The 72089-nt window shown below is 38.6% G+C and overlaps 2 protein-coding genes and 1 pseudogene across 3 annotated transcripts; all 3 read right to left on the minus strand.

The window, feature by feature from the left end:
• Positions 1-2830: 2830 nt before the first annotated feature.
• On the minus strand, positions 2831-4238 carry LOC125247651 (gastrula zinc finger protein XlCGF8.2DB-like). Of its 2 annotated transcripts, none has more exons than XM_048159064.1 (2): positions 3335-4238; positions 2831-2922 (listed from the first exon to the last, which is right to left on the minus strand). In XM_048159064.1, exons 1-2 carry the CDS (start codon positions 4141-4143, stop codon positions 2856-2858), a joined length of 876 nt encoding a protein of 291 aa, XP_048015021.1. In that variant the 5' UTR covers positions 4144-4238; the 3' UTR covers positions 2831-2855. The 2 variants fall into 2 exon arrangements, with proteins under 2 accessions (XP_048015021.1, XP_048015020.1); XM_048159063.1 differs by having other exon boundaries at positions 3299-4238.
• A 29941-nt stretch (positions 4239-34179) lies between these two features.
• On the minus strand, positions 34180-40242 carry LOC125247914 (annotated as a pseudogene).
• Positions 40243-46900: 6658 nt separating this feature from the next.
• On the minus strand, positions 46901-48083 carry LOC125247633 (endonuclease domain-containing 1 protein-like). Its single transcript, XM_048159036.1, has 2 exons — positions 47754-48083; positions 46901-47666 (listed from the first exon to the last, which is right to left on the minus strand). The coding sequence occupies exons 1-2, from the start codon at positions 48039-48041 to the stop codon at positions 47151-47153; spliced, it is 804 nt and encodes a 267-aa protein (XP_048014993.1). The 5' UTR covers positions 48042-48083; the 3' UTR covers positions 46901-47150.
• Between the last annotated feature and the right edge of the window lie 24006 nt (positions 48084-72089).

A 72089-nucleotide genomic window follows, 5' to 3' on the forward strand; every position in this document is an offset into this window, starting at 1 on the left:
TCTCTAGTGTTTGAAGATGAAAAGGAAAATAAATGCTTTAACATAAGTTGAAGTCATTCAAATAATGTAATATTTAGAAAGAAATATGTTGATTAAAGGGATAGTTCCCCCAAAAATGAAAATTCTGCCATCATTTACTCACCCTCAAGTAGAATGTCAGTAACCAAACAGATCTCGCCCCCCATTTACTACCGTAGTAGGAAAAATAAATACTATGGCAGTCAATGGGGGATGAGATCTATTTGGTTACTGACATTCTTTCAAATATCTTCCTTCTTGTTCACCAGAACAAAGATATTTATACAGGTTTGCAACTACTTGAGGGTGAGTAAATGATGACAGAATTTACATTTTTGGGTGAACGATCCCTTTGATAACTTGATTATACATCACTCAAAAGATATATCGTCCCCTTGGAATTATAAGGTTCTATCTGACATTTTTGTCAGAATTGAGTTATTCACATATTCATATTCTGTGACAATTATATTATATAATGTTTCTTTTTTTTAAGTTATGTACATTTTGGTAATTTTTTTTTAGAAAACAAAAAGGTTCTATCTACAAACCCGATTCCAAAAAAGTTGGGACACTGTACAAATTGTGAATAAAAAAGAAATGCAATAATTTACAAATCTCATAAACTTATATTTTATTGACAATAGAATATAGATAACATATCAAATGTTGAAAGTGAGACATTTAGAAATGTCATGCCAAATATTGGCTCATTTTGCAAGTTATTAGGTCAGTTGGCAACATGATTGGGTATAAAAAGAGCCTCTCAGAGTGGCAGTGTCTCTCAGAAGTCAAGATGGGCAGAGGATCACCAATTCCCCCAATGCTGCGGCAAAAATAGTACAGCAATGATGTTTCCTTTTCGTGTCTCATTGCAGCTGATCAGGACAGATTTCTATGGAAGAGATGCTTTATCGTGTCACGTTTGGTGTCACAGCTGGATCTGAAGATGATCTAGATACTGTGATTGTGACCGTACACTAGATCATTGATCAAACTCTAGCATGTTTCTCTCCAGTGTGAATCCTTTCTTGTGTTTCAAAGGCTTCAACATACAGCGCTGTGTCTTTTGTGCTGTAATATTAAGAATGAATCTTCAGGTGTTTCTTCAGGACTCATGCTCAATGAATCGGTTTCCTGCACTGATCACAGTTAAATGCCCTACTGAAAAATCCAGCTTAACCCAGCTACTTCCAGCTTAAACCAGCTAAGACCAGCCATCCAGCTTAGGCTGGTTTTAGCTGAATTTTTCAGCAGGGCGGTCTTTCTTCAGAATGAGAAGACATGATTTCAGAGCGAAAGCCTGAGCTGCTTCTTCCCAGCGTGAACTCTCATGTGAATCTTCAGCCTTAATTTACAAACCCGATTCCAAAAACGTTGGGACACTGTACAAATTGTGAATAAAAAAGGAATGCAATAATTTTCAAATCTCATAAACTTATATTTTATTGACAATAGAATATAGATAACATATCAAATGTTGAAAGTGAGACATTTAGAAATGTCATGCCAAATATTGGCTCATTTTGGATTTAATGAGAGCTACACATTCCAAAAAAGTTGGGAAAGGTAGCAATAAGAGGCCGGAAAAGTTAAATGTACATATAAGGAACAGCTGGAGGACCAATTTGCAACTTATTAGGACAATTGGCAACATTATAAAAAGAGCCTCTCAGAGTGGCAGTGTCTCTTAGAAGTGCGTAAGGGTCAAGGCCGGGAAACCTTACTGGATGCCCGTGATCTTCGGGCCCTTAGACGGCACTGCGTCACATAAGGAATGCTACTGTAATGGAAATCACAACATGGGCTCAGGAATACTTGCAGAAAACGGTGTCGGTGTCAGCTAAAACTCTATGAACACAATCCACCTTCTCTGGGCCAAGGCTCGTTTAAAATGGACTGTGGCAAAGTAGAAAACTGTTCTGTGGTCAGACGAATCAAAATTTGAAGTTCTTTTTGGATAACTGGGATGCCATGTCATGCGGACTAAAGAGGACAAGGACAACCCAAGTTGTTATCAGCGCTCATTTCAGAAGCCTGCATCTCTGATGGTATGGGGTTGCATGAATGCGTGTGGCATGGGCAGCTTACACATCTGGAAAGGCACCATCAATGCTGAAAGGTATATCCAAGTTCTAGAACAACATATGCTCCCATCCAGATGTCGTCTCTTTCAGGGAAGACCTTGCACTTTCCAACATGACAATGCCAGACCACATACTGCATCAGTTACAACATCATGGCTGCGTAGAAGGAGGATCCGGGTACAAAGATGACCTAAACAGTTGGCCTAGAAGCCTGTATTAGACAAGAATGGGACAACATTCCTATTCCTAAACTTGAGCAACTTGTCTCCTCAGTCCCCAGACGTTTGCCGACTGTTATAAAAAGAAGAGGGGATGCCACACAGTGGTAAACATGGCCTTGTCCCAACTTTTTTGAGATGTGTTAATGCCATGAAATTTCAAATCAACTTATTTTCCCTTAAAATGCTACATTTTCTCAGTTTAAACATTTGATATGTCATCTATGTTGTATTCTGAATAAAATATTGAAATTTGAAACTTCCACATCATTGCATTCTGTTTTTATTCACGATTTGTACAGCGTCCCAACATTTTTGGAATCGGGTTTGTAGATCTGAAACATTTTTTACACAATTTTCAAAATTCAAAAAGGTTTTAGGAAAAAAAAAATCACTTGGGTTTTTGTGTGCTTTAGTCTCTCCTTTTATTTATTTTTGAACTGAGACAATGTAACTGTAGTGATCATCAGCATGTTCCTCAGCTTTATAATGAATGAAGAAAAACCTCTTTTTTCTTCAGTATTGTGATGGTTCATTCTGCAGGTTCTGGATCACTGGTGTTCTCTCTGTCCTCCTCTTGCAGATGCTTTCTGGTAGTTCTGACAAAAACAAACATGTTTTATTTCCAACAGACACAATGTGAGATGAATAATCAATATGTCAGACTCTGCTCAGGCTAATCATGTGTTTAAATCACGTAATCCAGCCTTGGGTTTGATGTGGACCAAACCTTCAGTTTGTGTTGTTCAAAACTTTTACTAGGATTGGGACAACTTTCAGGAACAATGTAATAAAACTTTAAAATTGGTTAAATCCTACAATATTTATATGTAGTATACACATATTTTGCAGTTTATTTGTTTACAGTGATAAAGCACACACACAAGACATTTATTAAGGCAGTTATCCTGGCAGTTAAGAAATGAACTTACACAGAAGCAACAGTTTCTCAACACATAAAGAGGCACTACTCACTGTAATTGTTTTTCGTATGATGATAACTGAACGAACCTCTTCCCACACGGATCACGGTAATATGGTTTCTCCACTGCATGGATCTTCATGTGTATCTTCAGGTGACTTTTAAAAGAGAAACTCAATCCGCAATGATTACACGTGTGCGGCTTCTCTCTGCTGTGAATCCTCTCATGTACTTTCAGATATGATGACTGATTGAATCTCTTTTCACAGTATGAACACTTGTGCGGTTTCTCTCCAGTGTGAATTCTCTGGTGAAGTTTTAAACTGCTTGCTGCAGTAAAACTCTTCCCACACTCAAAGCACATGTAGTCTCTCACATCATTATGAATTTTCTGATGCACATGTAAAATGTAGAGCAGTGAAAAACTCTTTCCACACACAGAACATGAATGTGGCTTCTCCTTCGTATGAACTACCAGGTGTGTCTTCAGGTTTGATGCCCTAAGAAACGACTTGCCGCAGTGATCACATGTGAACTTCTTCTCTCCGTTGTGGATCCTCATGTGAATCTTAAGGTGTGGTGATTGTGCGAAACTCTTCCCGCACTGATCACATGAGTGTGGTTTCTCTCCTGTATGGATCTTCATGTGTCGTATAAGATTAGGTTTTTGTGTGAAGCTCTTTCCGCACTGATCACATGTGTGTGGTTTCTCTCCAGTATGAACTGTCATGTGAACATCAAGATTAGGTTTGTTTCTGAAGCTCTTCCCGCATTGACCACATGTGAACGGCTTCTCTCCAGGATGAACTGTCATGTGACGCTCAAGACTATCTTTCCTTGAGAAGCTCTTCCCACACTGATCACATGTGAACGGCTTCTCTCCAGCATGAGCTCTCATGTGACGCTCAAAATTACATTTGTTTGGGAAACTCTTTCCACACTGAGTGCAGGTGAAAGATTTCTTGGCTCTTCTTTTCTTTAAAAATGTCTTTTTAGTCTGTTGAGCGACTCAAAGGTTTTTCTCCAGGTTTGACATGATGTTTCTCCTCCACTTCACTCAGTTCTTCACTCTCCTCCTTCACTTCCATCAGCTCTGAAATGAAAGAAATATGGAGTGAAAGGACATAAAAGATCCCTGATATAATAGCAGAAAGTAGACAACTGCTATAAAATACGACCATTTTGCTGTTTTTCTTCATTAATTAAATGAACAGAAATTTTCACATTTTATTGACTTCCATTCATACACATGTGAAAGTGGGACACCAGAAACGAAAGCTCGAGCGAAGACGTCATATCACAACCGTTGCGGTGTCTGTAGAAATTTCACATGCTCAAAGTCGAGCGACCGTGGCTTTAACTAGTTTTAAATGTCTATCATGCTAGTCAAACTACTGGTTTATTTACATTACCGCACTGGTGCACGATTATTTAATAAATAATTCACTACATTTGTGTCTGTATATTGTTTCACAAAGTAATGTTTAAGTGAAGCCTGATGCCTTTCACAAAAGAAAGAGCCCAGTCTCTTCCAAACAGTGAGGTGTTGGAGATCTCAGAAGTGAAGACCAGGAGACTCAGTTGTGTCTTCAACAGGATTCTTTATTGAGAAAATGTACTGTTGGTCGCTGCAGTCATCAAGTCCAGCTAAGGTAGTGTACATTGTAGTTTAACCCTCAGGGGTCTGAGGATTTTTGGGGCCCTGGAGAAGTTTTGACATGCCCTGACATTTGTGCTTTTTTCAGTTGTTCATAAACATATTAATGGAAAAAGTGTCATTACACTGTATTCAGCACAAACTAGGCTACAATAATATGTGAGGAACATGTATGTACATGTTTGTATTTTTGAAGGAATAACGTTTATGCGTGGTTATTGAAAAAACAAAAAACTTAAGTCACTGAAATAAAGCCAAAAAATATATATTAAATCTGTGTTCACAAGACTTCTGGGTATTGGAGGTTGTAGACTAGAGTTTTTGCTTCAAAATGAGGTAAAAATTATGCTGCCTGCTTGTTCATATAAAACAATAGAGATATTTAAATTTTCTAAAACATCTTTGGTCAAGAAACACAGTATGCGTGGAGGTGTGAATCATCATGAATAATGGGTGATTCTCACCTGAGAAGACAAAAGAATTGCATAAAGAGCTCTAATGTCCTGCATAAATAATGAGCTCTTTCAGTTAGGTAGGCTGTGAAAAAACCCTCTGTGGATCATGTGGTGTATATCAAACATACAGAAAAAACAGCAATACTGTGAAATATTATTACAATTTAAAATAATGGGATTCTATTATATTCTTTAAAATATAATGCATTTCTGTGATGCAAAGTGTCTGAACAGTTATGTTACCTCTATGGCATTTCATATAGGCTTTTAGCTTAAAAGCATGCACATTTGGAGAAATATTGATGGATTCTCATATGTTTATGTCAATTTTCTATACAGAGGAGTAATATTTATTCAATATTTATTATCATCACTATGAATGCTGGATACTGTTTTCAATTCATACTTGCAGCCGGAGGGCGCTCCTTTAGTCTACAAATTCATATAATGAAGAACAGGAACCAGGAACTAACGGCATGTCTTCTAGAGATCGCTAACCATGGCTTTAACATCCAGATAAACACTTATCAAGACAATAAATACACGATTGAGACAATGCATACAAGTATTGCCTCTGAATTTGCCTCTGAATAGCGCTGGCTCCGTGGGCGTGGCCGCATTAGCGGATAATGAGCTGAATCATGGACTTTGACATGGCTCTCTTTTCATACAGATTACATAAACACAGAATGTTTGTTTTCGATTTGACTTACACGATTTAAAACCTGACATTTCAACGTTTTTTAGACAGAAGTCTCATTTTTTTGTGATTAGTATTCACTAAGTTACAGTTCATTTTCTGAGAACTATCAGATTGGACTTCATTCAGAGGGAGACGAGCGATCACGCATCATGTTTGTTTTCTTTATTTTGCAAAAAGAACAACATTTTGTTTTTACTCTGAGTGTACACAAATAAAAGAAGATATTCCACAGATTAAAATGGTGTATAGCTCTTAATTGTATGTGCAACATTGACGGAGTATTTTGAGTCTCTTTCACACTGGTTAGAAAAAAAACGCGGTGGTCACGCCTGGCGTGACCGCCGACCCGAGGGAGTTAAATACATTTTAGGGATAGAGACTGTTAAATAATTTCTTATTTCTTGGGCTTCATTTTTTGACTTTATCTTTTTCTTGGGATTTTGGGGTTTGGGGGCTCGTCCGGGATATTCCGAAGAAACCTTTAACTTTATTTATTGACTGATTGATTGCATTATTATTATAATATGTCCTTACCAGATACTATATTAACTTGATGTATTATTTTATGGAGCTGTAGCTGCTGGGGAAAAATGAGAACAGTTATATTTTCTGTAGTTCACCACTACATTACCACTATACTTCCACTAAACAGAATCTATGTTTACCCAGCCAAAATTATATCAGTTCTGAGAACTACAGGAATGTGAAAAGTGTCCAATAAATAGTTGTAACTATGACTCTAAATCCAAAATTGCTTCATGTGGCTTTGAATGAAAGATGAATCACTTGTTCATATCAGTAAGCAAGAGTTGTTGTGTAAGCTTTTTGTTATCATTCTTTGTCAGTTTAATATATTGTCAGGTAATATATTTTCCATTAAATACAGTATAAAAGGGTTAGAGCACTTTACCCCGTTGAAAAGGTGCAGTTAAAGTTAAGATACAGTACTCAGTATGAATGATCATACCCCTCCGAAACCCAATTTAGAAAATAATCTTGATATCTATTTTAAATCTGATGATTTGCTGGGAAGAGATATAATGCATAAATTGGGAGTGGAAATTGTGTTTACTAAAAATGTTTCTCTTTTCTTCTCTTTTGTGCTGATGGTATCCACTGAGCCACACCCTCATCCTGCTGATTACATGCTGAGTGAAGCTAAGAGTGAAGGACAAAGCAGGTTTCATCAACGATAAACCGTACACTGCAGATGGACAAAGTTGGCGACTGATACAAGATTTGAGGAAGATCAATGACCTGATCATTCCGTTTTCACCAGTGGTACTGGATGTGGTAACTATAATAAATGTAATATCACCTACACACAAATTCTATAATGTCCTTGATATATGCTCTGCTTTTTGCAGCATACCGATATCTGAAGAGGCGCAGCCATTATTTTAGTTTACGTACAAAAAACAACAATTTACATGGACACGTCTTCCTAAGGGCTACGTTGACTCGCCTGCTGTGTCTGTGTGACAAGGCTTTGCGTCAAGGCATTGACACCAAAGCCTCACCACAACAAACAATCAAGTGGACTGATGAAATGGATGCTGCCTTCAACGATTTGAAACACTCCATCATGTCAGCCCCCGCGTTGCCTGGCCTTCCTGACTACAAAAAGGACTTCCACCTTTACGGCAATGCAGCGGGGAAACTGGCCCAGGAACACAGTATGAGTTATCGCCCTGTGGCGTATCTTTCCAAAACATTAGACAACATTGCACAAGGTCTGCCTTCGAGCAGTGGCTGCTGCTGCACTGATGGTACAAGATGCTGAAAAAACAGTCCTCTCACATCCATTGACATTACACACCTCACACCAGGTAAATGCAATTTTACATAATCTTAACACACAGTACATGACAGCACAGCGTCTTTTTTATGAGGCAACATTGTTAGTGAATACAAATTTAACAATTAAGCCAACATTCATTCACTGTCATTGCTTTGAGAGAGTTGCTCGGCACTGCCGACCAAACCACTGACAGCACTGATGAGGGACATGATTGTTTGAAAACATTGAAACTGAAACTGCTTGTAGGACCGATCTGTTAGATACAGCCCTAGAAGAGGGGGATAGTCTATATGTTGACGGTTCATGTTCTAATCCATCAGATGGTGTATATTTATGTGGCTATGCAGTTGTTAGACTCCCTGATGAAGTGGTAGAAGCAGAATCATTAACATTCACATCAGCACAGGCAGTGGAACTAGTGGCGCTAACAAGAGCTTGTGAGCTTTTAAAAGATAGAATCAGTATAAATTGTGACAATTTTAAGTATGCGTACAGTGCAGTCCATGACTTTACCAAAACATGGAAACAAAGAAATTAAAGTCAAAGTCAAAGTCAATTTTATTGTCACATCACCACAGCACATGTGCCTTGGAGAGTGAAATTCTTGGGAGCGTGCTCCAAAGATTGCAGAAACAATTAACATATACCATACAGACATATGACCATACAGACTTCAACAGGTAAAAATGTGCAATATGCACATACATATATTCAGTACACACAGTGTACTATTAGACATACTTACAGTTAGCATTACACTACACATTATACTCAATATGTACATACATACAGTTAGCACTACACATTATACACTATACACAGAAAGGACACCTTCTACATTATGTAGACATATATACACATAAAAATATGCTAAGAAGCAACAGATGTATGTGAACTGAATACAAAAATGTCATGGGTGTGCATCGGACGGTATCCAGTAACAGGTAACAGGTAGCTTATTGTATTAAGTGCAGTGTGCATGTATAGTCCAGTGTTGGGCTGTTAAGTTAAAGTGCGGTGTGAGCATACCATTGTGGAGTATGCTGTAAGGTGTATTAGTTTATATTGTTCATTAGTCTGATAGCCTGAGGGAAGAATCTATCCCTAAGTCGGCTAGTGCGGGCATGGATGCTGCGGAGACGTCTTCCTGAGGGCAGCAGAGAGAGCAGTCTGTGGGATGGGTGGCTGGAGTCATTGATGATCCTCTGGGCTTTCCTTATACACCGCCTGGTGTAGATGTCCTGGAGGGAGGGAAGCTCACCTCCAACAATGTGGCTGGCAGTTCGCACAACCCTTTTCAGAGCTTTACGGTTGCCAGCAGTGCTGTTTCCGAACCAGGCAGTGATGCAGCCCGTCAGGGTGCTCTCTATAGTGCAGATGTAGAATGATCTGAGGATGCTGGGGCTCATTCCAAACTTCCTCAGTCGTCTCAGGAAGAAGAGGCGTTGATGTGCCTTCTTCAGCACTGCGTCAGTGTGTGTAGACCAGGTGAGATCCTCACTGATGTTAACGCAGAGGAACTTAAAGCTGCTTACCCGCTCCACAGGTGTCTTGTCGATGGTGATGGATTTGTGTTCTCTGCTCTGTCTTCTGAAATCCACCACCAGCTCCTTGGTCTTGTCGATGTTGAGTGAGAGGTGGTTCTCCTGACACCATTTAGTTAGAGTGCTCACCTCCTCTCTGTAGGCCGTCTCATCATTGTCGGTGATCAGGCCTATCACCGTTGTGTCATCAGCGAATTTGACGATGACGTTGGAGCTGTGTGTGGCTGTAGAGTCATATGTGTACAGGGAGTACAGGAGTGGGCTGAGGACACAGCCCTGAGGAGCACCAGTGTTGAGGGTCACCAGTGTTGAGGGTCAGCGGGGATGATGTATTATTGCCCATTCTGACCACCTGACTTCTGCCTGTCAGGAAGTCCAGGATCCAGCTGCACAGAGGTCTGTTTAGTCCCAGAGTCTGGAGATTCGCAACAAGTGTGGCAGGCACTATGGTGTTAAATGCTGAGCTGTAGTCTACAAACAGCATTCTCACATAGGTGTTCTTATTATCCAGGTGGGAGAGAGCAGTGTGTAGGGTGAAAGCAATGGCATCCTCTGTAGAACGGTTGCTACAGTATGCAAATTGAAGCGGATCCAATGAGGAAGGCAGCACAGAGCAGAATCTCTGATGAGTCCCCCAAAACACTTGCTGAAGATGGGTGTGAGAGCAACAGGCCTCCAGTCATTTAAGCATGTGATTTTGTTTTTCTTTGGTATGGGCACAATGGTGGATTTTTTGAAGCACGAGGGAACCACAGATAGACAGAGGGAGAGGTTGAAAATGTCTGTGAAAACACCAGCTAGTTGGGATGTGCATGCTCGGAGCACACGGCCTGGGATGCCATCAGGACCCGCAGCCTTGCGGATATTTACCCATCGGAAGGATCGGGTTACATCCGCGACAGAGACAGTGAGTGCACTCATATCTTCTGCAGCAGCTGCGGGAGCGCTCTCTGTGTGGGCGGTGTTGAGAGCCTCGAAACGAGCATAAAAGTTATTAAGCTCATCCGGTAGAGAGGCGGCAATGTTCACAGTAGTTGGTTTATTCCCTTTAAAATCTGTGATGTTATGGATTCCCTGCCACATACTTCTTGCATCGTTGATGTTGAATTGTTCTTCAACTTTGTTTTTATATTGTCTTTTTGCGGCTTTGATGGATTTTCTGAGATTGTAGTTGGTTTGTTTGCGATCATCAGCATTCCCAGAATTAAAAGCGGATGTCTGCGCTGACAAGGCTGCTCGAACCTCGTTGTTAATCCACAGTTTTTGGTTGGGGTAGATGCGGATTGTTTTTGTCGGCACTACATCTTCTACACACTTCCTGAGTACGCCTCTATGTCGCCATCAGACGCTGCCCGGAACATGTCCCAGTCTACGTGATCAAAACAGTCCTGTAGTATAGCGTCTGATTGGTCCGACCAGCATTGAATTGTCCTGAGGGCGGGTGCTTCCAGTTTCAGTTTCTGCCTATAGGCAGGCAGGAGCAGAATGGAGGAGTGATCCGATTTGCCGAAAGGTGGGCGGGGGAGAGCTTTGTAGGCGTCCCGGAAAGGAGAGTAACAGTGGTCCAGTGCGCGATCACCACGCGTATTTATGGTGATGTGTTGAAAATATTTTGGAGCTATTGTTCTGAAGTTGGCTTTGTTAAAGTCCCCCGCAACAATAAACGCTGCATCTGGGTACGCAGTTTCCTGCTCACTTATATTCCCATACAGTTCCTTGAGTGCCTGGTCTGTGTTGGCTTGAGGAGGAAGACAGCAAATGGAAAACCAATAGCACATTCTGATTTGATAGGCAATTTAATTAATGCAGTGCAGCTGCCGAACAAAGTGGCCATAGTCAAGGTGAGGGGACATGCAGCAGGAGATTCAGAGGAAATAAGAGGTAATCAATTGGCTGATACAGACAAACAGGGAATTATCAGAGACTCTGAAGGGAAAGTGGCCTTGCCAAAGTCGATACTTGTGCTGCTTATACGTCACTATCATGGTCTCTCACACACAAGTGCTGCAAAGACAGCTCAAGCAATTAATGCTTTGTATTGCATTGCAGAGAAACCAACACACCAAGCACCTGAGAGACGACCTTAAACAAAGCATGCAAATGAAGTATTCAGGTATAGGAACCCGTCCCAGACTGTAGAGGTTCGATAGTCCTAATCCAATCAGCATAACTAGTCAACAAATGGGACAAAGCTATTAAAGACAATCTGACTCATTAGACAGAACAGGAACTGGCAGAAAACTCATGCTGGAAACTTTGCTTAACAGAATCATTCATCTGGTATTATCATCTTAAAATGCTAAATATAATGTTAGTATTTCATGGGATGTTATGTCAGGACGTAGAATCAGCAGATCTTAAACAGATTCTTAAATTTGTAATCCCACAGAGGCATTCGGGTTATTATGTATATTCAGCATGTTTTTTTCTTTTTGAATCAGATCCATATGGTATCGGCCAATACTGAATCCCAGGTATCGGAATCAGTATCTGAGGCAAAAAAGGCAGATAGGAGCATCCCTAATTCAGGTGGTTTATAAAGTTTTATATATATGTTTTATGTGTTTGAATTATTTTTATATGTTTTATTTGTTACTTGATATTTTTAAAAAATGCATGATCTTCTACAGCATGATGGGAGCACAGGAAAATAATCTCAATCCATTGTCTCAGTGTTTCCACAAACTGTACAGTGTTGATCACATTCATCATCCCTGTTACTAATGTTATTATAAGAAAAAGAATCTCTGTAACTATGAATAACTGATACAATTTATGAGAAATATAACTTTATCAGCAACTATAAATCAGATTTTGCTTTAGTTGTGATTACAACACTGTTAACCATTCTGGAAAGTTCATTTACTTGATACAGTTTACTGATTATTCTTTAAAAAAATGTTGTAAAATATATTGAGAAATGTCCAAAATTTGGATAACTTGGCTACAAAAAAAAGTGAACTAAATATAAATGTAAAATAAGAGCTAAAATAATATTTAGTTCGACCTGATGTTGACAACCAGTATAAAAGCTCCAAACCTCCTTTTACTGAACATTTTTAAAAAACAAAAATGAAACTTTTGTATCCGTTTAAAGGTGCTAAAGAGGATCCTTTCGTCGACTGAGAAACCAAAGACTGTTACTGAGTTTTTGAAATGAGTGTATGCGTAAGAACAATAGAGCTTAGATTGGGCCCAACAAATCAAGCCCGACTCTACCCGAGCCCGAGCACGTTGTGTCCGAGCCCGGCCCGGCCTGACATGTTCACTGTAATTATGAGCCCGAGCCCGATTTAAACCCGACCATTTTTAATATGTGGGCCGTTATAACCAGGGGTGGCGCCAGATTTTTTTTAACGCAGGTGCTGCTGTGCTAGATCATTTAGGCTACAGGGGGGAGCTGCGCAGTTATATATATATTTTATATAAATACTATTAATAAATGAGCAAAAATTGGCCACTCAATATTAAATATTCAATTATTTTAATTATCATAATTAAAGTTTTAATTTTATTAAATTGAACAAGCACAACATTCAGCATTCAATCAAATATTCTTAAAGATTAATTATTATTAATAATGTTACTTCAACATATTGTTATCTCAACATAATAGCCTATGTGTGTGAGCAACAAGCAAGATGTGCATTTGTAAATTCGGTGACAGCGTGTGTTACGAGTTTCAAATGGTGTAAGTGTGACTGCGGCGCGCCGGCGCCTCCATCTCATTATTATATTGTCTGCTATATTGCTTTTTATGTATTAAATGCAGGCAATTGGTTGATGAAAAATGTATTAAAATTAAGATACAATTTATACTAAACGAAATTCACTTTAAAGAAAATCTTTCTTCAAAACAAAACTTAACAAACTTGAAACTAAATGTGCTTATTTAATGGCTAAAACACGTAGGCTACTACAGACTCTCTTTTTGTACAAATTGCAGCACATTAATTTAATTCTGAATTTTGCACATGTAAGTTGAAAGGCATTTGTTTGTGCATAGTAAAACATATCTGTAACATTTATCAAGTTCATAATTGTGCGTGCATTTAATTATTATCTTAATCAATAATACGACAAGGAAGAACCATGTAAACTGTGTTGTTTGTTTATTCAGAAATAATTGAATGGATCGTAAATGGATCTGAAATTCCGAATGAAGAAACGTTTCGTGGAAAATGTTTCCATACCTCCGATTTTCCTCAAAGTTAATTATCCTGTTTTTTTCCTTGCTGCTTCAAGCTCCATGTTGCACTTAAGCTACTGAATAGTAGCCTACAGCATGCACAGCAGGTGCGATGCGTCACGCGTGCGAGACTGCGAGTACGAGTGGACAAGACTGCGCATGACACGTGACGTGCTTTATCAAGGGCCCGACCCGGCCCGAGGACGCTGGCAGGAAACAGGGTCGGGTCGAGTCCGGGCTCGGGCAGAGAATCTAAGCTCTAAAGAACAGCCCCCCTCCTTCACAGCTCATTTCAAGGGAATGCCTCCCAAAACTCGTGCACGAGTATTGGAACACGAGTGTTTACCACCGGCGTTCGCTGTGTCGTGTTAGTGGATTCATTATGTCGGACTCACCGCAGGTAACTCATAATCTGCAGTTGTTACTCCTGTCTCCTGACAAAAACATTGCATGCGGCGCCTGTGGAGTGTGGAAAGTTACTGGAGCGTGCAGCCGCTCGTCTCTCACAAGGAACGTCACGGCAGTGATTGACAAGCCAGAGGGTCAATCGTTTACGCGACGATCGCATAAACGATTGGCTGATGTTTTTAAGGCCCACCTCGTGCACAGATGATGTATATTAATGTTATTCCTTTCAGTGCACCTAATAAATAGTCTTTTATCAGTTTCAAGTAATATTGCAAAAATGTATAAAACAAAACATCCTCTTTAGCACCTTTAATGGTTTATCTAAATGAGCAAAAGTGTTTGAATCTTTCTAACATGAATGTTGTTCAGCATCATGAATGAATGAAGAATAAACACCAACCTCTTTGTTGTTCAGTATCTTCAGTGTGTTTCATTCTGCAGGGTTCTGGATCACTCATGTTCTCACTCTCCTCTTTAATGAACTCAGTCTTTACAGATTCCATCTCTTCCTGATGCTCGTCTTCACTTCTGGACTGATGGGAATATTCCAGCATTTATTGGAGAATTGTAAACAGGAGGAGCTTAGCTGATGATGAATTCCAGTGTGGGAGGAGCTGATCTACCACAATCATAAATATATCAGTTACAGAGTTTGTTATAATATAATGTAACAAAATTATTCCAAGTATAATTAATGAGAAAACTGTTGAAAGCATAACCTCAGAAATAATGTACACATTTGTACCCAACAAATACCCTCAGTCTGTTTAAACCAATGAAACGAGCTTTAAGTGTCAATTTACCGCAGATCTGAATAAATGAGGTGAAAACAGTGTTTTCAGCAGCTCTGTTAATACTGATGATCCTGATAATACTGATGAGACTATCAACACTCATTCAACAAGACATTCAGATCATCATCAGATCTGATTATTTGAGTCAGGATATATGAGAAAAGACTATAAACTGCTCTACTGAGAGACAATACTGTTATTTCTCAAAATATGACATGGATAAAACACCAATAACACAAAAACACGAATTATTCTACACATATTAATATAGTTTGATTTTCTGACAAGTACATTCATTGCAGTAATGAAATTAGATCAAAACAGACAATGATTATAACAACACCTGAGATCGATTCCCCTCACTGATCTCAAACTTTGACTTCACTAAACATTAAACAAACACACAAAGCACTCAGGTCTGAATGAATTCAACACATTTTCCTCACACACTCGCTGCTGCACTAATGTTATTTCAGCAGGAAGACGCCAGAAAAGACACAAAAGTAGCGCAGTGTCCAATATGGATGTCCAGATCCGATCACGTGGTTTCAGACTCGTTATGAATCGGACGTTACCTCCCGATCAGGACTCGGATATATATGTATATATATTCTCATTATTTTTTAACACATCTATAGTTATGCCTGTTTCACACTGCAGGCATAAGCGGCGCGTGAGCAGCGCATATTTTTTCAGCGTGCATGTTAACCAACGGATGCATTCACACAGGCAGCAGGAGTAGCTCGAGCGTCAGGCAGGAGCGTCGCGTAAGCAGCAGTGCCGCGATCGTCTCGGCACAGAGTCTATCCCTGTGTCTCAATCAGCTCCCTAGCTTCCTAGGTCATGAATCCGTATATAATGAAAGTGAATGTGGCTGATACCCTGATCAGTGCCCTGACTGAACTAGGGAGCTGATTGAGACAAACGCGCTGCTGACGCTCAATTAAAGTGAAAGCACACTTTTGATGGACAAAATAAATATAATTTCACACAAGAAAGGTGTTCAAAATGCACAGAATAAGCATGTCTAATGTGTTTTAAGAATTTGAGTATGACACAAAAGAAAATTAAGAATCAAAAATTAGTATTGGAGATTTACCCATTTAAACTTGTTTTTATTTATTCAGTTTGGGTTAAAGTATGGTGTATTATAAAAATCCAAAGTAAACTAGCCAGAAAATGTGAGATATATAAACATTATTTCAGTTATTACACAGACTGCAGCATACCCAAATCAAACCAAATAAATATTTTTTTATATTAGACTTTTTATATTTACTGTTGCACTAAAGTGAAGTGAGGTGAAGAATTTATGTTATTTATTACTTGATTGTTCAAGCTACCTCACAGAAGTGCTCTGTTTGTTAACAGAGTTGTTGAATGTTAAAATAAGGTGAATTAAATAAAAAATAAGGAACATCCTGGATCTGTTTATTCGCTCTTCTTTATTCTTTTTTTATGTATTATAGAAGTATCGGATCAGGACTCGGTATCGGTAGATACTCAAAATCAAATGACTCGGACTCGAGGGCAAAAAAACCTGATTGGGACATCCCTAGTGTCCGATGAAAACAACACAGAAAGGAGCCTGTCTTAAACAAACTGTATCAACAAGTTCCCCACGCCCCATGAGGCCTTGCGTCAGAAGTGGGCGTGTCTTCCGGTTCAAAGTAAAGAAGCGGGACGTTACACTCGTTCATTCAACAGTTGACAGTCACTCAAGATTTAGAGATGATTCCAGCATTAATATTTGAACAATGTTTACAATAAAAGAATGTCACAGTAACAGTAATTTATTCATTTGTGTCAGGAGTTCAAATCATGCTGAATCTAACTGATATTTATATTCACATAAAAAGATCATTGCATACCTATTCAGTTTCACCTGCTTCCATTTATTTACCATCACAATAATGCACAAAACAATTTCATTAGGGCTTTTAAGTCCAATACATTTAGAAAAATGGTCCTATTGATAAAATAGCATGTTTACGTCACTTTTCCAAGCATTTCTATTTTATTCCCCCTGAAATTATGAGATGATTACAATCCGAGGAGGTTTGAGCGATGTCTTCAGCCAGAGCAACAAAGGGAGCTCATGAGAGGAAAAAGGAGTTGTGACAGATGTGAATGCATTAGTCCAGTATCAACAAAATAACTATGAAATGTGACAGATTTCTACCATATTCAGACAAACTTTGTTACTGAAGATAATTATCTGTCAAATTTAATAGTAAGAGGTACAAAGAATTGGATGTTTGGTTTATGTTCTGTGAATGAATGCATGTACACAAGCTAAAGAAAATGATAATGAAATTTTATTAAAATTTTATTTGATTGAACCGTTCATAGACTAGGCTACCACCATTTAACATGCTATAGATATTCTTATTTGTCCTTTTTATTTGTATAGCCTATAGAAATAAAATATTTAAATGGAAGTTTTATGAAAGTTTTATGAAACTCATGCCTCTTTGGTAAATAAACACATTAGTAGACATTCTAACAGTAATCAAACTTTAATTAGCCTCAAAGCATTAACATTTGTGTGGGGAACAGTGGAGTTACACAATCAATGCAGGTTTATAGGTGCCATAGAACGTCTTTTTAAAAGATGTAATATAAGTCTAAGGTGTCCCCTGAATGTATCTGTGAAGTTTCAGCTCAAAATACCTCACAGATTTTTTAAAATTAATTTTTTTTAACTGCCTATTGTGGGGCATCATTAAATATGCGCCGATTCAGGCTGCGACCCCTTTAAATTCTCGTGCTCCACGCCCCGGAGCTCTCGCTTGCCTTAAACAGCATAAACAAAGTTCACACAGCTAATATAACCCTCAAATTGGATCTTTACAAAGTGTTCGTCATGCAGCATGTCTAATCGTATGGTATTTATTTGGATGTTTACATTTGATTCTGAATGAGTTTGATAGTGCTCCGTGGCTAAAGCTAACATTACACACTGTTGGAGAGATTTATAAAGAATGAAGTTGTGTTTATGAATTATACAGACTGCAAGTGTTTAAAAAATGAAAATAACGACAGTCTTGTGTGATAATACATGATAATACAGTAATAAACAGTAATATAATGTGAATACAGTATAATGAAACATTTAGAAAGACAATTTACAAATATCACTAAAAATATCATGATATCATGGATCTGCCATTTTTCGCTGTTGTCCTTGCTTGCTTACCTAGTCTGATGATTTAGCTGTGCACATCCAGATGTCCTGCCCTTGTCTAATGCCTTGAACATGAGCTGGCATATGCAAATATTGGGGGCGTACATATTAATGTTACGTAACAGTCTGTGTTATGTTGAGATTCGCCTGTTCTTCTGAGGTCTTTTAAACAAATGAGATTTATATAAGAAAGAGGAAACAATGGTGTTTGAGACTCACTGTACGTCACTTCCATGTACTGAACTCTTGTTATTTAACTATGTCAAAGTAAATTTAATTTTTCAATTGAAAAAAAAAAAAAATATATATATATATATATATATATATATATATATATATTTTATTTTTTTTGCTCTGAAATTTACAGTTCCCTTTCAAAAGGGAACTCAACTATGCGCTGATTGCGCTATGGGGAACCGTCACTCGTGACAGGTGTTCGAAATGCCAAGAATCACAACACTCCAATCCTATTGGCCGGCGACAGCCTATGACATCATTACGGTGCGAACCATGAAGTATAAAGGGAGCGCCTGAGGAAGCAGTCAACACCTTCTCGTCTTTTCGGGACTGTCTTGTTCGTGCCATTGTTTCACAAACTCCGGTAGGGAATTACTCCTTTTATGTCTGCAAACGTTCAGGAGGATGTGTTCATCCGTGTCCCAGGGGTTTGACACTTGATTTACACATTTCTGGCGTTTTTCTGTCTGGAGAGGAGCAAATGCATAGACCGTGCTTGAGGGCGCGGTCTATGTGTGTTTGTCTATGGTTCACTGTGAGCGCCTCTCTTGTTCGGGACCCTCCGTTCTCGTTTGACACTCTTCCTCGAGGGAGGAGGTGTCTGCATCTGTGACTGGTGTTTGTAGCCCCGTGTGTGCTGAGGCAATACAGCAATCATAGGGCTCGCAGGTGAGCTCGTTGGGATGTCTGAGAGAATTATTTTTCTCTCTCGGCTTCCCCGGAGCTGACGAGGATGTGTTGTTGGATGACAGTCACGTCCGTGTTTGACGTCACCGCGTCCGATAGCGAGCGCTCCTCTGGCTGCTGGGTATGTGAGCTGCTGTGTTTTTGGGACGCGCTTTTCGGCGGGTCTGCAGCTGCACGTGAGAGCATGTCAAGAAAGGGGCCTGGCTCGACGAACGGTTCCTTTCTGCCCATGAATGTTGCAGCTCCTATAGACTTTCCATTCTCTCCTGATCTCCGCGTTTGAGATCGGGAGGGCATGGAAAACTCCCTAGCCGTTCAGATTTGGATCTGAGCCAGACAGACGGGAGGAGGAAGAAGCGAGAGTATGGATGATCGATTGTAAACACCGTTGCGTCTGTAATCGATCCCCCAGCTATTTAAAGGGCGATATATATATATATATATATCATGCTCAGATACTTCTTATGGTCAGACTGATGGCTGGGCCCATAGTAATTATATTTTTCATGTAAAAGAAGGAGTTTTAGGATCTTAAGTCTTTTAGCCGCAGGAATATGAGATGGGTCTATTTTATGTTTTTAAAATAAGACCTTGTTTTCCTGTATAGTTTTCTGAACATGTAGTTAATAATCAGGAGGCTGGCCTATCTTGAGCTGAGGCTCTGAGACAGGGCTAGAGGTCCAATATGGCCGCTCAGGCACCTCCTCTTTTCAGAGCAGGTGCAGAGACGGCTGGACTCGAGGAGGAAGAAGCAGGAGGTGATTGATCATGTACACCAATAGCGTCTGTGACCGATTCCCTCTCGTTGCGAGGGCAACATTGTATTCCCTTCTTAATATAATATAATATTAATATAATATAATATATATATATATATATTATGTAATATAATATTATAATATATATATATATATATATATATATATTAATGTAATATAATATAACTGTATTCCCTTCTTCCTCCGCCTCCTGAGTTTGAGATCTTTCTACTTGCTCAGGTGCTTCTTTTACAGTTAGGCTGTCGGCTGGCCTTTTGATAATATTTTCTCTTACCGCCACCGGTCTGGCTTGATAGTGAAAGTGCTTTTAGGCTTAAAAGAACTTTTAATTTCATCCTTCTTCGTGCATTAAATTAAGGAGGGAAAATCTTCGTTCTACGAGCCGCATGAAGGTAAGCTGGGTCTATATTTTTATGTTTATAAAAAGTGTAGACCTTGTTTTTCCTGTATAGTTTTCCTGAGCATGTAGTCAGTAAAGTTAGAAGGGGTTATTTTTGGCAAAATAACTGAATCATTAGGTTGGCTAATTTTCAAAACATGCAGGCCACTTTATGGCCGCTATTTTGTAGCCTCCTATGTTAGAGTAGCTTCTCAGCTAATACTTTAGTTTGGATTGAGTTAGCACTCATTCGCTTCAGTTATTTGTGTGCAGGGGGGTTTATTCGGCCGCCTGACACTGTTTGCTTGCAGTGCTTCATTTTCTTCCTCATTTTGGTAGGTTTCAAAATGAAGCCCAAGCTTTGCTTGGCCCAGTAGGCCTTAGCTAGCGGCTAGGCTAGAGCTAGGTTTAGGTGTTTGTTTGTTACATCACCTTTATTATTACTATCCCTGTGAGGTTGTATAGTTCCTAGTTCTGGCCTCCTCCTGAGGGAGTTGCGGGCCATTTGCCCATTTCCCCTTCGATGTGAAAATGTAGGTGCTATGGGTGAGGTTAACAGCTAAGGTTATAGGCTGTTATTAGCCTTCCTGGTGCTGTTTTTCCCAGGTGGTAGGCCCTTATCTTCGAGAAGATGAGTTATGCAGTGCTGCTAGGCCCCACTTTTAGAACTTTTGTCATGCCTATAATGTCTTCACATGAGCCCCTTGAATTATATTCAAGTTTGAGATTACGTTACAAGCTTTCATTCTCTAAGGGTTCATTACAGATCTCAGATCTGTTTTGTGAAACATTTATCCTGTCTGGATGGCATGTATTACAAAGCATTTGCGTTTGCTTTGGGGTTCTAAGCTTTAGCCCTACATACATATGTGAGCTTACTCTAGTGCTGCCACAGGTTAACACCTGTTTTGGTGATAGCAGGCTGTGATTAGCCTCTATCTATGAACATGGTGTTTTTTTGTACTCCCCGGTTAGGGTGTGTGTTTCACTGAGTGCATCACCTGTTGGATTGCACACTCAGGTTGAGTGTAGAGAGACTTATTCTGGTTAGAATAGTATGATCTCTGTTCGCTCCCAGTCGATCATGACCACAACAGCTGTTTTACTTGTGCTGTTAGATTGTTGGCTCTCTTTGGTTAGCCTCTTTCTTATACAGCTTGTTTCTCGGGCGCTGTTGGTATATGATCACGAGTTTGTTGTACACATTTTAGGTGTACACATTGCCTGTTGGAATGTGTACACCTAAGCTCAGATTGTGTAAGCTATTTACCCTCAGTAAACATTAGGGTTTAGTGCTGGCCCTTTTTTGAGCCCGGGTCCTGTATATGACCACTGGCTGGCGCCACATGGTGCTAAAGTAGTAGGCCTTGCCAGGCCTCCTTTGTAGCCTCCATGTTGGCCCAGCTGGGTTGGTTATATCTAGACTCATTCCATGGTTGAATCTTGTCTTATGACTCACACCGCCACCACCTCTGTATGAGTAGGCCCTAGGTCAGGCCTCTCGCAGAGTTCTGCGGCGCAGTGTGTACAATGTTCCGTCTAAGCTGCGCGCATGCGCAGCCGCGCACTTCTGAACCCGCGGCCGCGCAGAAAAAATAATTGCCGCGCAGAGAACAGACATGAAAATTCTCCAATGATTGTAGTAGTTTAAATGAGAAATAATTGCAGTGCTCTGGACAACCGCTATAGAGTTATTGTTGCTATAGAGTTAGAACCGGTGAATGCGGTTTACAGGTTTCATAGAAAGAGAACGACTGAGCGCGTGTGCAAGTGTGAGCTGGCTGGCCCTGAGCCAAATCAGTAGCGGTAAGAATACTGTCGTGTTTGCGGACTAAATACATCAATACGAGAGGCAACGTGAAACGAAAAGAAATGTGAAATAAAACGTCATGTTTTAATGACAAGTGGTGGAAATAACGGATGATGGGCACAGAATGCTAACAAAACTCTGAGACATTTACAATCACACACCCACCACAGGTGTAGCTTGAAAACTCAAAATACATCAGTGATATACCTCAGTTTAAATAGATTTTTGTGTGTGGTGGTGGTAGTGTGGGTTTCAGGGATGTTTAGATAACTATAAAAGAGTTAACGTTCACTTTTCTTAAAAATATTTAGCTATCAGATCTGTTTAAATGCTTCAGTTTGTTTTCACTTTATAATATATTAAAACAAATGGAAGCATTTAAACTGATATAATACTGTATATCAGTTTAAATACTTAAATATTATATTTTATTATATTATAATGTAAGCCTAATAAAAAAATTATCTCACAAGGGGATTGTTTAGGGTTTCTTGCCACAAAAAATCTTAACCTCCTGGTAGGAAAATCTGGGAAATTCATAAGCAATAAACATGTAATTTTGATGGTTTAACACTGTCTGTTGCTAATAACTGACTGTACAAAAACACATTATGGTTGTCCCAAACCATCACTGTAACTGCTCAATAATTATATTATTATAAAGAATTGAACTGTCCTGCAGGAGGACAGAAATTATTTTTTAATAGAATTTCTTGGTAAAGACTGGTACAGTTAATACAGCAATGTGAAAAATCTCAAGTAACCTAAAATGTGCTTAATTTAGTGACTGAACTGCTTGTTTTCAATCATATTATTTAATAAATCACGTTACATCAAGTTACATCAAGGGTCAAATAAAATAGAAACGGCACATTAAAAGTTAAATGTTACAGTTGCATGATAAAACCATTTTTTTGTGTGTGTGTTTACGTTCATTGTACAGGTCTGATATAAAGTATGTTTTTGCTCAGGTGGCCAAAATGTGCACTCAACAGAGAAAAGTTTTGCTCAGCGAGAAAAAAAATTAGAGGGAACATTGAGTGTGTACTTCTCTTACCTAAGGGTTTTTCTCGAGTACTTGGCCTGGCGGCTGGTCTTAGTCATGAAGCTACCACTGGCTGATGCCATGTTTTCATGGAGGTTGAAGGCCCCACCAGGGCCTCCTTTCAGTCTGCATGTTGGCACAGCTTTGTGTGGGTTTCTATGTGACTCATCACCATGGATGGGTCATGATTGCCACTAGCTGATGCCGCGTGTGTGCAGGTTGTAGGCCTTCGCAGGCCTCCTATGTGTCACGTTGGAGTTTGGCTGTGTACTCCTCTCGCTTAGAGTAAAAGGTGCTTTTACTGAGTACATTTTCTGAGTGGCTTGCCTCTCAAGGTGAGTTTTTGTGTTAAAACCAACTGTTTGTCTGGTTTTATGCATTTGCTTCCTTGAGCTTGGTTTCCTTTAGCTCTAGTTGAGCTAAGTAACTACCTTGTTTGTTACTCAGTTCTATTTTGCTCCTAGAACTTTAGTGGTCGCACAGCCATGAGCTGATGACACGTGTCTGAGGTTATAGGCCCATGGGGCTTTCTTTAGCGCGTGATGGCGTATGCTGTACTCCTCTTGATTAAGGAGTGGAAAGGTGTTTTTACTGAGTACACTGCTCGTTGGATTGTGTTGGACGGGCTGTTTCGTGGACACTCACAGCTACCTATTACTTGGTGGTCATGCTTCCAGCATGCTATGTTTCAGGTGCTTGGCCTTACGGGCCACCCTGGAATATCGCCTCATGTGTTGAGTATTCTGTGGTATGCTTAGTTCATTATAAAGAACTCTGGTTATGTTGTAGGTCCTTTTTCCGGCCTCCATGACTATGTGCCCACAGTACGGTCTGTCTGTTAGGTTGAGCTTCGTTCTTCCCTCTGGGTTGACTGTGTAATCGTGATTAGCTCCCTAAGCTGGTCATTTGTTGTAGACTTCAATGAAGTTTCCCGCTGAAACTGGCTCTTAGGCTGGTTTGTGCTCCCTTTACCGGGGTTTGCTAGCGCACAGCCTCCTCAGTGCTTTTATCAGACACTGAGTAGATCCTAGGATGAGTGGTTTATACTCCCCTCGATTCGAGGGTTTATAGTGCTCAGCTGAGTTCTGCTCTCCAGGATGCCTATATTTTAGTGGCCGCTACCTGACGCTGCGTGTGACAGGCAGGCCCGCGGAGCATCCTTTGGGAACATACTGGCATGTACCTTTTGCGTTTCTTGACATTCTTTACTGAAGACAGTAAAAGGGATTTTTTTTGTCGCTGGCTGGCCAGGGCTCTGGCTGACTTATGACCTCCTTTTGTAGTCGGTTTGCTTAGCCTGGAGCTTGATAACACTGCCACAAGCGGATGCCACGTGTCTGCTGAGGTTATAGGCCTGTGGGGCCTTCTTTAGCGCGTGATGGCGTACGCTGTACTCCTCTTGCTTAAAGAGTAAAAAGGTGCTTTTACCGAGTACACTGCTTGTTGGATTGTGTTGGACGGGCTGTTTTGTGGGCACTCACAGCTACCTAATTACTTGGTTGGTCATGCGCTCAGCATGCTATGTTTTCAGTCGAATGGCCTTATGGGCCATACTGAATACCACCATGTGTGTTGGGTTCATGTTGTGATATTAGTTCATTGTAAGAACTCTTAGTTATGTTATAGGCCCCTTCTGGTCGGCCTCCATGGCTATGTGCCTGCAGTATGGTCTGTCCGTTAGGTTGAGCTTTGTACTTCCCTTTGGGTTGACTGCGTAATTGTGCTTAGCTCCCAAGCTGGTCATTGGTTGTAGACTTCTGTGAAGTCTCCCGTTCAGACTGGCCCCAGGCTGGTTTGTGCTCCCCTGTACCAGGGTTTTTCTAGTGCACAGCCTCCTCAGCGCTTTAATCAGAAGCTGAGTAGATCCTAGGATGAGTGGTCTTACTCCCCTCAATACAAGGGTTTATAGCACTCAGCTGAGTTCCGCTCTCCAGGATGCCCATCTCTGCATGTGGGTTTGACTTGCTTACTGCCTTTTTGCAGTCGCTCTTACCTGCTCTCCTCTTTTGGAGTTTGCACCTTGGAGACTCTGTATGTCAGACAGGGTTGGCTCAGACTATGTTTGGCTTTCGCTAGATTAGTACGGCCTTCCTTGGTGGTGTGGGGGGGTGATTTTATCCCCCTCTAGTGACTGGCCGGGATTCCTTCTGGTCTCCTGGCCACATTCCCTTTAAGGGACCACTTTCTACGGGTTGTTGGGCCTCTTTTAGGCTCAGCTTGGGCTGTTAGCCATAGGGAATGCTGTCACTGACAGCCTTGGAGAAGTTGCTCCCGGTTTTTCCCTGGAACTGCCGGACGTTTGTCCAGACATTTTGGTCATGGACTCTCCTCTAGCATGGCGGCGTGGGTATATCATTCCCCATAGCGCAATCAGCGCTGAGTTGAGTTCCTTTTCGAAAGGGAACGTCTCAGGTTACGCACGTAACCATAGTTCCCTGAGAACAGGGAACAAGACTCCGAGCTTCCTTGCCATGCTTCAGGATGCCTGCTGAACAGTCCCTCAAAGACGAGAAGGTGTTGACTGCTTCCTCAGGCGCTCCCTTTATACGTTACGGTTTGTGCCGTAATGACGTCATAGGCTGTCGCCGGCCAATAGGATTGGAGTGTTGTGATTCTTGGCATTTCGAACACCTGTCACGAGTGACGGTTCCCCATAGCGCAATCGGCGCAGAGTCTCGTTCCCTGTTCTCAGGGAACCATGGTTACATGCTTAACCTGAGACATTATTGCCACCAGGTGGCGCTTATTGAACCCTCTTTTTGTTCAGAGATTATGCACTCATCAGTGAGAGAGAGACTGAGAGGTTTGCAATTTGTGAACACAGAGCAGGATAGAGTACAAGAGGAAAAAGTCAATGACTATAAATGAAGTGGCAGTAGGTGAAATTAAGTTTTGTAAGTATATTTTTAGTCCACCCTGAAAGTCTGTCTTGCAGATATGGACTAAAATCTTCCAAATTTCCAAACCTTACGGCCAGATTCATGAAGATGAATTCTTCAAACAGTGGTGGTACAAGAGGATGTGGTGCTGGTCCTTCAAGAGTCACTCTCAGTCTGTCTTTATGTATTTTAAACACTTCAGCCTGTGATTCTTATTAAGTGCGGGTCATTTTGTAGGAATCTTTACCTAACCTACCTAGGGGAATTTACAGTTAAAGACCCAAAAGACCAGATATGATGAACGAAGACCTGGAGTCTTCAAATAAATTGAAGAAAATTTTACTGAAGAATAGTTTGCAGTTTCATGAGCAGAAGCCAGCATCAAGTCTCACATTTTTTTTGTTTGTAGGCCACTCTGCGTACATTCACATTTCCACAACAATTATACTCTAACAGAGTCCACTAACTATGTCATAACTTCAGGTTGAATGAGGTCAGGTCTCAAGCAGAGTGCCAGTTGTCCATTGATACCAATACAGGACCTACACACAGAACAGAACACATATACAGATACACATGATTCACAGCTTCTTCAAGGCTGAAGTTGATCTGAGCTCTATATATATTTATTTTTGGTTTATTGCACCATAATTGTGTCTATGTATTTGAAACATTTGAATAGACTGATTAAGGGAGCTGTAAAGTATTTTTATTGAAGTACAATGTTGTTTTGACCATAATAATGTGCCAAATCTTACTCGTATAAATATTACAGTAGTTCAGAAAAATACTATATATACATTTATAGGTAAAATCGAACTCCGAGCATGAGCATTCATTCTCCAAATAGAATGAATCATTCTCAACAACTAAGCTGCAAAAGCAAACCCTCATGGTCTTCCTCTGTGTCCACACTTTCGTGACATAATGCTGCTTTGACTGCCGGGTAAAGTCTCTTAAACTCTGCGTAGTTCACAGACTTGAGTGCTCAAGTGTGCATCGAGGGCGCATAGTGGCCGCAAAGGAGGCACTCGCGAGCACCCTTCTGAAACCTACAATGATGAATGGGACACCCTACGGTCTTGTGGACTTAACGGACACGTGCATGCGGCAGTCATTGTAAGTATACAAGACTGAAAGTGCATAGAAGTTTTTTTTTTTTATTATTGATGCTCAAAACAGTACATAACAATAAAATACAAAAGGGGAAAAAAAACAACTGGGGGACTTAATATACAAACTGACAAATTATGAGAATTACATGACACTGAAAAAATGAAAAAGAATTACAAACAGATAATGTTTGTTAAGGCTTTTTTGTTTTCAGACCATTGAATTGAAGTGAAGTATTTTCAAAAGAAGTACTTTTACAAAAACAAGAAAAAGAGGTTTAGTATTTAGATACGTAGATTTATGAATGTGGAATTTAGCTATAGTAACAAGATCAAATGATAACATAAAACTGATTTATTTTAGATTGTTCATAGTCAACAAATAAGAGCAACTGGAGGAAATATTATTTTTTTATTTTTTTAAGTAGTGGTTTGCAGGGTACCACTTATGAAGTATTTAAAAAGATCACTTTTACTTTTACTTTATTGGTTAGGAAAAAGAAATGTGGAAGCATCCACACCTTTTCCAACAGATATATTATCTACTGCATTACTCCAATAAGCAGTCACAGATGGTAAAGTAACATTGTTTTGCTGGAATAGTGAGCGGACAGATTGTCTCAGGTTACGTATGTGTTAGATCAAAATCTCAATAATAGCTAGAATATTTGTAGTCTCAGTCATCAGTTAAGAAACAGGCGCCTCAACCCCTGTGATGTGTGGCAGCAGCAGTGCGAGATCTCGGGAGAATGACCAAGCAGACACAGATCAAGTGACACAGATCAGCAAAACATTTCTGGTTCGTGTGACATCAATCATCGTTTTGCAGACTGAATTTCCCATTTTGTGTTAACCATTCTGACTACACACACAAGTGTCCCCCATTTCCCATTGCACTCTAACTTCTTCTAGGTCAATTCACTTTGTTGAAAGTTCACATGCATTTGAAACAGTCACAACTCCATTATTCCGATTCATTGTAAGTTAGGGGGACAATGGACCAAACGCTGTGTATGGCATGACAAATCAAACAGTCCTTGGTGTCCATGTTCTCCACCATGGCAGCAGACAGAGTACAAGCAGTGTTCCCAGAGCACTCGGGAGAATGACCAAGCAGACACAGATCAAGTGTGGTACAAAGCATTCTCAGATTTATTCAGAAAGAAGGGTCATATTTATAGACATAGGTATAGCATATATTTTCTATATTTTCTATGTGTAATTCATTCATTACACACAGACTGATATATTTCAAATGTTTATTTCTTTTAATTTTGATGATTATAACTGACAACTAAGGAAAATCCCAAATTCAGTATCTCAGAAAATTAGAATATTACTTAAGACCAATACAAAGAAAAGATTTTTAGAAATCTTGGCCAACTGAAAAGTATGAACATGAAAAGTATGAGCATGTACAGCACTCAATACTTAGTTGGGGCTCCTTTTGCCTGAATTACTGCAGCAATGCGGCGTGGCATGGAGTCGATCAGTCTGTGGCACTGCTCAGGTGTTATGAGAGCCCAGTTTGCTCTAATTGTGGCCTTCAGCTAGGGCTGGATGATTAATCGAAAAGTAACCGGAACTGAAATTCAGAACCTCTAACCGACGTATTTTTCCCATGTCGGTTATTTCGTTTTTTAAATCCTTTTAATACTTTCCCCTTAAAAACATTACCGCGTGTGTAGCCACATGACTCTGCTCCGTCCAGTCAGTGGCATAAAAGCAAAACACAGAGGTGAACGCCGGTTCAACACAGTGATGGTGCGTGAGCGGTGAGCATTGCGTCTTCACTAAACTTTGTCAGTTGTATTTGTTTTAAGGTTTGTACATTCAAGTGATTAGACGATCAGATGTATTATTATTCCGAGCTACCGCGCTCGCGCAGCTGCACTGTGGCACAAACACTCATACAAACAGTAGCTGCGCAAAACGTGAAGATTGCGCACACTGAGAGGAAAGCAGAAACTAGTCAGCGCTGTCCAGTAATTTATCACTAAAGTAGCTTAGAAACTCAAAACTTCTTATAGCATATATTTTCTACTTTTGAAGTAACCATTTACAACCCACAGCTTCACAATCAACAGAGACGGTATGACTAATTCACACGCAATCACTTGTACTGGTAATGTGCTAATTTATCTTTATCTGATTTACAACGAGCAGAAATCTGTAAGAAATGTTATGGAGCAACTGCTGAAAGTGAGCTGTCAGATCACTCTTTAAATAGGAAAAAATATCCCACCTTTTAACCCTCTGGAGTCTGAGGCTGATTTGGGGGCTGGAGAAGTTTTGACATGCCCTGACATTTGTGCTTTTTTCAGTTGTTCATAAACATATTAATAGAAAAAGTGTCATTACACTGTATTCAACACAAACTAGGCTACCATAATATGTGAGGAACATGTATGTACATGTTTGTGTTTTTGAAGGAATATGTTTATGCGTGGTTATTGAAAAAACAAAAAACTTAAGTCACTGAAATAAGGCCAAAAAAAGTATATTAAATCTGTGTTCACAAGACTTCTGGGTATTGGAGGTTGTAAACTAAAGTTTTTGCTTCAAAATGATGTAAAAATGATGCTGCCTACTCCTTCATATAAAACAATATATTGATTTAGTTTTTGTAAGTCACTTTTTGTCAAGAAATACAGTATGCGTGGAGGCGTGAATCTGCATGAATAATGGGCCATTTACACCTGAGAAGACAAAAGAATCACATAATAATGACCTGAAATGACTTGCATATTAATGAGGCCTTTCAGTCAGATAGGGTGTGAAAAAACCCTCTGTAATCATGTCTCAGCTCAATTTAAAATAATGGTATTCTATTATATTCTTTAAAATATAATGTATTTCTGTGATGCAAAGTGTCTGAACAATTATGTTACCTCTATGGCATTTCATATAGGCTTTTAGCTTAAAAGAATGCACATTTGGAGAAATATTGATGGATTCTTATATGTTTATGTCAAATTTTTATACAGAGGAGTAATATTTATTCAATATTTATTCTATATATCATCACTATGAGTGCTGGATACTGTGTTTTTAATTCATACTTGCAGCCGGAGGGCGCTCTGTGCACCTTTAGGCCACAAATTCATATAAAGAAGAAGAAGAACCAGGAACTAACTGAATGTCTTCTAAAGCTCGCTAACCATGGCTTTAACATCCAGATAAACTCTTTTCAAGATAATAAATACACGATTGAGACGATGAATGCATGTATTGACTCAGAATTTGCGTCTGAATAGCGCTGGCTCTGTGGGCGTGGCCGCATTAGCGGATAATGAGCTGAATCACGGACTTCTGACATTGTTCTCTTTTCATACAGATTACATAAACACAAAATGTTTGTTTTCGATTTGACTTGCACGATTTAAAACCTGACATTTCAATTGATGTTTCTTTAGACATAAGTTTAATTTTTTTGTCATTAGTATTCACTAAGTTACAGTTCATTTTCTGAGAACTATCAGATTGGACTTTGTTCAGAGGGAGACGAGAGATCACACATGTTAGTTTTCTTTATTTTACAAAAAGCACAACATTTTGTTTTTGCTCTGAGTGTACACAAATGAAAGAAGATCTTCAACAGATTAAAATGGTGTATAACTCTTAATTGTATGTGCAACATTGATGGAGTATTTTGAGTCTCTTTCACACTGGTAAGAAAAAAAACGCGGTGGTATCGCTGGCGATACCCTCAGACCTCAGTGTTAATAGTCAATCATATTTACAGTACAAACCTTGTCAGTGAACTATGAGGGCAAAAAAAAAAAAAAAAAAAAAAAAACAGAAACAAAATAATCGTTCATTAATTGTAATCGAGGTAAAATGTTCAATTAATCGAGGTTTTGATTTTAGGCCATAATTGTCCAGCCCTACCTTCAGCTCTTCTGCATTGTTGGGTCTGGCATATCGAATCTTCCTCTTCACAATACCCCATAGATTTTCTATGGGGTTAAGGTCAGGCGAGTTTGCTGGCCAATTAAGAACAGGGATACCATGGTCCTTAAACCAGGTACTGGTAGCTTTGGCACTGTGTGCAGGTTCCAAGTCCTGTTGGAAAATGAAATCTGCATCTCCATAAAGTTAGTCAGCAGCAGGAAGCATGAAGTGCTCTAAAACCTCCTGGTATACGGCTGCGTTGACCTTGGATCTCAGAAAACACAGTGGATCAACACCAGCAGATGACATGGCACCCCAAACCATCACTGACTGTGGAAACTTTACACTGGACCTCAAGCAACGTGGATTGTGTGCCTCTCCTCTCTTCCTCCAGACTCTGGGACCCTGATTTCCAAAGGAAATGCAAAATTTACTTTCATCAGAGAACATAACTTTGGACGACTCAACAGCAGTTCAGTCTTTAGCCCAGGTGAGACGCTTCTGACGCTGTCTGTTGTTCAAGAGTGGCTTGACACAAGGAATGCAACAGCTGAAACCCATGTCTTGCATACGTCTGTGCGTAGTGGTTCTTGAAGCACTGACTCCAGCTGCAGTCCACTCTTTGTGAATCTCCCCCACATTTTTGAATGGGTTTTGTTTCACAATCCTCTCCAGGGTGCGGTTATCCCTATTGCTTGTACACTTTTTTCTACCACATCTTTTCCTTCCCTTCGCCTCTCTATTAATGTGCTTGGACACAGAGCTCTGTGAACAGCCAGCCTCTTTTGCAATGACCTTTTGTGTCTTGCCCTCCTTGTGCAAGGTGTCAATGGTCGTCTTTTGGACAACTGTCAAGTCAGCAGTCTTCCCCATGATTGTGTAGCCTACAGAACTAGACTGAGAGACCATTTAAAGGCCTTTGCAGGTGTTTTGAGTTAATTAGCTGATTAGAGTGTGGCACCAAGTGTCTTCAATATTGAACCATTTCACAATATTCTAATTTTCTGAGATACTGAATTTGGGATTTTCCTTAGTTGTCGGTTGTAATCATCAAAATTAAAAGAAATAAACATTTGAAATATATCAGTCTGTGTGTAATGAATGAATATAATATACAAGTTTCACTTTTTGAATGGAATTTAGTGAAATAAATCAACTTTTTGATGATATTCTAATTATATGACCAGCATCTGTATGTCATTACTTCAGATTAAACGATTCAGGCCTTAACAGGAAAGATTTCCAAAATATACTGATACTTTTCTCTCAGTGAGAGGTACAGACACAATTTATCATTATTCTCTAGTGTTTGAAGATGAAAAGAAAAAAAAATCTTTAATAAGTTGAAATGAAAAACATTGAATGATTTAAAAAATATTATTAGATTCATGTCTCTCTTAAAAGTGTTATGATCTCTTCTTCAGCTCCCTGAACCACAAGAACACTGAGTTCATTTAAAAAAACTACTTCTCTCCTTCATAAAAGAACTGAGTGACACAAATTCATTAAGAAAATTAACACAAACTCCTGAAATTGAAATTTGTCAACTTTGGATGATGTTTCTTTTTCGTGTCTCGTTGCAGCTGATCAGGAAAGATTTCTATGGAAGAGATGCTTTATCGTGTCATGTTTGGTGTCACAACTGGATCTGAAGATGATCTAGTTACTGTGATTTTGACCGTACACTAGATCATTGCTCAAACTCTGATGTGTTTCTCTCCAGTGTGAATCCTTTCTCGTGTTTCAAAGGCTTCAACATACAGCGCTGTGTCTTTTGTGCTGTAATATTAGGAATGAATCTTCAGGTGTTTCTTCAGGACTGATGCTCAATGAATCTGTTTCCAGCACTGATCACAGTTAAATGCCCTACTGAAAAATCCAGCTAAGACCAGCCAACCAGCTTAGGTTGGTTTTACCTGAATTTTTCAGCAGGGTGGTCTTTCTTCAGAATGAGAAGACATGATTTCAGAGCGAAAGCCTGAGCTGCTTCTTCCCAGTGTGAACTCTCATGTGAATCTTCAGCCTTCATTTACATCTGAAATGTTTTTTTTACACAATTTTCAAAAATCAAAAATGTTTTAGAAAAAAAAAAATCACTTGGTTTTTGTGTGCTTTAGTCTGTCCTTTTATTCATTTTTGACCTAAAACAATATAATTCTAGTGAGCATCAGCATGTTCTTCAGCATCACGATGAATGAAGAACAAACACAAACCTCTTTGTTCTTCAGTATTTTGTTGGTTCATTCCGCAGGTTCTGGATCACTGGCGATCCTTCTGTCCTCCTCTTGCAGATGCTTTCTGGTAGTTCTGACAAAAACAAACATGTTTCATTTCCAACAGACACAATGTGAGATGAATAATCAATATTTCAGACTCTGCTCAGGCTAATCATGTGTTTAAATCACGAAATCCTTGAAAGTCTTGGGTTTTAATGTGGACCAAACCTTCAGTTTGTGTTGTTCAAAACTTTTACTAGGATTGAGACAACTTTCAGGATCAATGTAATAAAACTTTAAAATTGGTTAAATCCTACAATATTTATATGTAGAATACAAATTTATATTTTGTAGTTTTATTTGTTTACAGTGTGGTCCAGATCCGGCCCACATCTGGTACATGTGGATTGCATACGGACCAGATGTGGGCCGGATCTGGACCACATTCTGTTGCTGTCTGGGATTAAGACATTTATTAAGGCAGTTAAGAAACTAACTTACACAGAAGCAACAGTTTCTCAACACATAAAGAGGCACTACTCACTGTGATTGTTTTTTGTATGAGTGACTAAAGAAGATAACTGAACGAACCTCTTCCCACACGGATCGCTGTGATGTGGTTTCTCCACTGCATGGATCTTCATGTGCATCTTCAGGTGACTTTTAAAAGAGAAACTCAATCTGCACTGATTACACGTGTGCAGCTTCTCTCTGCTGTGGATCCTCTCATGTATTTTCAGAGATGATGACTGATTGAATCTCTTGTCACAGTGTGAACACTCGTAAGGTTTCTCTCCAGTGTGGATCCTCTCATGTGTTTTTAGTTTCAATGATAAACTGAATCTCTTATCACAGTGTGAACACTTGTACGGTTTCTCTCCAGTGTGGATCCTCTCGTGTGTTCTTAGATTCAATGACAAACTGAATCTCTTATCACAGTGTGAACACTTGTAAGGTTTCTCTCCAGTGTGGATCCTCTCGTGTGTTTTCAGATATGATGACGCACTGAATCTCTTGTCACAGTATGAACACTTGTACGGTTTCTCTCCAGTGTGGATCCTCTCGTGTGTTTTCAGATATGATGACTGATTGAATCTCTTGTCACAGTGTGAACACTTGTATGGTTTCTCTCCAGTGTGGATCATCTCATGTGTTTTCAGATTTAATGACACACTGAATCTCTTTTCACAGTATGAACACTTGTACGGTTTCTCTCCAGTGTGGATCATCTGGTGAAGTTTTAAACTGCTTGCTGCAGTAAAACTCTTCCCACACTCAAATCACATGTACTCTCTCACATCATTATGACTTTTCTGATGCACCTGTAAACTGTAGAGCAGTGAAAAACTCTTTCCACACACAGAACATGAATGTGGCTTCTCCTTCGTATGAACTACCAGGTGTGTCTTCAGGTTTGATGCCCTAAGAAATGACTTGCCGCAGTGATCACATGTGAACGTCTTCTCTCCGGTGTGGATCCTCATGTGAATCTTAAGGTGGGATAATTGCGCAAAACTCTTCCCGCACTGATCACATGAGTGTGGTTTCTCTCCTGTATGGATCTTCATGTGTCGACTAAGATTAGGTTTTTGTGAGAAGCTCTTTCCACACTGATCACATGTGTGTGGTTTCTCTCCAGTATGAACTGTCATGTGAACATCAAGATTAGGTTTGTTTCTGAAGCTCTTCCCGCACTGACCACATTTGAACGGCTTCTCTCCAGTATGAACTCTCATGTGAAGCTCAAGACTATCTTTCCTTGAGAAGCTCTTCCCACACTGATCACATGTGAACGGCTTCTCTCCAGCATGAGCTCTCATGTGATGCTCAAAATTACGTTTGTTTGGGAAACTCTTTCCACACTGAGTGCAGGTGAAAGATTTCTTGGCTCTTCTTTTCTTTAAAAATGTCTTTTTAGTCGTTGAGCGACTCAAAGGTTTTTCTCCAGGTTTGACATGATGTTTCTCCTCCACTTCACTCAGTTCTTCACTCTCCTCCTTCACTTCCATCAGCTCTGAAATGAAAGAGAAAAGATTAATTTCATTTTCAGTAAATCAAAATAATTCAAAGAGAGAAATATGAAGTGAAATGACATAAAAGATCCCTGATATAACAGCAGAAAGTAGACAACTGCTATAAAATACGACCATTTTGCTGTTTTTCTTCATTAATTAAACAAACGGTCACATTTTATTGACTACCATTCATACACATGTGAAAGTGGGACACCAGAAACGAAAGCTCGAGCGAGACGTCATATCACGACCGTTGCGGTGTCTGTAGAAATTTCACATGCTCAAAGTCGAGCAACTGTGGCTTTAACTAGTTTTAAATGTCTATCATGCTAGTCGAACTACTGGTTTATGTACATTACCGCACTGGTGCACGATTATTTAATATATAATTCACTACATTTGTGTCTGTATATTGTTTCACAAAGTAATGTTTAAGTGAAGCCTGATGCCTTTCACAAAAGAAAGATCCCAGTCTCTTCCAAACAGTGAGGTGTTGGAGATCTCAGAAGTGAAGACCAGGAGACTCAGTTGTGTCTTCAACAGGATTCTTTATTGAGAACATGTACTGTTGGTCGCTGCAGTCATCAAGTCCAGCTAAGGCAGTGTAAGTTGCAGTTTAAATACATTTTAGGGATAGAGACTGTTAAATAATTTCTTATTTCTTGGGCTTCATTTTTTGACTTTATCTTTTTCTTGGGATTTTGGGGTTTGGGGGCTCGTCCGGGATATTCCTAAGAAACCTTAACTTTATTTATTTGACTGATTGATTGCATTATTATTATTATTATTATTATTATTATTATATGTCCTTACCAGATACTATATTAACTTTATGTATTATTATTTTATGGAGCTGTAGCTGCTGGGGAAAAATGAGAACAGTTATATTTTCTGTAGTTCACCACTACATTACCAATATACTTCCACTAAACAGAATCTATGTTTACCCAGCCAAAATTATATCAGTTCTGACAACTCCAGAAATGTGAAAAGTGTCCATTAAATAGTTTTAACTATGATTCTAAATCCAAAATTGCTTCATGTGGCTTTGAATGAAAGATGAATCACTTGTTCATATCAGTAAGCAAGAGTTGTTGTGTAAGCTTTTTGTTATTCTTTGTCAGTTTAATATATTGTCAGGTAATATATTTTCCATTAAATACAGTATAAAAGGGTTAGAGCACTTTACCCCATTGAAAAGGTGCAGTTAAAGTTAAGATACAGTACTCAGTATGAATGATCATACCCCTCTGAAACCCAATTTAGAAAATAATCTTGATATCTAATTTAAATCTGATGATTTGCTGGGAAGAGATATAATGCATAAATTGGGAGTGGAAATTGTGTTTACTAAAAATTGTGTTTACTTTTCTTCTCTTTTGTGCTGATGGTATCCACTGAGCCACACCCTCATCCTGGTGATTACATGCTGAGTGAAGCTAAGAGTGAAGGACAAAGCAGGTTTTATCAATGATAAACCGTACACTGCAGATGGACAAAGTTGGCGACTGACACAAGATTTGAGGAAGATCAATGACCTGATCATTCCGTTTTCACCAGTGGTACTGGATGTGGTAACTATAATAAATGTAATATCACCTACACACAAATTCTATAATGTCCTTGATATATGCTCTGCTTTTTGCAGCATACCGATATCTGAAGAGGCACATCCATTATTTTAGTTTACGTACAAACAACAACAATTTACATGGACACGTCTTCCTAAGGGCTACGTTGACTCGCCTGCTGTGTCTGTATGACAAGGCTTTGCGTCAAGGCATTGACACCAAAGCCTCACCACAACAAACAATCAAGTGGACTGATGAAATGGATGCTGCCTTCAACGAGTTGAAACACTCCATCATGTCAGCCCCCGTGTTGGGCCTTCCTGACTACAAAAAGGACTTCCACCTTTACGGTATTGCAGCGGGGATACTGGCCCAGGAACATGCTATGAGTTATCGCCCTGTGGCGTATCTTTCCAAAACTTTAGACAACATTGCACAAGGTCTGCCTTCGAGCAGTGGCTGCTGCCCTGATGGTACAAGATGCTGAAAAAACAGTCCTCTCACATCCATTGACATTACACACCTCACACCAAGTAAATGCAATTTTACATAATCTTAACACACAGCACATGACAGCACAGCGTCTTTCAGGTTATGAGGCAACGTTGTTAGCGAATACAAATTTAACAATTAAGCCAACATTCATTCACTGTCATTGCTTTGAGAGAGTTGCTCGGCACTGCCGACCAAACCACTGAGAGCACATGTACAAAGGGATTGTACATGATTTACAGCCCTAGAAGAGGGGGATAGTCTATATGTTGACGGTTCATGTTCTAATCCATCAGATGGTGTATATTTATGTGGCTATGCAGTTGTTAGACTCCCTGATGAAGCGGTAGAAGCAGAATTATTAACATTCACATCAGCACAGGCAGTGGAACTAGTGGCACTAACAAGAGCTTGTGAGCTTTCAAAAGATAAAATTGTCACAATTTATACTGATTCTAAGTATGCGTACAGTGCAGTCCATGACTTTACCAAAACATGGAAACAAAGAAATTAAGACAGCAAATGGAAAACCAATAGCACATTCTGATTTGATAGGCGATTTAATTAATGCAGTGCAGCTCCCAAACAAAGTGGCCATAGTCAAGGTGAGGGGACATGCAGCAGGAGATTCAGAGGAAATAAGAGGTAATCAATTGGCTGATACAGCTGCTAAAGAGGCTGCTAAAAAAACGTGCAAAAAGGCAACTGAATATGGGGAAGTTGCTATGATGGCACACGTGACTAATTTGCCTGATATTGATGTCAAAATATTACAGAGTCAACCTACAGAGGCTGACTTACAATACTGGGCCTCAAAAGGCTGTCAGCCAGACAAACAGGGAATTATTAGAGACTCTGAAGGGAAAGTGGCCTTGCCAAAGTTGACACTTGTGCTGCTTATACGTCACTATCATGGTCTCTCACACACAAGTGCTGAAAAGACTGCTCAAGCAATTAATGCTTTGTATTGCACTGCAGAGAAACCAACATACCAAGCACCTGAGAGACGACCTTAAACAAAGCATGCAAATGAAGTATTCAGGTATAGGAACCCGTCCCAGACTGTAGAGGTTCGCCAGTCCTAATCCAATCAGCATAACTATTCAACAAATGGGACAGAGCTATTAAAGACAAAAGGTGAGAGTCTCAGCAATCTGACTCATTAGACAGAACAGGAACTGGCAGAAAACTCTTGCTGGAAACTTTGCTTAACAGAATCATTCATCTGATATTATCATCATTACCATAAAATGCTAAAAACAATGTTCTTCACCTTAGTATTTCATGGGATGTTATGTCAGGACGTAGAATCAGCAGATCTTAAACAGATTCTTAAATTTGTAATCCCACAGAGGCATTCGGGTTATTACCTAATTCAGCATGTTTTTTCTTTTTGAATCAGATCAGTATACAATTTATGAGAAATATAACTTTATCAGTAACTATAAATCAGATTTTGCTTTAGTTGTGATTACAACACTGTTAGCCATTCTGGAAAGTTCATTTACTTGATACAGTTTACTGATTATTCTTTAAAAAAAAAAAAATGTTGTAAATTATATTGAGAAATGTCCAAAATTTTGATACATGACTACAAAAAAGTGAACTAAATATTAATGTAAAATAAGAGCTAAAATAATATTTAGTTCGACCTGATGATGACAACCATAAGCTCCAAACTTCCTTTTACTGAACATTTTTGAAAAACAAAAATGAAACTTTTGTATCCGTTTAACTGTTTATCTAAATGAGCAAAAGTGTTTGAATCTTTCTAACATGAATGTTGTTCAGCATCATGAATGAATGAAGAATAAACACCAACCTCTTTGTTCTTCAGTATCTTCAGTGCGTTTCATTCTGCAGGGTTCTGGATCACTCATGTTCTCACTCTCCTCTTTAATGAACTCAATCTTTACAGACTCCATCTCTTCCTGATGCTCGTCTTCACTTCTGGACTGATGGGAATATTCCAGCATTTATTGGAGAATTGTAAACAGGAGGAGCTTAGCTGATGATGTGACTCCCGTGGGAGGAGCTTCACTTCATTGATGATGTCATTAGTGTGGGAGGAGCTTCACTGATGATGAATTTCAGTGTGGGAGGAGCTTCACTGATGATGAATTTTGGTGTGGGAGCTGATCTGCCAAAATCATAAATTTATCAGTTTGTTATAATATAATGTAACAAAATTATTCCAAGCATAAATAACGGTAAAAACTGTTGAAAGCATAAACTCAGAAATAAATGTACACATTTGTACCCAACAAATACCCTCAGTCTGTTTAAACCAATGAAACGAGCTTTAAGTGTCAATTTACAGCAGATCTGAAGACATTAGCATAATAAATGAGGTGAAAACAGTGTTTTCAGCAGTTCTCTTAATACTGATGATCCTCAGACTATCAACACTCATTCAACAAGACATTCAGATCATCATCAGATCTGATTATTTGAGTCAGGATATATGAGAAAAGACTATAAACTGCTCTACAGAGAGACAATACTGTTATTTCTCAAAATATGACATGTATAAAACACCAATAACACAAAAACACGAATGACACTCATCTTCATATCCACAGCATAATGTCCATATTAATCTAAATATAGTTTGATTTTCTGACAAGTAGGCTACATTCATTGCAGTAATGAAATTAGATAAAAACGACAATGATTATAAAATATTTAAAAATAAAGAACAGCACAAAGCGATATTTAATGTTTCTGTCAACCTGCATTCATAATGAGCTATATTAACATTTATGTATATAAATGTCTCACGTGGCTCATTATAGGCTCAATAAAGTATTTAACAGTTTCTGTTCCAGTATTTTAACAAGAAACTTACCAATTTGATCAGTCAAAGATGTGAAAAGAGTGATAAAATGGCAGCAGCAACACCTGAGATCGATTCCCATCGATTCCCCTCACAGATCTCAAACTTTGACTTCACTAAACATTAAACAAACACACAAAAGCACTCAGAATCGCTCAGGTCTGAATGAATTCAACACATTTTCCTCACACACTCGCTGCTGCACTAATGTTATTTCAGCAGGAAGACGCCAGAAAAGACACAAAACTAGCGCTGTGCCCGATGAAAACAACACAGAAACGAGCCTGTCTTAAACAAACTGTATCCACAAGTTCCCCACGCCCCATGAGCCCTTGCGTCAGAAGTGGGCGTGTCTTCCGGTTCAAAGTAAAGAAGCGGGACGTTACACTCGTTCAGTTGACAGTCACTCAAGATTTAGCCATCGAAACATGCGAACGTTTGGCCTTTACTCAAAGACTTAATACCAACATCAATATTTGAACAATGTTAAAAAATGTTACAGTAACAGTAATTTATTAATAAGTGTCAGTAGTGCACATCAATCATGCTGAATCTAACTGATATTTATATTGACATAAATAGAGAAGAAAAGATAAAAAAAGATCATTACATACCTATTCAGTTTCACCTGCTTCCATTTATTTACCATCACAAGAATGCACAAAACAATTTCATTAGGGCTTTCAATACATCTAGAAATATATTGATATAATATAGGCCTATGTTTACGTCACTTTTCTGAGCATTTCTATTAATTTTCCGCTAAATTATGCGATTACAATCTGAGGAGGTTTGAGCGATCTCTCTCTCTTTCTCTATACTGTTATCGTTTCAGCCAGAGGAACAGCGGGAGCTCATGAGAGGAGAACAGGAGTCACACTGGGTATGGGTGACATTTGCTTGTTGTAACTCTTTAAAATTAAACTTTATTCTTAATCTTTTTTCAGCACTGAATCTAATACTACACATATTTAACTATTCAAATGTGTATTGGTCAATCTCAGGCAAATGTGTTTATTTATTTTACAAGGTTTCAAAGCAGAAGATAGATGAATGTTTTCTCAGTCCTGTTACCAAAACTCATGTGCCGTTTAAAAGCATGTCAGTTCATTCCTTTGTGTTCACCTCAAGAAAGTGTTTATTTTAAATAAATGGTTGGTTATATGTTCAAATAATTGATATTTGTGATAATATAAAGTGATTTTTTTAATGCAAGGTGTATTTTAATAAAAACCGCAAAACATTTTTTTTTCATTTAAAATAAGACAGAAGGCTCAAGTATATCATTTTTAAAATAATTTAATTTATTTAACAGATAATAACAAAACTGGAGGTGGAAAGAGAAAGAAGGAGAGCGAGGAAAAGAGAGAGGGAGGGAAGGAAGGAAAGACAAAAAAAAGGGGGGAAAGAGAGGGTTGCTGGTGTGTTTCACTCGTTCTCTTGCAGCATGCCATGGGTGTGTGTTTCTGGCAACTGCATAGTGTAGGTTCTCTCCATCTTCTACAAAAGATACGGATTCTCATCAGATTAGAGTTGTGCTCAGATTTAATGCTGTTTCCCTCAGAGTTGGTACGTACATCTGGGGGAGCAATCAGAGGAGAAGAGAGCAAGAGGCACAAACAACAGCGGAAGAAAACACATCACAGTAGCATGAAGATATCACAAAAAGATATGTCTTTGGACGTAACAACTATATATCAGGTCGGCTTTGTCGAGTTCAGCAGCCCTCCCTCCATGACACACATTATTCATTCCCGCACGCACGCGCGCCCTGTCCCTTCTCGTGTTTGCTGCTGGCTGAAGACTATTCCCGGGAAAATACAACTGCTGTCTGGTGATGAGAAGCCAAAAAGAAAAAAAGCCCTAGATGAAACCTGTGCCTCTCTTTCAGGTAGCCTATGTATGTTCACAAACATGTCAAAGTTTTGGCTATGTGAGATTATTTACACGTTTAACGCTGCATTAATAATTTGTCCACCAGTAACGCATCTGCCTGATCTGATACTAATGTAATTTATGTTATATTTTCAATTATTTTAATGTGCTCTGCAGTGCGTATAGGGCTGTCAATACCAGAAGAGGAGCATCCATGAACCGCATTATTAGACAGTTTTCAAAGGATGCATGATTTATTGAAACCATTTAAAATCATAATACAGCATTACATAATGCTATCATTCTTAAATCTACTCTTACACAGGAGAATACATAATAAAAGTTTAAAGGTGCTAAAGAGGATGTTTTGTTTTATACATTTTTGCAATATTACTTGAAACTGTCTTTACTAACTGATAAAAGACTATTTATTAGGTGCACTGAAAGGAATAATATTAATATACATCATCTGTGCACGAGGTAGGGCCTTAAAAACATCAGCCAATCCTTTATGCGATCATCGCGTAAACGATTGGCCCTCTGGCTTGTCAATCACTGCCGTGACGTTCCTTGTGAGAGACGAGCGTGGCTGCGCGCTCCAGTAACTTTCCACACTCCACAGGCGCCGCATGCAATGTTTTTGTCAGGAGACAGGAGTAACAACTGCAGATTATGAGTTACCTGCGGTGAGTCCGACATAATGAATCCACTAACACGACACAGCGAATGCCGGTGGTAAACACTCGTGATCCAATACTCGTGCACGAGTTTTGGGAGGCGTTCCTTTGAAATGAGCTGTGAAGAAGGGGGGCTGTTCTTACGCATGCGCTCATTTCAAAAACTCACTAACAGTCTTTGGATTCTCAGTCGACGAAAAGAGTGTGCATGTTTTGATGTCCACATATTCTTGTTCAAGACGTTACAATCAGCAGGCTTCTGGCGCCCTCTGCAGGCATTTGTTATAATATTATATACTTCTAACATTTCAGGAGAAAAGACTCTTGATGTGTTTAAATATGCAGATTAGCTTGAATTGGTTAATACAGATATACAGATAATACAGATGCAAACAGACAGAGGGTAGAAGGCTTAAATCAAACTCCATCTAAATTTGTATTTTGGAAGTTTTCTTTCCATTACAGTATAAGCCTTGATGCAAAAATAGACCAAAATCTTAAAATTGTCCACAACATGAAAGAAGTATTCCAATAACACCAAAAGAATTAAAACGATTTACTGATTTGTGCAAAATAAACAAATTATTACTGAAACTATATGTCCCTCACCTGTGAATACTAAAGAAGAATATGGTCTCTGTGTGAACTGATTATTTTGTAGAAATCTGTGGAGTATGAAACAATTGTGTGAGTGTGAGAGAATTAAAATAAATTGGTAAGCAAGTCAGAGTTGTGGTAATATATTTAACGTTTTATTATTTTTTAAAAAATAAATATTTATGAGAAGTGCCCTTTTTTCCACTTGAGCCCCTGCCCATCAAAATGCCTGTGCACGTCCCTGTTGCTTAATAATAAAATGTATTTTACAGTGAATTTTTCATTTTTTTGTTATTAATTTTTTATGCATATTTATACATATAATGTCCTGGAGACAGAAATGTTACCCATTCGGTGGAATGGCTCAATTACTTTTCACAACAGATCATCATTTCTGTGTATAATACCAATCTTTGTTTCATATACGAACTTCCACTACTGTTGTTTGTGATCGCATTTGTGATCTATGAATAAATAAAATATTGTTTTTGCACTCGAAACCTACTTAAAGCATCAAAATAACAATAAGAACTGTACATGGACTACTTAATTGAAATATACTTTATTATTCTTACCTGCAAGAAAAGATATGACAGTATAAAGTCAATCACAATTGGAGCGTCTCAATTCTCTGTGTCTTCTTCTTCTGTTTTTTGGCGCGTTGCGTCCTGTGTGAATATCACCTAATTTTGCTGTTATGCAGTCATGGATTATTTTTAATCAATTCCTTCCTTGTTTTTGCTCTTTTCTAATTTTTCAGATATACATAGGCCTACAGAGCCAAACAAATATTCATACTTGCATAATTAATCGATGCTCTCTCTTATTCCTTCTCCAGGACCCACCTGGCGCTGCGTGTTCGTGGTCTCCTAAGATCCAGAATAGACTCCAGCATCCGCATTCTAGATTCAAATCATTTCACATAACCCAGTAGAATATATGTATTTTACACTCTAAAAAATGCTGGGTTAAAAACAACCCAAGTTGGGTTGAAAATGGACAAACCCAGCAATTGGGTTGTTTTAACCCAGCGGTAGGGTTAAATGTTTGCCCAACCTGCTGGGTAGTTTTATTTAACTCAACTATTGTTTAAAAATTACTGTATTGCTTAATTAAAATTAACCGAAAGTATGTTGGAAATGAACATTTATTTATGTTCAATGAATAATTATTAAACAATAAACATTTATTAAATTGCTTATTAATAAATATTCACCTTTTGACTATTATTGTTGCCTCTAATTGCATCTGGTTTTTAATTTTAAAAATAAACCAGCTATTTTGGGTTCATTTTAAGCCAGCCATATATTTTAAACAATAGTTGGTTTAAATAAAACTGCCCAGCAAATTGGGCAAACATTTAACCCAACCGCTGGGTTAAAACAACCCAATCACTGGGTTTGTCCATTTTCAACCCAACTTGGGTTGTTTTTAACCCAGCATTTTTTAGAGTGTATTAATGTCTCTATCTCTATTAAAATCATATCCTAAAAAATATTCCAAATCCTTATTTACCTTTCCTTTTTTGTTTAAAAAAAAATTATATTAATTCCTTTCTTTCTTCAGGATACCGTTTACAATCATATATTACATGCTCCACTGTTTCTTTCTCCACAGTTCTCACACAGGCAAGTTTCATGTATTCCAGTTATGAACAATGAAGCATTCAATCCCGTATGTCTCATCCTAATTATTTCCTCTTCTTCTTTCCTATTTCAACCACTTATATTTCTTTTAGAATTTACCCTTTTTTAAATATTACATAAATTCCTTACCTTATTATCGGTATTCCATGTTTGCTGCAATTCTTTAGTAGTATTTTCCTTAATAATATTATTATTGCATACTTCTAATTCAGTACAAAAAAAGAGATTTTTTTCGATATGCTAATCAGCACATGGTTAGCTAGCACAGTTCTGAACAGTTTTACACACATAAAAACTACATTTTATAGAATAACACTCAAAGTTTGCTTAACTGCAGAACTGCAGTGTTTGTTAGTGACGTTTCTTAAAGTTACAGATTTTCAGACTTTTGAACACATTTAACTCAAATAATAGTACCTATCTACTATAAAAAAAAATGCGGGACACTTTTTTTTTACATTAATTTTCATGATTTAAAAATAAAATATCAAATAATTTTTTTTGAACTTCACTTTTTAAGAAAATCTAAATATATTTTTAAAAACAATCATGAAAAAAATTGCAAAGATTATTTCAATATTATTTTCACAAGTTGAAATTTAGGGGTCAGGGTTCGGGACAGCCACCTTCCAATTGAAAATACCAATAAATGATGATTTTATATATATTAATCTTAATGATATTTTAAATATTATTGTGGGATTCAATAGATAATAGAAGGATCTTAGTAAACATCTAAAATTTGAATACTTAAATGCTTTTTATTTATTATTATTTTTTTTTTTGGTTGTGGGACATCAGTTTACACCACTTTTGTAGAATGGCCCATATGTCAACTGATCCATTGTCAGCTCATAGGCTAAGGCTAAACTAATGTGTGTCTTCCAGATCATCAATAACAGCCTCCTCATGATAGTTCCATTCCTGCCGATTGAACGTTGGGTCCTGTGGAGCGGCGTTGGTCAGGGTGGAGGTGGCCAGCATGGAGAGATGATTGTTCGTGTGCTGCACCGGGTAGAGATGACCTCTGTCATATTTGTGTTCTCTGTGTTTTTCAGATTTATCATAGTCTCTATTCACAGCCTGATTATTAATGCTTCTAGGACATGAGAAAAAAAGCTAAAGGACATGAGAAAAAAAAGTGTTTCAGTCATAATTCAAATGAATTATTGTCATTTCAAATAAATATACTGGTCCCCACTTTAAATTAGGTGTCTTTAACTAATATGTAATAACATTCAAAATTAATCATTTGCTACAATGCACTTATTGTGTATGTACATGTTTATCATTGTACTTGTGTCAGACCGTTCTGTTCTGTTCTGCTTAAGAGCGCCAGCCTTTGTTGGATGTGATCCTTACATTATAAAGAGGCGCAATTTTTCTACTGAATTGTATCTTGAATTTTATCTGAATGTATATCTTTGATATAATCCCTTAAACCGCTAAGTGTTGTGGGGTGCTCTCAGGCTGACCCCCCTATGTCCCTATGTCCCCCCTAGCCTTCCTTACCGAGTTATAGCCGGTCAAACCTGGACAGGAAGTGGCCGTATCTATGAACGCATACTAAACTATGGAGGCATACTACTTGTTTTGTAAGTGGTTGCATATGCAGGTTGTATTAACTAGTGGTCATAAAGCAGTCACTGCACACACAGGCATTATCCGACTCTGCTTCTCCTGACCGCAGATGCAGGATTACAAGCCATTTCTTTTTCTGCGTTTTTCTGTCAAATCTTTGCAATTTCCCACCTGATGAACAAATGCTTTTGGTACAAGATACAAGCTCCTTGTGGTTTCTCAGTTTGATCGATTAGAGCAACAACAAATAACGCAAAACAGGCTTTTCATAGTGCTTCCCTATGTAGAAAATCACTTCCTGCCCTCCATCTGCATTTAGATTTTTTGCAGTCTGAACATGTTTTTTCCACACACTTTTAATTCTTGGGATATAATCGGCTCTGGTTATCGGCTGTTTTTAAGCAATCGGTTGATGTCCAATAGGGCTGGGAGCATTTCTGGGGACAGTATTTCTCCGGTCACCTTACCGAATGTTGAATTATGTTAAGTGCACACATATGCCTGTTGAGTGCAGGATGAGGGAAGGAGGTTTATCTGAGAAGACTAGGGTTTAATAAAGGTTTAAAAACTGTTTCGTCACACATTAAAACACACTTGCACACTGTGTTTATTAAATGTAACCGATTATACATCCAGCATTGATTTAAACACATGATAATAACAGTCAAACAGTGAAGTTGATAAAGATTATATTGTTTAAAAATAACATAAAGCCAGGTCAGGAGCATAAAGTCATGATCTAGGGAATAAAGAATTGATACCAGCTATTACCAACCCCAGTTAAAGATATACAGTATATGTCAACTGATCCATTTTTAGCTCATAGGTTCAAGGTTAAACTAGTTACAGCCACCTGTCGCGGGGCTTGGGAAAATCTTAATATTATTCACGTTGTAATCTTTGTCCAGCTGTGTCTGTAGGGCTGTAATTGATAACTTCTGCACTTGGTTATTGTTAGGTCCATAGTAACCCTGCCCTGTGACCACACCATTCTTTAAACAGCAGGTGGCTCTCCAGTAATACTTTGAGACAGTAACTCTATTATTAATTTTGTTGTTGATATCAGGAACTACACCAGTCACTACATAAGCCTTGTCACAGCCTTCCAGATCTTTAATTACAGCCCCCTCATGTGTCTTCCATGCATTCTGATTGAACGTTGGGTCCTGTGGAGCGGCGTTGGTCAGGGTGGAGGTGGCCAGCATGGAGAGATGATTGTCGGTGTGCTGCACCGGGTAGAGATGACCTTTGTCATAGACAGAGCCCTTATAGTCACTATTCACAGCCTGATTTTTACCAATAGTGCGTTTATAACCTTTAGGACTCATACACGGATCAGCATTATTATCATCCAGCTGAAGGACATGAGAGGAAAAAAAACAGACTGTTTCATTAAAAATTTTAATCAAATACATTTACTATAATAATTGTTGAACAATTACCTGAGGTTCGATGTACCAAGCATCACACCTCCCAATATTTGGGCTCCCAAACACATATGCAGAGTAGATGGGGATCCTCCATGTTGTGCTGTACAAAGTTGCATAAAGATACATTATCTGATCGCTGTCGTCCCAAAGACACTGACAGATGTGCTGGACTGAGACACCCGCTGGTGGTATGAACTGAGGAGGGACATTATTCAAAAAGAACTGACCGCATTGATTAAAATCCTTCCCAACCTCACTCAGAGAGAGGTAAGGCAACAGAAGAAACACCAGAAGCTTCATGATGTGAGACACTGAATCTGTGAGTTTCTCTGGGTCAGAAGAGAGCGAGAGAGTAGTAGAATATAGATGCACTCTGTCTTTTATAGAGTTTAAGACACAAGGGAATAGTGTTGGTGCAGCCATTTGCATGAAAGATAACCAATATCTTTATAAAACTATACAGAGGCAGAAACACACACACCACTCTGTGCTCTGTCGAACCGGAACCTTTTCCATATCCATTTATGGAAGAACAGGTTCACATACATGTATGAGCGCACACTTATTACAAACGTTAACACCCCACTTGCTCTCATACTGTACAGTGTACTATTGTAAAAACACAACTTAAACACAGCTTTGCATTTCTCTTGTGTTGCATTTCGATACCAAACATGAAAATCCTGAACATTTCTACCATATTCTTTGTCACTGGTTTAGACATCAGACACCATTTCTTGTGTGGGGCAATACCCAGTTCTCACATTGCCATCACTGAGTGCTGATCGAATGAAATGATACCTCATATTAGCATGTTTACATCTCTGTCGACACACTGGATTCTTTGACAGAGCTTTTCTTTTCTTCTGTTTTCTGTACACGCAGTGATCAGATGAATTCTGCACTAAATCATCCTCGCTGAGGTCGTCATGTAATATTTTGTTCCAGTTTCTTCCTGGCTGTTTTAAACCATACAGTGACTTGTTCAGCTAAGAATAAGATTTTCTTCTATGCCTGACTTCAATTCAAAACCTTCTGGCTGTCCCATGTCAATTGAAGCATGCAGATAAGCAGTTTTTAAGATCATATTGTGCTGTCATTTGCATCAAGTCTCATCTGCTTTATTTTTCACAGCAGAGCAGACCAGGTGTATCAAACTCAGGTCCTGAGTTAGCCACCCCTGGTCTATACTATAAAAATAATAGATGAGACTCAGGCATATAGTAAAAGGCCAGATATATTGCTAAAGTCTATAGTCAAGTTGTAACAGACCTTATTGTAATTTAACTTCTAATTTGTTTTTCTACTTTATTTTTGATATTTTAGTGGGTTTAATTATGTATTAAGTCTGCACTAACGGGAGAGCGCGCTCATTGTTATGGTTCATCTTAGTTTTTTAAAGTTTTCCAATTTATAAAGCACCCCTCGAAAAGGCGCAAGGTGTGTATATTTGTATGCTGTTAGTTATATTGAGTATTTTGTGTGATTCATTGTGTGTGCAAAAAATGATGTGAAAGGAGAAATATGGATAAGACATTAATACGTATTTTTTGTACTTTGTTCAGCTCTTACGGTGATTTCTGAAGTTTAAAAGGCCATATCATCGTTGTTTAATGTTTAATAAAGCTTCAAGAAACTCAGCAGTAAAGTTTGGCCATCATTCGGACGGGGTCCGCTACACAAGTGATGGGTGTAGATTATACAGACTTTCTCTCTGACAGCAAAGTTGAGTAACGTTACAAGCCTTGATGCAAATGACAGCACAATGTGATCTTGACTGGATGTAAAAACTGCTTATCTGCATGCTTCAGTTGACTGATATGGGATAGCCAGAAGGTTTTGAATTGAAGTCAGGCATAGGAGAAAAACTAGTCTAAGCTGAACAAGTCACTGTATGGTTTAAAACAGCCAGGAAGAAACTGGAACAAAACGTTACATGACAACCTCAATGAGGATGATTTTGTGCAGAATTCATCTGATCACTGCGTGTACAGAAAACAGAAGAAAAGGAGAAATAGCATTATATCAGTGATAAACCAGTGACAAAGTTTACATTTTCAGGAGTCTTATGTTTGGTGTGTAAATGCAACACAAGAGAAATACAAAACTGTGTTCGTATGATATGTTGTAAACAGTATTGTACAGTATGAGAGTAAGTGGGGATGTTAAAGGGATAATTCACCCCAAAATGAACATCATCCCATGATTTTCTCACCATCAAGCCATCCTAGGTGTACAGCTCCCTCCACTAATATTGGCACCCTTAGTAAATATGAGCAAAGGTGACTGTGAAAATAAATCTGCATTGTTAATCCTTTTGATCTTTCATTGAAAAAATTCACAAAATTTCTACAGCCGTCCATGTATGGCAGTCTGTAAAAAAATAAAGTTTTAAATGTGGATATTTTTCTTTAAAAAATGCATCGCTTTGCTTAAGAAGGCCTTTATTAACCCCCTGGAGCTGTGTTGATTAATTTTATGAAGGATGGATGCATTTTTGGGGCTTTAAAGTCTCAAGCCCCATTCACTACCATTATAAAGCTTTGAAGAGCTTATTAAATATATATTATTAAATATATCTCAGATTGTGTTCGTCTGAAAGAAGGTGTGTGACACTGTCACTCACTATATATAACATGATGGTTTTATGTATATTTGAGTTTTACAGTTTTTTACGATTGCTTAAACACAATTTTGAAATCAGGGCCCGGTTTGTCAAAACACTACACACAATTAACATAACCCTACACCAAAGTAGCACAACACTTCAGATCATTTGCAAAATGGAACACTTTTGTCAAAACTATACACAACTTTATAAAAACAATATTTTGTTACTGTTACGAGTTTCAAACTAGTGTAACTGGAGTAACAAATGATTTTGACTGGGGTTCACTACTCTCAACTCTCCTAGATGACTGCCCTGGAAAACAGATTCATGGAATCAGTGAGTGAAAGAGCGAACCGCCATCTTCATCTCCAAATCTCTGTATCTTTATTACAAAATTCTCAAATGGTATAAAACAATACCATTCCCTTAGTGTAAACATGTTTCAGTTTCAGAGTCCATTTGTTAATTTCAATTTAAATACCTCAATACAGTTTTTATATCATTTTTTTTATATATATAGTTCATATATAGTTTTTATATATGGTCATATTTCATATCAGTGGGTGACATCTTTCACACTCACATTCACGAAATAATCATGTCTTTACAAAAATCAACATCACTCTTTCTTTAAAGTGCAGTAATATCACAAGGATAAATCATATTTTCAGCTATATTTATATTTATATATAATTATTTGTTTTCTTTTTAACTCCAGAAATCCACCATAATACTAATGTAATAATGTGAATCATAAACCCTCTTTGGCTGTAAATGAATATTTAAATGACTTTATAGTCACAACCTGAATCATGCACATAGGGAAAACTGTTCAACTTATAACACATTGTTAATCTCAGACCAGACACCTAACTGCTTCTGTATAACTTTAGTAATAACTCCCTTATAAGTTTTAAACAACATACCCCTCTTCATTTAACATTTACTATAATTTATAACCTGTCAGGTTACCCTAAAACACGAAATAAAGCATTACGAGGGAGTGAGGACACTAGTTTTACACATTCAGCCACAATACATATCTGCTATACAGCCGCTAACGCCATTGTTACAAAACCTTTTTCCCGCGATTATAAACGCAGCACTTTAACTCGGCTTCACACATCAAAAATTCCATACCCAACTCATCACAGTTTCAATTCACCACACGTTTCAGGAGGAAACAGTTCTTGTAATGGTTTTTACAGAGTATGAACCTGGAAAACAGATCATGGAATCAGTGAGTGAAAGAGCGAACCGCCTAGTCTGGCTATCACCAGACCAAGCTCAATTTAAAATTTAACATTGTTCTGGGGATTTTGCTATGTATTTCCTACTGCACAAAAGGCATGATCAACAAGCATTAGTCACGCAATTGGATAGTCCTTCAACCAATCAGATCAACGATCCGGGTGACGTACTTTGCAGAGCGACGCGAAAACTACAGACAGGTTTACCGTGTGTCTCAATCAGCTCCCTAGTTCAGTAGTCAGGGCACTGATCAGGGAATCAGCCACATTCACTTGCATGATATACTGATTCACGACCTAGGGAACTAGGGAGCTGATTGAGACGCAGGGTTAGTTTGTATTGGTTTGTAGCATTGATCCGCGGTTTGCAGAAGCAGCAATGGCATCGAGTGATTTTTGCAGGTTGTGCAAAAAAACATGAAAGTGATCGGTATTTACACCCACTCAAGCAATTTGTTTGCTAACTAAAGAAGTCATTCAGCATCATCGAGAGGTTAAATGGCGACTCTGATACTGTTCTGGTTCAGTGTAAATGAATGCGGAATATATAGCCGCCCTAAACTACGTCATTGTCATGACAACCAAAAAGAATTCCAGTCAGCTCAGGCGGCGCGAGATTCAAGAAGCAGGGAGACGATAATAGCCATTATAAAAGGTATAAAAATATACAATAAGAAATAAAGCAAACAATTCAGTCAAGCGTACAAAATGAGCGCTTTAGTAGGATACAAAAGTTAAATAGCCATATATAAAGTTATGAAACGTCACATTGCTCTCAGCCAAAAGGGAGCCAGCGGCAAACGTCAGAAGGATTAGCCGAGGTACGGCTGCTCTCGGCTGGGTACATGAGCGCTGAGCGTCTGGATCTCACATCTCCAACAACGTCAGATTAAATTTTCAGAAAGGTGCTATCTTTATCAATAAACCACAAATTTGAGCTTTAAACCAGCACATTCTCGCCTGAAAAACTCTTAAAACTACATATCATGACATAATTAGTGATGGCCAATTTCAAAACACTGCTTCATGAAGCTCCAAAGCTTCATGAATCCATTTGTTTTGAATCAGTGATTCGGAGCGTGTATCAAACTGCTAAAGTCACGTGATTTTAGTAAACAAGGCTTCGTTACATCATCACTGTTTCGAAACGTTTCAAAACAGTTCGAAATTTCAATGGTTCACTGGTAGAGGGTGATGATAAAGTGAACCCATGAATCATGCAAATTCACTGAGAACTATTGAACAAGTGTCTAGGGCTTTACCCTATGGTTTTACCTGATCTCTGATCTGTTTTATACATTTGTAGATGTTTTAATTATACATTAGAATAATTAAAATGAACAATGGTAGTTATTAATCTCTTATTGGCCTGTTTAGCTTGAGCCATGGAACAGAGAAACAAGCCTTTAAAATTGATAAAAGAACACATATTATACAGACACTCTATTTTTAATCTTATTAGATTATTATTTAATTCCATTTGATTGATTTTACTTTCAATAAAACTTTTGCAATACATTTGTTAAAGGGTATTTTTAATGCATGTTTGGCCTGAGTTTTGTTGCATTTACACTGTTCTGACCACTAGGGGTCACCATGGAGACGGGTGTCAGATTGTTTCGAAGCCTCGAATCATTACGGCACATTTGCTTCAACTGCTTCAGTGTTTCAGAAGCCTCGATCTGCCCATCACTACTTCCTGGTTCCTGTCATGTGATCAGTCACATGACAGGCAGACCCATACACATTTTAAGACATACACACAGTAAAATAAGTAAGAGGGATAAAATGGCACACAACATGTAACCCAATTAAAACTCAAATATACATAAAACCTTCATGTTATATACATTGAGCGGATAAAACATGTGTCTTATGTGACAGTGTCACAACCTACCTCTCTTGTTGTGGCACCCGTACAGTGGGACATAATGACTGAACTGGAGCAGGCCAATGCGGAAATCGAAATTCCATCCAACTGCCCTCCAGGGAAGACCTTCGTCCCGTGAAATATGCGCAACCGAGTGCTGGATATGGTTCACAACTCACCCGCCTCAGGTCATCCAGGCATCACCGCTACCATCCAGATCACCCAGAACCGCTTCTGGTGGCCTTCTCTGCCCAAAGACACAGTACAGTATGTCAAGGCCTGCACTGTCTGCAACATCAACAAACCCTCTCATCAACTCCCCGCTGGTCTGCTGCATCCGCTGCCACTGCCTCAACGCCCGTGGTCCCACATCGCGGTCGACTTCATCACCGACCTCCCAGTGTCCAACGGTAACACCACCATCCTCACCGTGGTTGATCGCTTCTCCAAGGCTTGTCGTCTAATTCCCCTACCCAGATTACCTACCTCTATGCAGACCGCCGAACACCTGTGCCAGTGGGTCTTCCGTATATATGGGCTGCCAGAGGACATCGTGTCTGATCGTGGGTCCCAATTCACGTCTTGCCTGTGGGCCGCCTTCTGCCAAGCTTTGAACATAAATGTCAGCCTCACCTCCGGTTATCACCCTCAGTCCAACGGGCAAACCGAGTGCCTGAATCAAGAGCTCACTCGCTTCCTCCGGTCATACTGCAACCGCAATCAAGACGACTGGTCCTGATACCTGCTGTGGGCCGAGTATGCCCAAAACTCTCTCCGCAAGCCAGCAACCGGTCTAACACCATTCCAGTGCGTCCTGGGGTACCAACCGCCCATGTTCCCATGGTCAGGGGAACCCACGAACGTTCCCGCGGTCAATGACTGGCTAAGTCGAAGCGAGGCAACCTGGGACCGAGCGCATACTCACCTGCTGCACGCAGTTCGCCACCAAAGAGAGAACGCAGACCGCCGACGGCGCCCTGGCCCAGCCTACCAACCTGGTCAATGGGACTGGCTTTCCACCCGAGATCTATGCCTTCTTCTCCCATGTAAAAAGTTAAGCCCCAGGTACGTTGGTCTTTTCCAAATATTACGACAAATCACTCCAGTCTCCTTCCGCCTTGCTCTGCCTAATCATTATCGCATTTCTCCCACTTTCCATGTCTCACTGCTCAAGCCTGCCGATGGTCCCAGCAAGGAGGGGGAGGAGAGGTCTTGATCGAGGGCGAGGAGTTCTGTCGGGTCCGTGAACTGCTGGACTCGAGACGCCGTGGTCGCACACTCCAATATCTGGTCGACTGGGAGGGGTATGGTCCGGAGGAACGTTCCTGGGTCGATTCGGATGATATCCTGGACCCCAACCTGGGGGGCTCTGTCACAGAGACGAACTCCGTGGTTCCCTCATCTGGCCATCGGAGGAAACCATCGCCCGAATACTGACTTTAGATTTCACTACATTCCCCATAAGCCCGCATCGCATACTGATTACCTTGCCACCTGTTACCAATCACCTGGACTATAAAAGACTGTCTGTCACTTCCTTTGATCGCGAAGTCTTGTTTTGCCGAGGTGAACATTACTGAGCGTTATCTGTCTGACTGCCTGTTGCAGATCTATCTATTACCCATTCCTGAACCTTTGCTGCCTACCACTGACCCTTGCCTGTTCCACTGACCTGTGAGTGATATCTGCCAGCCCTGACCCTTTGTCTGTATTTTGACCACGATTCTGCCTGTTCCCTATATACCTGTTTGTTCCTGTCTGACCCTGCCTGTACGACCACGATTGTTATTAATAAAGCATGCAAATGGATCCCTGCCAGAGTGATGATTCGTTACAACCGTGAAGATATGGCCATTTAGCTAGGTCTTCCTGATTGACCATGTTATCTTGGTTTACAGGCATTTGCTTCTGTGTGTAAACTTCTGGTAACCCATAAAAATCTTTACCAGAAAGACTGGAAATCTCCAAGTTGTTTACCACATTGCTTGAGACTGTTGTTTTGGGACTCATTGTAAGCAAGCAGATTTTTGTCTTTCGTCCATTCAGGTGAAGCTTCTTCATCAAACTTTCAGAACAGAAAGTAAACGTACGACCTGTGTCCAAAAATGCATAGGTCTAAACAAATTTATTGCCCATTGCAGACTTTACTTGGACTGGAAGGATAGGTAATATACCACTGCTACCACCGGCCCCTATATGACCACATGTTTAGGCAGATACAAGCGTGTTGTTGATAGTTAGTCCTACATACTGCTCATTGGTTGTGTTGACATCTTTATTAACTTTTGAGTTTTTTTAAATGAATGTAAAGGACACTGGGATGTTTTTGGTTGCACACTTTGCAAGTCAAGCGCCTTTTACACTCTTTGCTCAGGTGTCCAACATGTAAGCAACCAAAACAGACAGCTTTTTCTTTTATAAAGTTGACCTTTTCCCTATGTTTCTTCCTTTCAAACTCTTTACATTGCTCCAAAGAATGACTTTGTGAACAGAACAAACAGGTAGTGGAGTTACACTTGAACCGGCTGATTGACTGTTCAGCATTTGCTTTTTGGATTTCACCAACAAGAGTTTTGTCAACGTTGGTGACACTGGTGGCAAAACTGTCGCCTTTCAGCTTAGGCTTTGACTGGGATTGTGATTTCCATTTGTAGACATCTTTTGGTTTACCAGTTGTTCTCATCTCTACATTTTGAATGGACCCAAATATTGGATCTGAAATGATTTTAACTTGGTATTCAATGAAGTTGACAACATCAAATGTGGCTCTTCGTTTCTGTCTTTCCATGATATCACATGCAGTTGTTTTCCATTTTTCTCTGAGTTTAAATGGAAGCTTTAAAATTACTGCTCTCATGTTTGTTGGCATGTCTAGTTCTTGCATGTACTGTCGATCTGCCATTGCATTGCAACAACCACGTAAAAAGAGTGCATAATCTTGAAGAGCTGTGATATCTTCATACCTGATCATAGGCCATCCAAGCACCTTCTCCATATATGCAGCAGAAACAAAATAATCCTCTCCAAACTGCTGTTTAAGCATAGCTTTAGCTGTATCATAATCTCTTTCAGGTGCCATATTCATACAGCTTCGAACAATTTCTCTTGGGCGCCCTCTTGTACACCTTTCAAAAAAATACAAGCAATCACCCTTGTTGTTCGTTTTTTCCTCCACACAATGTTTAAAAGCTTTGGTAGACAAACTGAATTGCAATGGATCCCCTTCAAACACTGGAATCTCATGTGGTGGCAAGTGTTGAGACTTTTGCTGCTGTATTAGCAGTTCTGTTATTTCTTGATGTTTTTGAAGCACATTCTGTGTGAAACCAAATCTTCCACCATCTACTGAAGCAGTTGATCTAGGTCTTGAAGATGCATGTTGCTGTACATGATGAGATGATGCCGGTTGTAAGGTAACATCTGTGTTGCTTTGCATAGTAGTCCTTGGCTGTGTCTCAACTTCTGTTTGAAGAGATGCAGTTGCTGGTTTTGCTTGTCTGCTAACATAGGATTCCATTCCATCCACTGCAATACTGTCTGCTCGTTGCTCAAAAGTCCAGAGCACAGATAGCTTTGCATTGGAGGCTGCAATTTTTGCATCCATATCCATTTGTTCCTTGCGTTTCTGTAACATTTCCAACTGTTGTTCAATATCATGCTTCGCTTTTAAAGATGTTGCTTGAGTGACAAGAGTGGCCTTTTCCGCTTCAAGCTGAATACGTGCAAGTTGCACAGAAGCATTGGATTTGCTGGAGCGTGAACTGTGGTGGCTACTTTTGTGGCTTGAAGTGCGACTACTGACCCTTGTTTCTACATTTGAACGCTATCATTGGGTTCAATTTCACTCGCAGCACGATCACATTCCTCCTGTAGCTTATCCAACCATTTATTTACCACAGTGCTGAATTCCACAACCCATAACATTTTTGCTTTGAACCAGGTTTCAAGCCTATCCTTCTCTTCATCAGGCAATAAAACAATCAGAGACTCGTGTGCTTCTTTTGCTTCATTGCATTGCTTTGTAAACTTTTCAAACATATTTTTTATCTCATTTTCATTTTCTCTGTTACCCATAAACTCTTGTATAGTCCTTTTCAATTGGGATGCTTTGTCAAATTTTGACTTTCTTTGCTTCTGTAAAATATCGAGTTTTGCCATTAACCCCTTTGCAGTAAGCTTAACCTCTCGTTTTGGTACAGATGATTCAACATTTTCACCCGCTACATTCTGAGTTTGAGCCTCATCATGCTCGATTTCAGAACCATGAATCTCCTTTTCATCCGCCATTTTTAAACCTTTAAATACTCACTGTATATTTTACATAAACATCACCTCAGACATCGTAAACATGGGCAAACAATCATAAAACAGTTCTTAGTTTCACAAACACCCTTTTTTAACCACCAATGCATTGGATTTTGTTTGTTTGTTTTTGTGTGCACACTTTATTTAACTAATGTTCAAGTGAAAGCGCCTTTCATACCTCAGTTCCAGAAACGCTGAAAGCTGAAACTTTGGCGTTTGTGTGCTCTGTGTCCTCTTTGTTTACATGTGCGGATTTCCTTTGAAATTCGCAATCAATCAAAGCAATAATCCATGGTAAATCCATCAAACGAAACGATCATGAATGAGCATCATCCGACTTTTCCTGTAGTTGTCCAATTTGATCCGCTTCAGTCGTCGATATCAGTGCGAAAGCTCACCTAGTCTCCTGCGGTCAAACTTTTTGACATAATCTTGTAGGGACGCAGATGGAATTTAGAAGTCTGTTTCTGACGCATGCTTTACCCTAGAATAAATCAAGTCATTGTCCATAATAAAGTCGGATATGCCAATCCATTTATTGTCCATTTGGCATTTGCAAATAACAAAAATGAAGTAAAGGAAAAATAATACTTCAAACATAACTTCGACTCTTCCTTAATAAACAAAATTCCATTCAAAACAATCTGTTAAGCACAGTCTTGTACGAAATGCTGCATGCTCGACACGGCACAGTCAAAAAGTTTGTTTGACCTTCCATTGGACCACCTGTATCTCATTAGCACTTGGTTTAAATGTACTCAAAGTACTCACATGCCATCTAGTGTCACAAACACAAATTACAATGAAATGGCTCCAACAATTTGATACAATGCTCTTATTGTGTACATACTGTACATGTTTTTACATTGTACTTATATTTTAAAAACATCTGCATGTAATTACATTTATAATTACACTGTTGACCCATCCCTTAACCCTTACCCTTACCCTTAAACCTACCCACACCACCAAAGCTTTTCCTAACCTTACCCGTACCCCACCTCAATAGCTGCAAATGTGTTTTACAGTTCAATATTGTAGTAAAGATCACAGTTCGTAGAGAAGGAAGAGGACAGGGTCGGACTGCTGACTGAGCTTTATTCCAAGTAATGAATATCCAACAAAAGTCTGTGCAATGCACAACAATGAAATATACAATCCACAATAGGGCTTCACTCCAGTGTCACGGCGAATCACAATTAGCGATCTCAGTCAGCAGTCCCTCTCTCTCACACACTCCTGCTTCTCCTGGTGTTTTATCCTGTCTCCGTGCCAATTACTGGAATGAGAAACAGGTGTTCGTGATTTACATTTAACCCACTCACTCACCATGCGTCTCCCGACTCTCTCTCCTGCTGCAGACTTCGCTGAACCATGCCCCCCTCGCCACAAATATGAACCCAATAAATACATTGTACTTATTTTTTGATGTAAGTACATAGTAGTTAAGGCCACTTAATATAAAGTGGGACCCTGAATCTGTTTTTGTGCCCAGTGAGATGAGTAAGTGCTTGTTCACATTAGTCTAGAACTATAACTCATATTTTTCATGTTTAGGAAGCACTTAATTGACCAGTACCATGAACTTTGAACTTGAGATGAAAGATAGGGAACTGTGGGGTCAGGTTGTAGAGGTGTGAGAGTGTTTCAACATGTGCTTTCTCTGAGAAACCCTGACCAAATATTGTGGTCAGGGTTATCAATCTGAGACACACCTCAGTACATGATACTATCAGGATTTTCTCAATATTAATTTTCTCCACCTTTTCCTGACACCCTACTGCGTTTTGAATTATGGGTGACCCTTCCGATCCTTTGTTTGACGATCCTTTGTCCTTCTAGCAGGGCAATAGCTAAATGACACTAGACGACATCATAATGGCAAATTCATTGATCTATATAAATATGATATGAATAGAGATCAGTGGGCAAAATATGAATCTAAATAAGGTTTGTCCAAGTTGCTAGATTTGTCCCTAAACTTTTGAAAAAAGTCTCAAAAGGGGAAATCACTAAATCTAGTGACAAAAATCCCTAAATTGGCAACACTGACAGGGAGTATACAAATATATAGAAAACACACTAAACAGGAACAGCTGGACAAAGATTAACTAATCAGAAACTATAGCAACTAAATTATATTTTATATATCTTACATTTTATTCATTAATGAATAACTACACAGGAACAAATGAGTAATGCATTATTAACACTCTAGTAACTACTATTAACTAACAAGTAACTCTGATGAATGAATTAGTAAGTAATAGTGCTCAGTTGAAGGTAGTAGTTCACTATTAACTAATCAGTAACTACTGTTTTTTCATACCTCCCAGAGAACTACTAAGAACTACTATATACAGGTTCATAATTAACATGAATAATGCATAATGCATAATTAAAAGTAAAGTAAAGTAAAGGTCTTGGTAACCCACTAGTAATGACTGAAGTATTACCAAATCCTTCAGAAGGAATTACTAATTATTTGGATCAGTATTCTAATGTGAGAAACATGATAACTCTCTAGTAACTACTGAAGTCATTGTAAACTTTTGAGGTTTTTGTACATTTTTGTACAGTAATTCCTTCTGATGTATTTGGTAGCACTTAAGGTTGGGTTACCATGATCTTCTCTTTAGAATACTGATCCAAATAAGTAGTAGTTCCTTTAGAGTTATATAGTAACTCTTGAGTTATTACTATCCAATACTTTACAAAAACATCAAAAGTTTACAATGAATTCAGTAGTTACTAGAGAGTTATCATGCTTCTTACTTTAGAATACTGATCCAAATAATTAGTAATTCCTTCTGAAGGATTTGGTAATACTTCAGTCATTAGTGGGTTACCAAGACCTTTACTTTACTTTACTTTTAATTATGCATTATGCATTATTCATGTTAATTATGAACATGTATATAGTAGTTCTTAGTAGTTCTCTGGGAGGAATGAAAAAACAGTAGTTACTGATTAGCTAATAGTGAACTACCACCTTCAACTGAGGACTATTACTTACTAATTCATTACTCAGAGTTTATTGTTAGATAATAGTAGTTACTAGAGTGTTAATAATGCATTATTCATTTGTTCCTGTGTAGTTATTCATTAATGAAGGATCAGTATTCTAAAGTGTTACCATTTTTTTTTTATGTTAGTAGTTAAAGACAATATAAAGTGTAACCAATATACTATAATAATATACGGTTGAACAATTACCTGAGGTTCGATGTACCAAGCATCACACCTCCCAATATTTGTGCTCCCAAACACATATGCAGAGTAGATGGGGATCCTCCATGCTGTGCTGTACAAAGTTGCATAAACATACCTTTTCTGTTTGCTCTCATTCCAAACACACTGACAGATGTGCTTGACTGAGTCATCCTCCTTTAGTGTGAACTGAGGAGGTTCACCATTCAAAAAGAACCGACAGCATTTATTAAAATCCAGCCCAACCTCACTCAGAGAGAGGTAAGGCAACAGAAGAAACACCAGAAGCTTCATGATGTGTGAGCAGACACTGAATCTGTGAGTTTCTCTGGGTCAGAAGAGAGCGAGAGAGTAGAGAACATAGATGCACTCTGTCTTTTGTAGAGTTTAAGACACAAGGGGAGGGAATAGAGTCACATGTTTGTAGGTTTCACAAACAAGTGTTTAAAAAATAGCTGAAGAGGTTAACTGTGGACTGCTGATGATATTAGTTTTAGCGTGTTAAAGGGTTTGTCTTTTACACTGAAATGCATGAGCTGTATCTTATGAACCATGTACACCTGTGTAGATGACAGAGAACACATTTCACATGTCATGATCATCTTATCTCAAATCTCTCTCAGTATAATGATACAGCTACAGTTTAAAGCACAAATTCCTATTCCTCTATGGACTACAATTTGAAATGACAAACAGAAAAGAAAAGAAAAGAAAAGAAAAGAAAAGAAAAGAAAAGAAAAGAAAATATAAGAAAGAAGAAAAAAAAATCAGCTGATGTGTTTTAAAGTTCAACTACATCTTCAAAATTTGTTTGTCCATTATGACCTTTGGCCTTTGACCTAGAAAAAAAGTCCTTCATACAGTACTTTAAGGTTACATTACTGTATATAATGATCTGTTAATAATCTTTGTGATGTTCCAGTATCACAATCATTTAAATACATTATTTTTCTCTTATGTCTTCATCACTCCAGATTTCACCCAAATGAGTGCCTCAAATATAAAGTCAGTGTTTGCTTTTAGTGATCATTAATGTGATTGTGACACATTTGAGCTTTTTCTTCTTCTTCATTTTTGGTGTTGCATTTTCAGCCACATCCATTTCTCATCTATTTAGAGGACAAATATGGAATTAATTTCACACATAAACTTACTGTCTTACATTACTTTCTGTTTAATATCGGCCCCAAACATGCAAATATAATGCATTTACTGCTATTTCACTAAAATCAAATGCGACAGTACTTGAAAAACATCTGGCACAGACACACTTCATCACATGTAATCAGCATGTGCACTAAACAAATCCATTCAATTTAGCTGTGGTTGCCAGGATTTCACTATAAAAAAATACAGTAACCATATTACAGTGATTATAAGATATCATTTTGGTGACTATTGATTGAGTACAGAATGGCTATAAGAAATGCTAGATCTACTTATTTTTCAAATCTCTTAATAGAAAACAAACATAATCCTAGGTATTTATTTGACACAGTGGCTAAATTAACTAGAAACAGAGATTCAACTGCTGACGTTTCCATAGAGCACAGCAATAATGACTTTATGAACTTATTAGAGAGAAAATTATAAACATGCAACCGTCTACAGTTTCGCTTCAGACAGTGCACTGTAGTGTCCCTGAGGTAAAACTAGAATCATTCGCCGCTATAGGAGAGGAAGAATTATCTAAACTTATCAAATCATCAAAATCAACAACATGTATGTTAGACCCAATGCCGACTAAACTACTGAAAGAAATGCTTCCAGAGGTCGTAGGTCCACTTCTTGATTAATTAATTCATCTTTAACACTAGGATACATACCAAAACTTTTAAGCAGGCTATTATTAAACCTCTTATTAAAAAACCTCAACTAGATCCGAGAGATTTAGTAAATTACAGGCCAATCTCGAATCTACCTTTTCTGTCAAAGATACTAGAAAAGGCAGTTTCAACACAACTGTGCTCCTTTTTAGAAAGAAATGGAATCTGTGAGGATTTCCAGTCAGGATTTAGACCATACCATAGTACTGAGACTGCTCTCGTTAGAGTTACAAACGATTTACTCTTATCACCCGATCGTGGCTGTATTTCTTTCTTAGTGTTATTAGATCTCAGTGCTGCTTTTGACACTATCGATCACAACATTCTTTTAAAAAGACTTGAAAACTATATTGGCATTAGTGGAATGCTTTGGCATGGTTCAAATCATACTTATCTGACCGTTATCAGTCTGTAGTAGTTAATGAAGAGATGTCGTATCGATCACAAGTTCAATATGGAGTACCACAAGGCTCAGTACTAGGACCGTTGCTTTTCACTCTGTACATGCTGCCCTTAGGAGAGATAATTAGGAAGCATGGTGTTAGTTTTCATTGTTACGCTGATGATACTCAGCTCTATATTTCCTCGCACCCTGACGAAACCTACAAATTCACAAAACTAACAGATGCATAGCTGACATTAAAAACTGGATGACAGAAATTTCTTATTATTAAATTCAGAAAAAACTGATATCCTAATCTTTGGACCAAAAACTTCCTCACGAAAAAACCTTGAATACTCTCTAACACTTGACGGGTGCTCCATTAAATCTTCGTCCTCAGTTAGGAACCTGGGTGTGCTCTTGATACCAATCTTTCATTGAAAGTCATGTTTCTAGTATCTGTAAAACCGCCTTCTTCCATCTAAAAAATATATCTAAATTACGACATATGCTTTCAATGACAAATGCGGAACAGTTGGTTCATGCGTTCATGACCTCAAGACTAGATTACTGTAACGCTCTACTGGGTGGTTGTTCTGCTCGGCTTTAAACAGACTACAGTTGGTCCAAAATGCGGCAGCTAGAGTTCTTACTAGAACCAGAAAGTATGACCATATTAGCCCAGTTCTGTCAACATTACATTGGCTCCCTATTAAACATCGTATAGATTTTAAAATCTTGCTACTTACTTATAAAGCTCTAAATGGTTTAGCTCCCCAATATCTAAGCGAGCTCTTGGTGCATTATAGTCCTTCACGTCTATTGCGATCTCAGAATTCAGGCCAGTTGATAATACCCAGAATATCAAAATCAACTGAAGGCGGCAGATCCTTTTCCTATTTAGCACCTAAACTCTGGAACAATCTTCCTAGCATTGTTCGGAAAGCAGACACACTCTGTCAGTTTAAATCTAGACTAAAAACACATCTCTTTGCTCTTGCATACACATAAACATTATCAATACATTAACATTTTTCAAATCCGTTAAAGGATTGTTACGCTGCAATAATTAGGTTGGCCGGAACCGAGAACATTTCCTATAACACTAGATATACCTGTACATCAGAATAAGAATGGCATCTACGCTAATATCTGTCTCTCTGCTTATCCTGAGGTTTGCCGGGTGCTGGATCCAGGCCGTATCCAGATCAGATGGAGCACCTGTGTCTGGACCTGACTACAACGTAGCCCAGGAGACAATGGGCCTACAGATCCAGTTCTGGCTGCATCTATAATTCAGATTTTTAAATCTCTGTATCCGCTTACATATATTTATATATAATCTATTTTTAATCTCTATAATAAAAATTTATAATTCAGATTTTGATCTCCATATCCATTTACATATATTATATATATCTTCCAAGGGGTTTTTTCCCTCCTAGGACTTTTTTCCCAGTGTTAGCACGCTGGGTTTTTCTCCTAGGGGGTTTTTTCCACCCCTGGGAGTCAGCCGACATTGGCTTAATGTAGCACCATCTGTATATGTTACATATTACCACGCTTGCTTGTACAGCTTATTTTAACCACTTCTCTTTTTTCTGTGCTTCTAATATGTAAAGCTGCTTTGAAACAATTACCAATTGTAAAAAGCGCTATATAAATAAATTTGACTTGACTTGACTTGACTATATTAATACTGTGTATTTCATTAATGTTACACCACGTGGATGTTCCTGCTTCAGTTGTCATGGTTATTTATTTGATCTCATGATTATGTTCAGGTGTGTCTCACTTATCTATATATGTTCAGTTCTGTTTGAGTTTCATAGTCGGGTCTCATCCGTGTGTACATTGTGTTGGACTGCTTATCTGATTTGGAATTTCCCTTGTGGATTTATTAAAGCTGGTTATACTTCATTCTTCTTCGTTGTGTGTTTGTCTTGCACTGCACAACCCGTGAGAGAAGACTCAACCCAAAAGTTAAAGTAAGCAGTGACTTAAGTCACCAGTTTGTGTTTTTGCTTCTGTTCTTGTTTGTTATGGACATCCCTGCTGTGAAGCTAATGTGCCTTGAGTGAAAATGAAGAGGAAATTATGCTTGTTTTGTTGTATTTTAGCTGCGGGTATAGAGCCCCTCAGACAGATTGCAAATCAATCATCTTGGTGTCCACTTAGCACTGGCCTCATCAAGATTGTTCTTAAATAGTGAATAGACCTAATTTTATGAGCACTCATTGTTTAGTGATGACTGTAAGAGATGGCCCAGTGGTCAGAGGGAATAATTACAATCAAGCTAGTCAGAGGTTTAGTGGATCCCAAAAAGGTGGTTTATTGCCGTGAGGTGAGGGAAAAATTATAATACTGGAATCAGTATGAAAAGTATCAGATGCTATTCCCCCCTTCCCCCAGACAAATCTATGGTTCAGTCCAATTAGGGACATGCTAATGCTATAAAAACCAGATTGATCCACATGGTCTGTTTGAGGAGGAGAGTGCGGTTTGGCAACACTGGACTGTGACTGGAGCACTGATGGCAGGAAATGACGGTAGCTCTGGTAGTGATCCGGAAATGGAAGATGAATCGTGTAGCGGGAGTACAGGGGGGAATGAATGGTGGAAAGTAGTCAATCGGAAAAGAAAGAAAACTAATAGTCAAGGATCATTTATGGATAGTGGAAAGGAGGATCGTGTGAGTAGGAAAAACATTGAAGAATATAAAGTGATGATGAAATTTGCAGAATCAGGCATGACGATAAACCCAATTAAACTGACAAAATCTCTGAATAAAGCGTTAGGAGAAATAAATAGTGCAAAGACTCTGAGAGATGGAAACTTGATTATGATGTGTAAGGATGAAAAACAACAAAAGAAGGCACTAAGTATAAATTCGATGCTTGGACTCTCGGTGTCATGCACATTGATGAAGACGAAACCCTGGGTTAGAGGAGTAATAACTGGAATTCCTACTGATGTGAATACTGATAAAATTAAGGGGGGAAGATAATTGGAGCAAAATGGCTGCAATATGTGAAAAATAAAAAAAGGATGGACAGTCTATCAGTTATGTTTCAATTTGATGAGGAAAGAATGCCAGAGAGGGTAAAAATAGTTACCAATAACGTAAGTTACCCAGTAAGACCTTACGTGCCTCCTCCGCTTAGATGCTTCAAGTGCCAGAAGTATGGCCATGTTAGTGCTGTTTGCAGAGGAAAACAACGTTGTGTGAGATGTGGGGGTGACCATGAAGGCAAAATGCAGCTGAGAGATACTTGAAAGTAGCAGGTGTAACACTGGAAAAAAAATGACATGCTTAAGACTCAAGTACTCAAACAGCATGTGGAAGTACATAATAATAATGGATTTATCGATTCTCCAATGGAATGCCAGAAGTCTTATTGCAAATGGATCAGAATTTAAAAAGTTTATAGACCTATTAGATAAGAAACCAAGCATAATTTGTGTACAAGAAACATGGTTAAAACCTAAATTAAATTTTGTTCTGCAAGGGTATAATATTGTAAGGAAAGATAGAAAGACAGGTAATGGAGGTGGGCTGGCCACTTTTATAAAAAATGAATTAGAATTCAGAGTTATTAATGAGATTGAAGAATATGAATTGATGGTTATAGAAATATATACAGAGAAACAAAATATTAGAATAATAAATTATTATAATCCTTGTAATAGATTAATTAAAGATTTAGAAAAGGTTATAGGGTCAGGAAATCATCAAAAAAATTGGTGTGGAGATTTTAATGCACATAGCACTTTATGGGGAAGTAGTAAAGATGATCATAATGGGGATGTTGTTAAAGAAATAATAGATAGTAATGGGTTAGTTTGTCTGAATGATGGTAGAAATACAAGAATAGATTTGGTACGTGGTATTGGGTCAGCTATAGATTTAACATTGGTTTCTGAAGGTATAGATAATAAACGTGTATGGGATGTTTGGGTAGTGATCATTATATAATTGTATGTAAGGTAGGGATGAGTGTAAGAAAACATAATGTGATTTTAGCTCCAAGATGGAGATTTAATAAAGCAAACTGGGAAGCATATTAATATCTAAGTGAGGTAGAACTAAAAATGATGGAAGACATAGATGAATGTAATGGGGAAATATGTAAAACATGATGTAACTGATTATATTATAGGAAAAAAGGGACATTGTAAAAAGAAGAAAGCAGTTCCTTGGTGGACAGAACAGTGTGGGGATGCAGTACATAATAAGAATAAAGCATTTAGAAAAATCAAAAAGTCTAATTTATTTAAATATTTTATTAAATATAGGAAAGCACAAGCTGAAGAATAGTACGAGCAGCTAAAAAGAAGTACTGGAGAGATTGGTGTAATACAATAGTAATCAATAATAATCAATTAGGAAAATGGGAGGAATTTATAGAAATCAAACTTTACCTGTTTTAAAAAATGATGAAGGAAGAATAGCCGTGACGGATTTTGGCTAAAGTTTTCGTTAAAGTCCATAGTGATGATAATGTATCAGAGGATTTTAAAAAGAGTACAAATCAGAACAAAAATCATTATCCAGATTTAATGATGAAAAGAAGTTCTTCTGGTGAAGCTTTAGATGCAGATTTTACTATGTAGGTATGAATTAAAGATAGCTCTAGGGGGCATTAAACATTCATCTCCTGGAAGAGATGATTTATGTTATTGATTCAACATTTATCAGAAAGATCTTTAAATATTATTTGAAATCTTTTCAACAAGATATGGAATGCAGGAAAGATTCCTTCTTCATGGAAGCATGGAATAATTGTACCAGTCGGTAAACCTGGAAAGGACAAATCTAATCCAATTCATTATAGGCCAATTGCTTTAGCTTCTAATTTATGTAAACTGATGGGAAAAAATGATCGTATGAATCAGAGTGGATTCAGGGCAGGTCGGAATACGATGGACGCTGTTTTAAATCTAGAAGCCGATATCAGGAAAGCTCAGGCGAATAAAGAAGTATTGGTAGGGGCTTTATTTGATATTGAGAAAGCATACGATATGCTTTGGAAAGAGGGACTTTTAATTAAACTTCAATGTATGGGAATTGGAGGAAAGTTATACAACTGGATTATGGATTACCTTCTAGAAAGAACAATACAAGTTGGGATAGGAGTAGAGTATTCTGAGACATACACAATAGATAATGGAACTCCGCAAAGAAGTGTGTGCAGCCCAGTATTTTTTAATATTATGATTAATGATAATTTTAGTAATTTTAAGGGTGACATTGGAAGGGCATTATTTGCAGATGACAGGGCAATATGGAAAAGAGGATGTAATATTGCATGTGTGTCCCAAAGATTACAAAAGGTAGTAGATAAAGTGTAACTATGTGCAAATAATTGGAGCTTTAGATTATCTGTGGCTAAAACTCAATTGATATGTTTCACAAAACGGAAAATAGTATCAGAGGTTAAGTTAAAGTTGTACAATCAGGAGCTGGAGCAAGTATCAGTAGTTAAATATCTCAGTGTATGGATGGAATCTAGATTGATGTTTGCAACGTATGCTAAAAGCTGATCAATAAATGTAAAATAAACAGGAGTAAATATTTTAAGATGTTTAACTGGGGTAGAATGGGGAGCTTGTAAATTGTCTTTGAAAATAATTGATTGTATTTATTGTATTAATTAGACCAAGTTTAGATTATGGAAGTATTATTTATGGATTTGCATCTGAAACAATGCAGAATCAAGCTCTAAGAATATGTTGTGGTAAAACATCTCCCATTGCAGCCATGCAGGTAGAAGTTGGGGAAGCTCCTTTATACCTTCGTAGGTTTAAAATAATAATGAATTATTGGGTTAATTTAAAAGGTCATAAAGTGTCTCATCCAGTAAAGGGGGTGGTTGAAGAATGCTGGGAGCATGGAAAAAAAAATCATCAATAGCTTTGGATGGATTGCTAAAAGGGAAGCACAAGTAGTTGGTATTGCAGATTGTGATCTTAGTATCCAGAATTCCACCGTGGATTTTAGAATCTATGGTGATATCAATATAATTGTGTGTGTGTGTGTGTGTGTGTTAGTTGCTTATTAGTGCTTCACACTCCAGTCCAGTTGGTGGGGGTAAATGGTTTGCCATCCACCATAAAAAAAGTCTTTAGAAGAAGAAGAAGAATGGTCTGTTTGATGGTGCAGCATTACCCTGTGTTCTATTCGGAAGGGCTCATCCCTATGCTCTAATCCCTTCAAAGGGTTTTTCCCTCTGGAGTGAGAGAAATAAATGTAATATATAGCTGATGACGTCTGTATAGCAGAATAAAGAAAAATCTCTCATCAGTCAAACCATTGTTATGGTTTCTATGGAGTTCATCTAAAATCCAAACATTGTATGGTATGCATAATTCTTTATGAATTGAACATACGAATCTATGAATACTTAAAATAAATGTTTATGTTCACACTCAGACTAAACAGAAGTTAAACTAGCTTCAATTGATCGCTAACCTATTTCAGTAAACACAGATGAACCGATCAAACCGATCAAAAAGTATTTGCTTGTATCCTGTGGATCTGAATTCACCATGGATGACGCCACCAGCCCCGCACCCACCCCAGCGCCCAGCCAGAGCCCATTGCACTGGGTGGAGCAGCATGAGCCCACCACAGACGTTGAGCCCTTTTGTGGCAACCATCAGGGGCGTGTGAGCTGAACAGTTGGGGACACTTGATATTAATCAATGTTTTTGATCTGCCTGCATTGACACCAATGTATGCAAACTGAACTCTTTGCAAACTGAACGCTTGTATCTTCTATTATACAGATGAAGATAAACATTTTGTTAATAAAAAAAAAGCACTTTAATGTTGTAAAAAAAAAAAAAGAACAAAAAAAACCCCAACAATTTATGTTCTGTTAGATATGTTTTGACTACTTTTTGTATGTTGTTTAATTATATCTCTAGGTAATGGAGATATTAACAAAACAGCTTTTAGAAATCACCTCTGGGTGTGTGTGTCTCATTATCTACACTACTTATGTTCAGTTCTGTTTGAGTTTCATGGTTGGGTCTCATCCGTGTGTACATTGTGTTGGACTGCTTATCTGATTTGTACTGAGCCCCGCACATGACATGCACGATTTCATTTCATTCCCTCGATTTACTAAAACGTGTGCATGATTTATAAATCGAGGGAACAAATTAATAAATCGTGCACACGATTAGCCTACTATTTTTTCCTGCATGTCATGTCTGGGGCTCCATAGATTTGGAATTTGCCTTGTGGATTATTAAAGCTGGTTATACTTCATTCTGTTTCATTGTGTGTTTGTTTTGCACCACAACCCATGACAGCTAATTTACCAGTATCACACAGACATACAGTATACAGTTTAAAATAAACTGATAACCAATATTAAAAGACACATGACTTAACGGAAGGCCACATAATTACTTACACATCATCTAATGTGGCTCATCCAAGCTACATGTACAATACAAATGAACAGACAGTGCATAGTGTAACCCATATATAAGACAAATCAGAATCAAGTCAACATACATGACACTGAAATAACAGAAAATGCAACAGAAAACACAGCAATTTATATGACATCCTTCTTTCATGGTACTTTCTGTCATGATCTTTCTTTTTCTCTCTTTATCTATTCCCAGAATGCAAACTAGAGCTATTTCTGGTGATCGGAGCATGCTCTAGCAAACAGTTAGCACACATTCTCCAGATACGTTGAGCTGTGATGCTTACCTTCATGACACCTCATACAGCATGCTATTTAAGATCCCTCTCCACCCTACATGTGTGCTTGGCAGTATTGGGAGATGCAGCCACTGGTACACTGAACCTTAGCCAAAGATTCACAACATCAGAGTATTTAACTTCGGGTGGAACATGAACAGAGAGCCTGATGAGATTAAGTGGATCCTTTTCCCTTGGTCATTTGAGAAAGGCATGATATTTATGTTGAAACCAAAAAGCAGAAGTAAGGCTGTGTTGCACAGTTGTTTGTGTACTAGGTAATAAACAACATGAGCTTCATAAGACAACCTGCCACTTTATTAACGAGGCGCAGCGCCAACAGCACTGGAACATCAACGTCACAACAGGATACAGACCATATATGGAATTCACCGTGTAACATCTCCCTTTCTTTAAAGAACTGCAACACTTCCCTAAGAACCCCCTACATTAATTAACAACCACAACCCCCAACATGAGGGTGTTTGGCATCAAGGCATGTGTTTCCAGCCGGACCAATAAAGAATGTGACACACACGACTCCTGGATATCCTATAGAATTCAACCAACCAGATGACGACCTCGAAAATTGCTGCTTTCCTTCCTCCCTGCATCTTATTAATTGAACTGTGCGGAGTGCTTAGCCCTCACAATGTGCCATGCACATCCAACACATACAACTGCAGATTCAACTTTCCCAAACAAATCAAATACAGTATAATAAATATGTAATCTCTTCACAGCCGACCAAGAAGTCCAAGACTAGGAAACTCTGCGGGCACGTCAGCCACGGGCATGTTAGAAAGGTCACGCGTGACATAGGCGGAAATACAGATTCAGTGTTTACAAAGCGAATATGCAAGAATGATTGCAGTGCAGGGGACAGACTCAGACATGAAATCATGTGTGGGGAAATCCGTTTGATTGTAGTCTAAATGAGATATAATTGCAGCTATTCAAATAAAATAGAAATGGCACATTGAAGTTTAAAGCTGTATGATGAAACCATTTTCATGTGTGTGTGTTTACGTACACTGTACAGGTCTGATATAAAGAATGTTTTTGCTCAGGTGGCCAAAATGTGCGCTCAACAGAGAAAAGTTTTGCTCAGCGAGAAAAAAAATTAGAGGGAACTATGATTAGCACCCTTGGTAAAAATGATCAAAAGATC

Source organism: Megalobrama amblycephala, linkage group LG15 (assembly GCF_018812025.1).
Source record: "Megalobrama amblycephala isolate DHTTF-2021 linkage group LG15, ASM1881202v1, whole genome shotgun sequence".
In the NCBI taxonomy this organism is placed as follows: domain Eukaryota; kingdom Metazoa; phylum Chordata; class Actinopteri; order Cypriniformes; family Xenocyprididae; genus Megalobrama; species Megalobrama amblycephala.

Coding starts and splice junctions, on each gene's coding strand:
- LOC125247651 (XM_048159063.1), bottom strand. CDS start 4,143: ATGAGAGCTCATGCTGGAGAGAAGCCGTTCACATGTGATCAGTGTGGG. Junction 2,923..3,298: donor TCATACGAAAAACAATTACA/GTGAGTAGTGCC, acceptor TGTTTTTGTCAG/AACTACCAGAAAGCATCTGC.
- LOC125247633 (XM_048159036.1), bottom strand. CDS start 48,041: ATGAAGCTTCTGGTGTTTCTTCTGTTGCCTTACCTCTCTCTGAGTGAG. Junction 47,667..47,753: donor CTTGGTACATCGAACCTCAG/GTAATTGTTCAA, acceptor CATGTCCTTCAG/CTGGATGATAATAATGCTGA.